General features: G+C 40.4%; 2 protein-coding genes across 2 annotated transcripts; one reads left to right on the plus strand and one right to left on the minus strand.

Moving 5' to 3' along the window:
• Positions 1 to 16,416: 16,416 nt before the first annotated feature.
• LOC124256465 (ganglioside GM2 activator-like) lies at positions 16,417 to 24,570 on the plus strand. The gene is made up of 4 exons (XM_046690455.1): positions 16,417 to 16,555; positions 17,118 to 17,304; positions 18,844 to 19,024; positions 24,361 to 24,570. The coding sequence occupies exons 1-4, from the start codon at positions 16,468 to 16,470 to the stop codon at positions 24,511 to 24,513; spliced, it is 609 nt and encodes a 202-aa protein (XP_046546411.1). The 5' UTR covers positions 16,417 to 16,467; the 3' UTR covers positions 24,514 to 24,570.
• A 5,690-nt stretch (positions 24,571 to 30,260) lies between these two features.
• On the minus strand, positions 30,261 to 37,545 carry LOC124256464 (carbohydrate sulfotransferase 15-like). The gene is made up of 4 exons (XM_046690454.1): positions 37,406 to 37,545; positions 33,039 to 33,192; positions 31,635 to 31,782; positions 30,261 to 31,287 (listed from the first exon to the last, which is right to left on the minus strand). The coding sequence occupies exons 1-4, from the start codon at positions 37,462 to 37,464 to the stop codon at positions 31,106 to 31,108; spliced, it is 543 nt and encodes a 180-aa protein (XP_046546410.1). The 5' UTR covers positions 37,465 to 37,545; the 3' UTR covers positions 30,261 to 31,105.
• Positions 37,546 to 66,403: the final 28,858 nt, after the last annotated feature.

The following is a 66,403-nucleotide window of genomic DNA, read 5'->3' on the forward strand; positions in this document are numbered from 1 at the left end:
GAATTTGTTCTCAGATGAAGATGTGCCTGCATGTTCGAAGAGTACGAAGCAGCGTTTACGGTTTTCATTTCAGTTTTAGCTTCAACAACATCCCCCGTATTTATCAACAAGATTGATGATCAACATACCACGTAGCAGATTCAAGCTGGGAACTTCACATGAGTTTGCTGAACGTCTAAAAAAAGTAAGTTTCAGATCTGAGACAACCCTGAAGTTTATGCTCACAGATTCATTAAGTCAGAACTGGCGCACGTAATTGAGCAACTTTATGGAGTACTTAATTTGCGTTTGAGGGGTGAATATTGATGTATAGCTTGCCTGACTCAACCCGCTGAGTACCGCTGCTTCTCGTTGGCTTACTATGACTGATGATGATCCAAGCCAGACTGTGTTATGCTATCACCATCCATCAATACATCAGACCATATACAACAAAGATCTAACACACGGGCCTGTCGCCACAACTAGTGTAATATACTGCCATCAAGCTGGGCTGTTTTAGCTCTTCCATTCACTTCGCCAAAAAGACTAACGAAATCTAGTTTGCAGGTATAATTCGTTCGTTATATCGACGGTCATATTGGACTGCAAAATTACCAACATTTTTTTAGATCCGCAGCACGCCATACTTGAGTAAAAAGAGGATTGGTTGGCTATTGTGTGAGCCTGTGTCATAGTTATTCAACCATTCACATCGAAGAGAAAGAAACGTAGATGGTTTCATAATGAAGGTTTGGTCTTTCTCCACTTTGCCAAACTTTGAGCACAGAAGATGAAGGTTGTTGTATAGAATAAACGTGCTTGCCTAAAAAAGCATGCAGTGAGCATACTATCCAACCTTTCTTCTTATTTCTAGGCCTAATATGTAAGTTTAACTAATCAAGGTTTAGTGATTTTCACATAAGCAATGTTCTTGTGATTTTGAGTTCAGCTGTTTCTCTCCTTACATTTACCTGAGCATATGGTGTAACTAAAGTGGAAAGTGCATCGAACATCAGTTTTTAATCCAGATGCGGCCATTTTGAAGGATCACCAAATGCCTCCCGTCAAAAAATTTGAAAGCTTTATTAAATTGCTGAAACGGGACAACATTCCACATTTAAAATGGTTTTTAAGATGCTCCGCTAAAAGATCAAAGGCGCCGACGGTACTTTACCAGGCAATGAAGTACACTTTTTTGCATTACGTCACACTGTATTGACGTCACTACGCCATTGTCGCCTGCCCTCTAGTAATGAAACGTACCGACGTCACGATGCATGTCAAATGTCATCGCCTGGTACAGTCGCCGACAGTAAAGTACTCCGTAGAACCAGTTCCTTGGTTTGCAGTTGCTTCACTTGGCTGACGTCACTAGTGGAAACATTACGGTACGTTTAACTTATTTTCGACGGATGAATATCTCAGCTAGTACTAACAATTAAACAGCGACACGGCAATGTTCGTTGACTAAGCCTACGTTCACAGTCCCACAATGCATCCGTGGAATGTCGCGTGACTAGTCATCTTCATCTGGATTTACTGTTCTAAACTTACGTTGGTAGTAGATTGACGTTAGACGTTCACATTGCCCCGTGTGGTTTACGATAATCACAGACGTAACTAAAGTAATATAGAGAAGATATTTAACCCAAACGTTAACCGTCTTCAAACTGTTTATCATATGTTTTCACGGCAACGTGCATCTTGTGTGTGTGTGTGTGTGTGGGACGGGGGACACGTCACTGGAAGAGCCCGCCGGCTAGCCCGAACGAGGACTGTTAATTTAGGTCACTGACACCGTCGCATTTTTTGTTTGTTTTCTGCCTAGATTAATTCCTGTGTGTTAAATAGAAATACAGTTCGCTCTACCCCAATCTATAGTGTAATAAAGTACCTTTTCCCCTGAACTATTGTAAGCGTCTTCGTACTTTAACTATAATAGTTCAGGGCCAAAGTGTACTTTATTACACTATAAATAGGGGCAGAGGGAACTATATTTCTTAAGCAAAATTAATATGTCCTGACTCCAGTGCCCTGACAAATGTTAACGTAGACCTGATATCGTTATGTTTTATTGCGACTAAAACAACCAACTTGCATATTAACATTGTATGGTCGGGGTTCCCACAACAGAGGTATTGTGGATTCTATTTTATATCCATATTCAAGGTCAGATGAATGATGGACAATATGTTATGTTTGTAGCATCAATGTCATCGTTGTTTACTTTTCCTTGAGCTCGCATATGTTAACCTCTGTTACAGGTTTGTTCTGAACAATAAACAATAGTAGACACAATGCCTGTACAATTACACATTCAATAGACGAACACAGTCATGCAATTTGCATCAATAAAAATTTATATTGTATTGTATTGTATTGTATTGTATTGTATTGTATTGTATTGTATTGTAGTTATGGCTTAAATCCTGCTGGGCTTCATGCAGGAAACCAAAGTACTGTAAGTCTCCATGATCCCCAGTAAGGTGGTCTGGCTTTGGTGACTGGTGGTATATAGCTCGTATTATATTGGTATTACATGTAGTATTGATCTTTGTGTTGAATAAAGTCTTTTATCAATTGAAATGGTTAGTTTTTAGATTCAAATTGTGATAACTTGCTAATGTTTTACTGTCCTTTGCGACAGATATTTCTGACAGTTAAACTAAATGTTTCTCGTCACTATATGGCCGAAAGATTGCCGATCTGACGTAAAATTTTAACTCACTCACTCACTATTATATTATATTATATTGTATCGTATCGTATCGTATCATATGTATATTATATTGTATCGTATCGTATCGTATCGTATCGTATCGTATCGTATCGTATCGTATCGTATATTATATTATAATGTGTTTCATCGTGTCCATTTAATCGAAGAATAACCATATAAATCGTTAATATTTGTAGTTAAACGTTATGCATAAACTATGTTTGTTTGTTTGCTGTTGCCAGTGATCATGAGTTGCCAGTGATCACGAATGTGGATACGACATGTGTCAGGCACGTCAGCGAGCCTGGCCACCCGATCCCGTAAGTCGCCTCTTACGACAAGCTTGGGTTACTGAAGATCAATTATAAACAGGATCTTCACAGATGCATGTCCATTTACATATGTGCGTTTGAAGCGAACTATCTGTACATTTGATATTATCGGTATACCCAATGAGTGAGTGAGTTTTACGCCGCGCCCAGCAGTATTACATCCTGTGTCTTCTTGCGGCCTTTTTACCTTAAAATGTCATCAAGTAATATACTCATGCCAATAATGGTTGTACCCCCTTCAATTTTTTTAATTGGCGAGGGGTGTGGGTGGGGGTGAGGTGGGTGTGGGTTGATAACCATTATTGGCATGAGTATATATAGAATAACCTACTTATAACTCGGAATAACGGATTATCCAGCCCTCATTAAAAGAATCCCGTAAGTGCCTTGCCAAAGGCTCGGCGTTTGCACCATTTATTCGCTCAGGACAAATGATCCTTGAGTCGTCATAGCTGGTTGTCTAGTCGCAACTAATTCCCTTCCTTTCCCATTTAGATCAATTGAAATCAGGGAATATCATACGCGTTTGACACTTTGAAAATTTGCCGAATGTTTAACGACATAATGTATGAGTATAATTGTTATTGTCATCATGAACATAATCATCCTCACCGGCTGGATTATTGGTTTGATTCATAATCATCAAGCATAGTTTCGATTGGAGGTGGAACAAGCTTGGTAGAATCTTAGTACAGTAATAATTAACAATTACACTTTTACGCATAAATCCTGGGAATATCAAAATTTTCCATACCAACGGATGTGGACTAACGGCACGTCCTGACTAACGATTAACGAAGATACCAACGACGAGGTCGAAACCAACGAAGATACCTGTCTTACTGAGTGCTATCAATGACTAGAATCCCATACTAAGGTGTTCCCGAATAGCCAGTCTTCTTGAATAACAAGTCATCGTGTTCCACATCAGAGTCCAGAATGAAGGTGTTTCCTGAGTCCCCGTGTGTGGATTATTGACATGGCTACATGATTAAGTCCAGCAGAACTTTGACATTCTCTTCTTCATCCTTGTCCCATCCATCATCAATTTTGTTTCAGCCATATTATGTTCAATACATTAAAAAAGGGCAAGATGATTGTTAACATTCGAAGCATAGTGTCATCTTACAGCACTTTGTTGTGAGGATAGTTTGAGTGAAAAGACATAACAGCTTCTAAAAATATTGCACTATTTCGCAATAAACGTATTTCAGAAATATGAAAAACTGAAAATCAAATATTTTTTCCGACTGAATGTCACCATGCCTTAAGATGCCCATCTCTTATAGATAATGATAAGGGATAAATTCTTCGAAAACTAGGGTATCTAGATGGGATTACATCCTGACATGTCTTTCATGAAGGACAGAGACAAGCTTTGTTTTTGTCATCCATGAGTTTCACCTCGACACACTCAGGTCTCGCAAGTGAACACGTGCTTAATGCGTACGTGGGTGGATAATATCTGTAAGTAGAGTATCGATATCCAATAAGCAATAGGTGGACAGCGAGGTGGACAGCTGTATAATGTTGTTTACACGCCTGTGCCTCCCCCATCTGGATTAGTGGCATCTTTGTTAGACGCAGGTGATTGATCTTTCATGTATAGGCTCATAAGACAAAATCGACACGTAATGATCACGGCTGGGCCACTTAGACCTTGGTGCCAAGACTGATAGAAGTTTACAGCAGCTCTTCGATAAACTAGGTGTGGGTAGTCAAGTAGATCGAGTGTTCACCCATCGATATCAATGTTTATTCAAAATTTACCAAAGCATTCTGAGAGTAGGCTATGTCATATCTCCACAATATCGGTCAGAATTGGAGGTTGATACATAGTAAATTTTGCGGATGTTTAGAGAATTTTGAATGATCTGTTTGATAGCACACAAAGTTTACATATAGGTGACTACCGGCTGATTGTCCTGGATTTTGAAGTAGTCACGTCAGCTAGACTGCCGAGCAAACAGATATACAGCCATGTTTGTCGGTGACTTTTAATAAAACAAAGACGAAATGTTTTAAAGGGGAAATGTACGGAGGCCAAGTTCGGTTAAATGATAAACACAATTCTTACTCCTTCATCAGGTGAATGAGAACTAGAGAGCAGACAGCTATACAAGTAACAGCAACAGTGATACAATAACAATGGTGGACACTTAACAAGGGAAGCCAGTAGTTATTGGCGGTGAATGGTGATATCAATGGAGAAATAGAAGTCTGTCCTGACAGGTAATGGACAAAAGAACCCTACTGTCGACCACATCATTGCTTAATGTAGCCACCCCTCGCACAGATAACATCTGCCATTCTCCTTCTCATAATTGCAATCAAGAGTCTGAATTCTTAGCATCGGAATCATCTGCCATTCTTCATTCAGATTTGAACAGGAGGATCGGCGTTAGAGATAGTCAGAAAGATGTTTGATGGGGTTCATATCGGGCCATTTGCCCATGGTAACGTTTTGATGGCGTTGGTCTGTAAATGGGCAATGGTGGCTCGTGGGGTCATCCATGAACACTGGACGACTGGAAGGGGATGGTTGTGAAAAATAGTGACACGACGGCAGTATCCAGTACTTCCTGCAGGTAACGTTGACTACTGATGCCTCGGGTGCTGCTATGGGATCCAAGCTGAAGGCATACGAAACACAACCAAACCACTGAGCAAACACCAGTCGTTCAGCTGCATGGATCTTCTCCTGGTGATACGCTGCATATGCAACACCAGCCATCGGTAACCTGCAGATAACATGCATCAATGATCCCTACGCAATGTCCCCAAGTTGCGGTTTTCTCGCAGTCTGCATCATGCCAGAAGCTCCTGCCTGTCTGTGAGGAATTCACCTGTGACGTTACCTTCAGACCCACAGCATCCTTTTATTGGTACTGGGTGCCGTTGTTCAAAGCGATCTTAGCGCTAAGGTGACCGTCATGAAGGTCAATGGTCTTCCTAGGTCTTCCAGATTTGCACGCTTCATTTCTTCACCGTTGGTCGCGTACTTTATCAAGTCATAAACGTGTGGGTAATGTTTTAGTGAACACCGATGTTGCGAAAGGACATCCCTGCGTCAAGCATGCCGATAACTTGCCACCGTGTATTTTTTGGAAAGTCTCCGTCTTGCCATAACGGTTACTTGTTGGTACTGTCGTCTTTTTAATTTATAAAGTGCTTGATGCCTTCACAGCATATGAACATGCCACCCATAGTTTTTGTTATACTGTGTATTTGTTTCTGTTGACAATAATCAATTCAAATGTGTTTGATAATCAAAGCCCTTCATACTGCTGACCTTGGTTTTACACAATTGTAATGAAAGAACTCCGAGAAGGCGAACGCCTTGCATAAGTCTATCTCACACTCCCTTAAGGTTCATATTATATATTTTCCATCCATTCCTTTCTCATATGCAAATATCTTTAATGAAGCAAGTCTAATAGAAGTTTTGTTTCAAATTATATAATTTCAGTGACAAAGCGTTTATCTTATCTTGCATGTTAAATCTTACACAAATACAATAACATTTTTAGCGAAATATTCCGAAATAATACACATGTGTATCAACTATACAATTAATCATACCATTGACATTAAGCCATTAATGTATGGAAAGAGGCAAAGATTCAGTTAAGGCTATCACCATGACGGCATAATTTGGTTAACATTAAGGGTTGGTCAAAAGGCTCAAGAAAATTGTCATTGTCTAGACGATAAGTAGGGGTATTTGTTAAACCAATGTTTGGTAGTCGGTGGGTGACAGTTAAGATGGCGCACAAATGAACCGTGCATGCTGGTGTATCACGCATTGGACAGAAATAGCGATAGTAATAATATGTCTGTTACAGGGTACATGTGGAGGAGGTAGCCCACCCAATTACCCCCTGGGACATCAATTAAGAAAACAGTGGTTACTTTCATCAGTGAGGTGATTTCTTGATTGCGTCCTACATTTACGCCTGCAGCACGCTCTGTTTCGTTCTTTACTTAAACAGAATTCTGCAGCATGGATATTTGGTTCAAAATGGCTGGACCATTTGTTTTTTGGTTGATTCAAACCGAAAAATATCAAAGATATTTTCCCACACCACAAATGGGCATGCTCTACAGTACTCTGTGTGTGGGGGTGGGGGGGGGGTGGGAGTGGGGGTGGAGTGTACCTTTGTTGTTGGTTGGTTCGTCACATTCACATTGTCCTCTCAGTCAACTTCAGATGGCATTTCGTTTCATTTTCGACCAGCTGTCCGTAACAGTTTCAGATAATGAAACTTATTCCTTCCCCATTTTAAAAGTTTTTGTTGATAATTAAACCATTAAGACTAGTCGTCAGTAACAATTAGTTTTCTGCATAAAATTGTTGAGACGTGCGTGCTGACGACACCGTTGAAGAAGTCAAACCAGATGGCCATGTGATCCGACAGAATGGAGCCGATTTTGCGGAGAATTAGCACGGAAGGACATTTCCTATTCATTGCCATAGTTGCATTACTGTCTGCGAGGAAGGAATTGCCAAATCTCCATAGCTTATAGGTATCATTGCACAAAGAAACAACTTTACAAGAATAGACATGTTGTATTGGGGTGTAATTATTGGAAATAAACTTTATCTTATCAAATTGGAAGGCGTCGGGTTCATCTTATATAACTGATGCATTATGCGGCGCTGGATGAACTGTCTGCCTACTGAAATAGCGATTTTTCCCAATTACACAGAGGACGAAATGTGTCACACAATCTTTGTATTATCAGTAAAATAATATGCAGGTGTAATTATGGAGGTAGTAGGTGAAATACTTGGATACACATCCTTTGGAGACTTCCCTCCTACACAAACGTCGCGGTAACATCATCGCCAAGTCTTCATCTTCTTTGACCAGTGCAGAAAAAACACTTTTCTTATCTTTCCTGTCTTCTATGGCCTACAGTGTTTTGGCGTTCGACAAATAAAAATGAAAAGCACATTTTGTTCACTGAGAACCTCATAATTTGTCTTGAACGGATTTTTCGCTAATTACATGCAAACAGCCTAAGAGAAAATATTGAATATACCACTCAAAATATGATTACCTGAAATTCCATGTGGCTACAGTTACTCACTGTATGTTAACCATCGTCATGATGCACCAAACAATCTGATGATCGTCAACGTTTTTTGAGTGGTATTTAAATGTTAAAACACGTTTCTTGCAATCCTCTATAAATCTCGGAGAAGGGATTTTTGTTTTCCTTTCCTTGTCCTTGTCATGTACAAACGTCGGACAAAGCAAAAAGATCTCTTTTAGGTCTAGAAGATTTAGAAGATGAATATCATTTTCTTTTCATATGCTCTGCTAAAGAATTTTGTGATAGATTTGTTTAAGAATTTGCTAGTTAATAAGGATACGTATCTTTCAGAAACATTCTAAAACAAAACAAAACTGAAGACATACCCAATCTATCTCGGTATATGTTTTTTAAAAGAAAGCAAAGGTAGAAAATTTGAAAATATGTATTAAACTGTTTCGAATACATTTGTATAGACAGGTTACAATATGTTTTACGTGTTGTCCAAGATGGTTGAGGGGTAATTTAGAAATGCTGCACACGTTGGGGTATTGTTTCCTTTCAGGAGATATGATATAATGTTTGATACATTGTTTAGTGCCTTATATACACACTCTAACACGCACACGCACACGCACACGCACACGCACACAGCATTACGCGACGACGTATCACACACATATTCATAATTGTTAAGGTATTGTTTTGTTTGGTTTGTTGTTTAACGCCGCACTCAGCAAGATTCCAGTTATATGGCGGCGATCTGTAAATAATCGAGTCTACACCAGACAACCCAGTGATCAACAACATGAGAATCGATCTGTGCTATTGGGAACCGATGAAATGTGTCAATCAAGTCAGCGAGTCTGACCACCCGATCCCGTAAGTCGCCCCTTACGACAAGCATGGGATACCGAAGGCCGATATTCTAACCCGGACCTTCACGGGTGGATAAGATATGGAGGAAAACCTATGGCATCTCTACATAAAGTGTTACCCTTAAAAAGATGTAGACACTAGACCCGGTAAATCATATGGTAACTGGCAAAGTATTCGTGCTTCAGTTACGTAACAAATGCATTATTCACAATTTACATAGTTCACACCAGGTTGTTTAAAAACGAAACATGAGTAGTGTAACGACGAAAGTCTTCAGACACACATCTTGACACCCATTAACCCATGTTCCTACGGACATTGCGACCGCACAGCAAAATAGAATCGTGATCATACATTCACGTAAGTCACTTTTCCACTATAAACAGCACCAAAGCTATTTCTCTTATAAATAGCAATGTTATACAACAAATACCACACAGATCGACTTTCCGAAGAACCTTCTGCCAACTTCTAAATTTCGGACAATGTCAGGAATAAATACACTGAGCCTTAACCTTCAGATACAGTTAGAACAATATTTGTTTTCCTGATTACATTCCCGCCTACTGAGTTCCTCGCGACATCGTCAGCCACCCAGACAGCGTGAGGAGCATCCTCATCAAAGATGTAATTATAAACAAATAAAATGGATTTCGTTGTAGACTCTTCTCTGGTCTAGGGCATTATACAAATGTTATCAATGCAGAGAATTTAAGACTTACGAGACAACCTCCGGCGATATCCAGTATTTTGTCCTTCTCGTTCTAATGCTCACGGATACGGTTAACACAACTCCACTATTCATCTATGTGGTCAACATGAGAAAGTTGGTTTTGTAGCCGTTGAGCTGAGCAAAATAGAAATATTTTGAAATAATCAAGAAGAGAATCCTGTTTCTCTTCAAACAATAGAGATATGTTTATTGAACCTGAAATATGAACCTACTTGAACGGTATAAACAAAGACAACTGATTAAGAGAAGGGCTTTTGAAAGAACCAAATAAATAACCATGTCATAGAATTCCTGGGAGTCGTGTTCCTTTATATTCTTGAGGAATCGGGCAGATGATACATTTTTAATGTTTTAATTTCAGTTTACCGACTTAACACGTTGGAGATGAAAGCTGTAATAAAGCAAAAATGGGTAAATAGTTTATGTATGTTTATTTGACCAAACTATCTAATTAGATGGAGTTTGAAATAACAGGATGCGACTTACAGTGCCTCGGCTGATGACGGTTCTGGTGAAGAAATAGGTTCCAAGTTGTTTGATCTACAGGCTGACTTAATGGAACGTATGGGCAGAGTGTGCGCGTTGCTTAAAGTATTCATCACTGATTTGCATTGTTTATGTCTACATTGAATTATGTGCAGGCCACAATCGCATAGATGGCATATTGGCATAAAACTTTAAGCCCCGAAAATTGAATTGCTGATCACTTCTTAAATAAACGATATTAATTCATTAATTCATGCATTCATTCATTCATTCATTCATTCATTCATCATTCATCCATATAGCTGGAATATTGCTTAAACTCATTTATTTATTCATTCATTTATCCGTCCATTCATTCTCTCATTCTCTCTCTCACACACACAGAAACAAAGGTACATACTCACTACTATTCACATACACTCAGTCGAACAGGCAATGATTCCCTGCACAACCACCGATCGGGCATATTTGGTGTGCCTCGATGATCCAGATTAGTGTCTCGATGGGGAGTATGTGTGCCTATAAAAGAATATGGCGTGTCTCACAGGAAAGGATGTGCGGATGTGATGTCTCGCAGGAGAGGATGTGACTTTCTCGATGGAGAGGATGTCGCTTTCTCGATGGAGAGGATGTGACTTTCTGGATGGAGAAGATGTGACGTTCTCGATGGAGAGGATGTGACTTTCTCGATGGAAAGGATGTCGCTCTCTCGATGGAGAGGATGTGACTTTCTCGATGGAGAGGATGTCGCTTTCTCGATGGAGAGGATGTGACTTTCGTGATGGAGAGGATGTCGCCTTCTCGATTGAGAGGATGTGACTTTCTTGATGGAGAGGATGTGACTTTCTCGATGGAGAGGATGTCGCTCTTTCGATGGAGAGGATGTGACGTTCTCGATGGAGAGGATGTGACTTTCTCGATGGAAAGGAAGTCGCTTTCTGGACGGAGAGGATGTGACTTTCTCGATGGAGAGGATGTCGCTTTCTCGATGGAGAGGATGTGACTTTCTGGATGGAGAAGATGTGACTTTCTCGATTGAGAGGATGTGACTTTCTGGATGGAGAGGATGTGACTTTCTCGATGGAGAGGATGTTGCTTTCTGGATGGAGAGGATGTGACTTTCTCGATGGAGAGGATGTGACTTTCTCGATGGAGAGGATGTCGCTTTCTCGATGGAGAGGATGTGACTTTCATGATGGAGAGGATGTCGCTTTCTCGAAGGAGAGGATATGACTTTCTCGATGGATTTGATGAAGAGGATGTCGTCTCCGTGTAGCATGAAAGAAAGGAAATGGTGTCTCAATACAGCGGACGTGGTGCCTGGAAGGACACGAGACAATATCACAATAGAGTAGATGGAGGATTCCTTCTCGGAAAGAAGTAATACTGATATGATAGTACTGTCAGCTGCAGTCAGCACATTTTGTTCCACGTTACTTTGAGTGTTACAATTTTCTCGTCATCATGAATATCTTTGTCGCCTATCTTGTCACATTTACCGGGGTTTTAAGGGGCCGATAATCGACTGATGCGTGGCGTGCTTTGGACATGTCTCAGCGAGAGGTTAATTTTAACTAACAAGACATACATTTGGAAATACGCTGTAAACGAATCAATTTGTGGATGACATAAACCGACAAAATCCTTTCCACATTGTTAAGAAATCTCTGCTGAAAGCAGTGAGTGAGTGAGTTTAGTTTTACTCCGCACTCAGCAATATTGCAGCTATAGGGCGGCGGTCTGTACATAATCGAGACCAGACAATACAGTGATCAACGGCCTGAGCATCGATCTACGCAATTGGGATACGATGACATGTGTCAACCAAGTCAGCGGGCCTGACCACCCGATCACGTTAGTCGCCTCTTATGACAAGCATGGGTTACTGAAGATCTATTCTAACCCGGATCACCACAGTTCGAGTGACACTACGAAATACCATGACTCAGCATACGTTGATGAATCTGAAGGTGAGCCTATCGAGTCCAACCGGCGGCACCCGTCATAAACATATCATATGCCAAGGTTAGTCAACTGTTCAAGAGTAGAATAGTTCACCAGTAATCCATGTTTGTCCTAATCGGTGACTGTTCCTTGGGTGGTGTACGGAACGGAGGATCTGTCCTTTGAGCGTAAAGGCCCGTTCTCACGGTGCGACTTGTAGTAACAACCCGTAACAATCTACATGTAGATTTAAAAATTGTATTTAAATGAGTTATTACGACTTGGAATCTCGCGATAATCTCGTAGTTTTCAAACAAAATGGCCTCTTCAAGCGTCGAGGAGACGCTGGCGTTGATTGCCGTACAGTTGGTAAATGAAAAAGAAAACCCAAATGCGTTTGGGTTTGGCAGTGGATACTGCGCAGACCTACCTATAATAGTTGATAAAATACTCAGTGTCAGTCTTTGAGAGCGGGTCTTGATATCTCTTGGACTCCATGTTTACAAAGGACTGAACTCTTGTCTTACTGTGTCGGCGTTTCTGATTGGTCAATTCCATACGATCCGTCGCATGACATAGGGAAGTTTCTATTTCTCTCAACTCGCTTTCGACAGGTTGAGAGCTTGTCAAAGTTCGTCACACACTCATACACACATACCGTAAGTTTGGACGCAACGTTTCAGCAATGTGAAGCCCATTTCTGGTGTCCCCGCCGTGATGTTGCTGGAATATTGCTAAAAGCGGCTCACACCACCTCATCGGGTTGGGAAGATGAAAAATCGGACCTTACTGAATGTGTAACATCAGATCCCAACAATATGACATGCTCATGCTATCACCCACTGTTTCCACACCACTCAACCTCTCTATCTACTAACCTCTGTAATAAAGCAGACACTAACTGCAACATTTACCCATTACCTGAGTGAGCACTGTTCGGCATTGCAGTCGACGGGGTATTTAACGAGCGCTTCACGTCTACACTCAACTGCATTTCATAACAACATTTCACTTAAGTTTAAGCGAGTGTGGTTATATTTTACGACTTTTTTAATCAGATGATCTCTCCAAGTATTGGTCTACATACAGTAAACACGTGTGAAATCGAACTTTGCACACCACTTGTCCACTTGACCTTTTATTCATATCACGGGCACCGAAGGTTTATGACAAAACAGCTGTCTTCAGCGATAACACGATAAGAACGATTTGGAAGATAAGCACACTTGTCACTATAGCGTCCCTTTGGGCACACCTTAAAGTTATCCAGTCTCTGAAATCAGTCTATTTCCGCCATGGAAAAATTCCCACAATCTACGTTTGTAAGATGGTTACTTTCTACCATTTCTGCCAATAGCGGTTGCAGGCGACCCTGTGGTCTCGAGCGCTTAACGCGCTATGCAGAGTTGCGTCCCTTGGGCACACCAGAAAGCTATGAGTTCCAATACCTAGTAGCCCCAATTATGTATCTAGATTTGTCAGCACCATACTCAGTGTCGTGTTCATGTCTGTAGCGATAATGCTACGTAACAAAGAAAAAAACAAAGGAATACAAATCGGAAACACCTAATACCTCCTGATATCACAATTCGCTGACGACACAACGCTGATTCTAAATGGAAATGAAGCCTGCGTACACAGTGCGCTAAACACACTAGATACGTACGCTGCTTTCTCAGGCCTTAAAATAAACTGGAGTATAACACAACTATTTTGGATAGGTTCACAACGCTCTTCAGGTGTAATATTATGTAAACAATGGAAATTAGACTGGGAAAAGAAAAGTTTCACCCTTTTAGGCATCACCTTTACACACAACCTGGCGGAAATGGTCGAAAGAAATTATAGAGACAAACTAAAAGGCATTAAGTCAATTATGAATATATGGTTACAACGTGATCTAACTCCATTAGGACTGAATGACTGAGTTTGGTTTTACGCCGCTGTTAGCAATATTCCAGCAACATCACGGCGGGGGACACCAGAAATGGGCTTCGAACATTGTACCCATGTGGGGATTCGAACCCGGGTCTTCGGCGTGACGCTTTAACCACTAGGCTACCCCACCGCCCCACTCCATTAGGAAGAAATACTATATTAAAATCATATTCGTAATCAAAGAAATCGAATCACTCTGCTTCGGATTTATATGGAAAAACAAACCCGATAAAATTAGTAGGAAAACAATTACAAATCCATATGATGAAGGTGGATTACGAGCTCCAAACATAAGGCAGATAATATCGTCTAAACAAATATCATGGATTAGGCGACTGCTGAAAGCAAGACCTAATTATAAAACCCTTGGGGGCGGTGGGGTGGCCTAGAGGTTAAAGCGTTGGCTCGTCACACCAAAGACCCGGGTTCGATTCCCCACATGGGCACAATGTGTTAAGCCCATTTCTGGTGTCCCCCGCCGTGATATTGCTGGAATATTGCTAAAAGCGGCGTAAAACTAAACTCAGTCAGTCAGTCAGTCAGTATAAAAACCCTTGAATTATTTCTTATCAATACCACGCGATCATCTCTCGACCACCTCATAATAATGAAGATAACCTCACATGTAAACCAACAAATCGAGCAACAAACCCCTTCTGGAGGGATGTCCTGAAATGCTGGGAGTTATACCTATACTCTAAAGGTGCAAATGCCAAAATACGAATACGATATCCTTTCCCAAACCTTATGGCACAATAAGAACATTAGAATAGGAGGAAGCACCTTTTTATATAAACACTTCTCTGACAAAGGTATCCACTACATTAATGACCTAGTTGATAACGACGGAAATTATATAAACCTTTCTTCCCTTCGGAGGAAATATCAGATAAAAACTAACTTCCTTGAATACCATGGCATACTTAAATCAGTTGACTCTAATGTAACAAGCAAATTCATTAAACTTAAATCAAAACTCCAAACACCAATTCTGCCATATTTCATCAAAGATGTATGCGAAACGAAAAAAGGCTGTAGAATATTCTATGACACATTAAACACAAATCCTTTCGATGTTAAGACCAGTAAATACATTCGGAAATGGGAGAACAATCTCAGATGTACCCTGACAGAACAAGAATGGAAAACCATACATTATATACCCTTCTGCACACATGCAAACAGCAAACTACAATGGTTTCAACACAACATCGTTTACAGAATACTACCCACGAACGACCTCCTATATAAAATGAAATATACGAACAATAATAAATGTGACTTATGCAAAACTGACATTGAATCATTAACACACCTCTTTTACGAATGTACACAAATTAGCTATAACTGGAAAGAACTAAAAGATTGGATCGAGGAGAAAACAGGAATAAAACTATATTTTACCAAACAACATATCCTATTTGGCTATTATGAAAAGCGAAATGATGTTGTAAATCGGAACATGAATACAACAAAATTCAATATGTATAAATACAAACTATCGAAACGACCACCACATCTCCAGTATAATCAATACATACCATATAGACAGATATATCACATCCTTAACTTGTGATTACACTAAATTCATGAAATACTGGTCAATATGTCGTACATCACATATATCACATCCTTAACTTGTGATTACACCAAAGTCATGAAATACTGGTCAATATGTCATTGCCTGTTTACCTGAACAATACATCTACTGTAAAAGCCATACCCATCAGCTACTGAATTATCATACCCATTTTGATTAGATACTATGTGTATTGAACTATGAACTATCCATTTATTGTAAAACATGTACCGGTGAACAGAAATAAAATTATACAAAAATTACAACGTCACAATGTTTTTGAAAAAGGACGCTTGACATTTACTGTAAATCGGAAGACATACGTAATTTAGTCGTTGTTTTCCAGATTTTCTACCCCCCGAAATGTGTTGCTGAACTTACAAATAAAATTCTATGATCATCCCGAACGCGGTTTTTCGAACGGTGTATGTAACACATCGTTTAAACTGTCTACCACTCGGCTATGTGATGATAATGACTTGGAGATTTAACGTGCACTTCCCGTATTTCGCACGCGGGTTTTTGAGAGAATTGCCCTTAAATAGCATTTCATCTCGCTCGATCCGGGTGTAAAAGTAACCATTGTCCAACCAATCAGGATTAAAAAGTGTCATGGCAACGAATTGTTTCAGACCCGTCAAAGAAAGTGGTTTAATGTTCAGTGTTTACTGATAACCTTCCTACAGAGAGTCTTGGGCCGCACCTTTGGTGTACAAAGGTTACTGACCTACTGCAAGTTCTCGACTGACGTGACTGATAGCTAATCTCATTCCATTCCAGTACTTACACTTACCTCCTGCTGGAGGAACACGTAACACTTACCGCTCCCCACGTCATGGCGACACTCGCAATTCTCGGCATCATCTCGCTTCTCCTTGTTGGCCACACGTCTGCCAAATCGGCTTTCAAAGTGGTTGACTGCAGTGAGTGTTTTTTGGTTCCGTACTTGATTCTTGTATTTTAAATATGAACCTTTCTGCTCCTTCCTGTATAGGAATAATTGGGTTCAGGGATGATAATTCTAGCTTGATTGTTGTTTAACGCCGCACCCAACAAGATCCCAACTACATTACGGCGGTCTGTCAGTAATCAAGACTGGACCAGACAATCCAGTGATCAACAGCATGGGTGCGCAATTGGGATACGATGACACGTGCCCACCAAGTCAGTGAGCCTGACCAAACGATCCAGTTAGTCGCCTCATACAACAAACATGGGTTACTGAAGATCAATTCTAACCCGGGGTCTTCACTGGTTGGATTATAGCTGTAGCACAAACATGTTTATAGTACTCCCTTTCATATCTTACATGTTCATCATAAATATATTTCTGTAGGCTTACATTATTACAACCAACACACGCTGCATGTATCCTACGGCTAAAACTAGTCCATAAATGGTTTCTTAACACAAAGGTGGAAAAACTATCGCCAGTAAATTATATCATCCGAAAGACATTTTCCGTTTATCAATCCATTCATTCAGGTCAAAACAAGACTCAAGAGCTGCTGTCGATCACAGACGCCCATCTGGATCCCACGTCTGTAGTCATTCCAGGCAACATCACGGTATGGGGGGCGATCAACATCTCTCAACCCATCGAGGGCAACATTACCGCGGACGTGACGATCGAGAGGAAGTTGGGGTTCTTCTGGCTGGAGATAGAAACCCTGTAGGTTTGGAAACGTTCTTTGATCCTAATGGGTCAGTGAGATAGTGAGTTAAGTTTAACGCCATTTTGAACAGTATTCTCTTTCTATCACGGCGTGTCTTCAAGATGTGTGATGATTGAATGTTACTTGACGCCCCACTCAGCACTATTCCAGCTATATGGTTCCGGTCTGTCAATAATCGAATCTGGACTAAACAATCTTGTGATCAACAGCATAGAACTACGCAGCTGGGAGTAAGTGAGTTTAGTTTTACCCCGCACTCAGCATTTTATTCAAGCCATATGGCGGCGAGTCTTGACCAGACAATCCAGTGGTCAAAAGCATGAACATCGATCTAAGCAACTGGTATACGGTGACATGTGTCAACCAACTCAGCGAGCCTGACCACCCGATCCCGTTAGTCGCACACAACTGGGATACGATGACATGTTTCAATCAAGTCAGCGAGCCTGATCACCCGATCCCGTTAGTGGCCTCTGACGACAAGCATGGGTTGCTGAAGACTAATTTTAACCCGTATCTTCACGGGCTAAACGTGTGAAGAATGCAAAGAAATGATGCACTTCTTGGATTTCCACTTTGATGAAACCCGGTGCTGAGCACTGCTACAATGCATCTCAAAGTCACGCGTTTGATTCCCTACATGGGTACAATGTCCGAAACCCATTTCAGATGTCCCGGTTGTGATGTTGTTGAAATCTGTTTCACCTCACCCTCTCATTCCTGAATCATACAAATATAAATTGATAATGGGATCTGTCTATCAATCAAACCGAAACATGAGTCTCATTAACCTATTCAGACAATGACCTACTTTTCAGCCGATCCGAATTTTCTCGTGTGGAAGTGAAAATAGACATCATAAACAACTATGGTTACACTGAATTCCAATTTCTTGTATCATTAGAAAATGGTATTGACAACTGAATTTTAATTTTAAACTTTAATAACATCGTATTTCTATATTTTATGGCGAGGTGTAGGCAGCATGACATCATTAGCATCGATCTTCGAAATTAAGAGGAATGTATTCCCTTCGTGAATGGTATAAATTTGATCAATCAGTTATACTATGCCCCACAGAGTACACTAAGTTAAGCTGAATGAGTATACTTTTACACCGCTTTTAGCCGGTAATACGGCGTGGGCATCAGAAATGAACTTCATCCATTGTACCAAAGTGGGGAATCGAACTGGGTCTTCAACACGACGAGAAAACGCTTTAACAACTATGCTACCCCAGCCCCAAGCTGCCGACCGGATCAATGTTTTATGAAAACAATTATCTATTTGGTAAGAGCTCCGCCCGTAAACCCCGCTTGAAATGTATTCTATTTATTATGATTATTTCAAGGGGTTAGGGTTTAGGTTTAGCGTTTAGATTTAGCATTATGTTAGGTTTAGGGTTAGGGAAGGCTTTCTATAATAAAACCCAATCTATTCTTATCATAAATCGTAGGCATAGAATGCTAAAAAAACCGGGGGTTATGGGCGGAAATCTTTCCTTTTGAATCATTATCAATACATTAATTTTCCAGCAAATATGATTTATGCGACCTGATTGGCCCTGACGTGAACAAGACTGTGAAATGTCCGAAAGAGCTTGAGGAGAACGACATTCCATGTGAGTGTCCCTTTCCACCAGGGATATACGCCCTGAAGCACCATGAGCTCTTCACCATAAAGAAGATCAGCGAAAATCTTCAGTGGTTAGTGAAGGTGAGTGTAACAAGTGACATATCTATTATTACCAAATTTGTTGGATACACAGCATACAGTATCTGGAATGGATTCACTGAATTTGTGTGCTTTTGAAAACTTTATATTTGTGGGGTTTTTTGGATTATTTCCATGTAAATTGGACATTCTGGACATTATTACCTGTAATCATACCCAAGCTACAGTTGATGGGCTATTGTATTGATCTGAGCAACCCAAGCCAGACCATGGACACACATGACAAGATTGTGTATACAAGGCAACAACTTGGCAACATTGGCCAAGCAAGCTTATGCTTTGAAAAGCCAGCCTATCTAGAAACTCCTGTTGATTTTACATCTAAAGTGGGCTTATGCGTCGAAAAGAAAACAAGGAGACGTGTTAAGGGAACGACAAGGCGGGGTTGTAGAGCCGGGCGGAGGAAGCAGCATAGGATAGCTGTGGTCTGCACAGCTAGGCTTGGACAGTGTTCACAAAGTGGTCAAGGTGTTAACAGATCCAATCTTATAACGGTACATCCAAAGGCAGTTTCACATTATGTTCGTATTGCTGTATTTAACGCCCGATCAGCCAGGAGCAAAACAAACGAGATTTCTGACTTCCTCTTGGATGAGAATATTGACATGCTGTTTATAACTGAAACCTGGTTTCATCCAACTCGTGATGATGCCCTTGTGGCTGGTATGACGCCAGATGGATTTGTTTGCAAACATGTTCCACGGTATGGTAGAGGTGGAGGTGTAGCCGTGATTTACAAAAGTGATATGTGTGTCAGTCTTAGAATGTCAGATACTGTATTCACATCGTTTGAACATATTGATGTGACATTATCATCTTTTAACACTACAGCCAGGATTATGTGCCTGTACCGTCCACCTCCTTCCTCCAAAAACAACTTATATTCTATGAATTCGACGAGGATGTGTCTAAACTATTCTCAGCACATAATAACAACACTGTATATATTGGTGATTTCAATATCCATTTTGATGAGGTCAACAAACCTGAGGTCCGTAAAGTCAAGACACTCCTGTCCTCTCATGATCTGCACCAGCATGTATCCAGTGCAACACATCGGTCAGGACACATTCTAGACTGGATTGTGAGTTCTAATCTTTATCTCATTCAGTCAGTTGTCGTTGAAGACAAACTCCTGTCAGATCACTACATAGTGTTCACAACGCTCAACAGGCAGAGACCTGAACTCAATAGGACTATAAGCACATCCAGGAATGTGAAAGCCATTGACCTCGAGAATTTCTCGAGTGACTTGTCACACCTGTTATCTCAAGGTGATGGTACAGGTGATCATTTGAAATGACTCGTCATTATAATGATGTGCTCAGTTCCGTGTTGGAAAAACATGCTCCCTTAAAAGTTAGAAGGTTTACTCACAAGCCAGGGTGTGCCTGGTACTGTGAAGCCATTCGCGGTGCCAAGCGTGAGCGACGCTGCGCTGAAAGGAGATGGAGAAAGTCGGGACTGGACGTGGATCGCCAGATCTACAAGTCCTGTCGGCACAAAGTCTCAAAGATTATTGAGGAGCGTAAAAGGAACTTTTTAAAGCAAAAAGTCTCAGTTCTCCAAGATAAGCCGCGACAGCTATCAAAGTTTGTTGACTCTCTTCTTGGTAAGAAGAGAGAAGAGGTTATTCCTCAGTGTGATGATCTCGACAAACTTGCTGAAACCTTCAATGACTTTTTCAAGGATAAGGTTCTGAACATAAGAAAACACCTTGATTCCTTTGCACCTCCGGATCATGTGTCTGATACGATGGTATTTGATGGCCTCCCTCTCCAGGCCTTTGAACCATATTCCCAAAGTGATGTTTTGGCTATTATCAAGTCTTCAGCTAAGACCACTTGTGAATCTGATCCTATGCACGTTGATTCTTGTGATTACATACATAATCAACAAAAGCTTAACAACAGGTACATTTTCTCGAATCTCTGAAGAATACTATAATTAAACCTCTCATCAAAAACAAACAAAACCATGGATAGTTCACTCTTAAAGAGCTATAGACTGGTCTCAAATCTTAGTTTCTTGTCTAAAGTCATAAAGCGAGCAGTGTCTAAGAGATTAACGGATCACATTTCATCCAACAATATCCCTGACCCATTCCAGTCAGCATACAGACCATTCCACTCTACTGAGGCCATTCTCCTTCGTTTAGTGAATGATCTCAGAATGATCCTGGACAGTGGCAATATGGCGGCATTAGTCCTACTCGACCTAAGTGTCGGGTTAGACACGGTTGACCACAAGTGCCTGTTACACACATTGGAACATGAAGTGGTGTCAAAGGACTAGCACTCAGCTGGTTCTCCTCATATTTGAACCAGCGAACACAGGGTGTAAAAGTTCAGAACCATACATCTGACAAAGTAGAGTTAACATGTGGCGTGCCCTAGGGCTCGGTTCTTGGTCCTATTCTCTTCTTGCTGTATTTAAACTCTCTCCCCGCGGTTATTGACTCTCATGACAGTGGGCACTATGCCTATGCTGATGACAATCAGGTTACCAGAATTCTTAATCTGCAATCTCCAGTCACTGATCTGCAGATCATAGACAGTTGCGTTTCCGACATAAAGACCTGGATGAACACAAGGAAACTCCAGCTGAATGATGACAAAACAGAGTTGCTCGTCCTTGGAAATTCCAAACAGCTGCTGAAAAACTCCATCTGCAATGTGAAGATTTCAACATATCACATTCAACCTTCCCCTGTCACTAAGGATCTTGGAGTATATCTTGATGCCAGTTTGTCTTTGGAATCGCAAGTCAACCATCTTCATAAGAACTGTCACTTTTATCTGCGAACCATCAGTTCCATTAGAAATCTCATCACAACAGAATGTGCTCATTCTTTGGTTCGATTCATTATACTCTCTCTCGACTCGACTATTGCAACAGTCTGCACTTTGGCATCAGTTCAACTCAACTTCAGAAACTTAAAAAATTACAGATACACTGGTTGCCTGTCAAATTCCGGATTGACTTCAAAATTCTATGTATCACTTTCAAAGCTCTACATGGATAAATACCTGAATACCTCTCCAGCCTTCTGTGTCAGTACATCCCAACCCGACCATTACGATCCCAGAATCAAAAGCAACTTGTCATTCCTAAAGTTCGACTCTCATCCTATTAGAAAAGATCATTCCAACACGCAGCCGCCAGTCTCTGGAACAACTTGCCCACTCACATCAAGAATGCTGAGTCTTTGACGCATTTAACGCATTTAAATCGTCTTGCCTATTACTAGACTTTCTATGTTCAGTTGTCTGTCTGTAAATAGTTTTAACTATTTTCTTCTCCTATAGTATTGTAGCGCCATGAGGGGGTATTAGTACCTGGATGTAGCGCTATATAAATACCCACATCATTATTATCATATTATTACATATCCAGGGACCCGTGAAGATCCGGGTTAGAATATTGATCTTAAGTAACCCATACTTGTCGTAAGGGGCGACTGACGGGATCTGGGCCTTGATTTTGGAAGCTCTCTTAGTGCTAAAATAGTCGTAAGTTAATGTTAAGATATGGGACTTACGACTATCTCAGCGCTAAGAGAGCTTCGAAAATCTAGGCCCGGGTGGTGAGGCTCGCTGTCGTGATTGACACATGTCATCGTATGCCATTTGCGTAGATTGATGCTCATGCTGTTAAACACTGGATTGTCTGGTCTAGACTCGATTATTTACAGACCGCCGCCAAATAGCTGGAATATTGCTGAGTGCATCGTAAAACTAAACTCACTCACTCACATATCCAGGTCGTGTGGTGTAGTTGTACCGCAAGGTGTGTATGGTCTGATGATCCAAGATCATCCAACAATGGTAGTGGTTATCCGGGCGAATCACCAGCTGTGGTATCATGCCAAGTAGCATTAGTGCCTTACCACTATCACCATCACGTTTTATGTACTTCTCCGCTGTGTTGAAAGTCTTCTCCGCTGTGTTGAAAGTCTTCTTCACTGTGTTGAAAGTCTCATAAGTGTTTTCAATTCCATGCACATATCGTAAACAGGAACTGCATGCATAGCTCCTACGATTTAAGACATCAAAGAACTCGGCCAATGTGCGAGGAATAGTTATCATGTTAAGCAGCACGTGCATTTCGTGTGAAACAGTACTTCCATGTGCCCAACATGTGATGCAGCACTTTTACGTGTCCCTCATGTGAGACACCATTTTCACGCGTCCTTCTTGCGAGTCTGCGCCTTTACGAGCCCTTCATGCGATGCAGCAATTTCACGTGCCTTTCATGAGATACCACTTTCAGGTTCCCTTCATGCGAGACACACCTTTCACGAGCCCGTCTTGTGAGAAAACATTTGCTGGCTGTGGGAATATCCCAGCAAACAATTTCACGTTGTCACAACGTTATACTTTCGTTAACAACGGTATTATGTGGACTCCCATTTACGTTGTCACAACGTTGTGACCTGTCCGTGTGATACGTCATTTTTACGTCGCCTCAAGGTTTCTGATGCTGTAGCTGAATAGTGAAGAAAGAATCACAAAGTGAACAGTTTTGAAGAAAACTCTATCGTGACAAGAAACGTTGTTACAAGTTACGTTGTGAGGAGCCCAACGCATAACGTTTCCTCAACGTAAATTTGCAACGTTGGTATTACGTTGCGACATAACGTTATGAAATGACGTAATACTTAACATTGTTACAACGTTGTGTCATGACGTTACCAATCTTCAACCTTCCCACAACTTTGCGAAAACGTTGTGAGTTAGCTGGTATACTGGTTGAGTTCAACGGCTCTGAAATGCTCCAGTGGTGATTGTATGGCTGCTTCTTACAGTAGCATATATTTTATGAAAATGGTTGCGGATAGGGTGAGTCCGTCTTGCAAGGAAGCACTTGCACGTTCCCATCCTGTAAAGCAGAATTTCCACTTGTCCAGGCTGTGTATTGCATACATCACATACTCAATGTTTAGAAGAAGTCGTGACTTACTGGTGCTTTATTAATGATAAATGCGGGATATAGTAGTCTGTTCAGGATGCAATAATTGTTTCATTCATTAAATAGTGCAGGCCATAGGCCAATGATACGTTAAAGTGTTTACAAATGTAGAGACATATGTACATATAACAGGAACGCTGTTTATGTACACGTAGATCTAAGTTGCATGCCATTGTAGATAAAAGTGTCTGAGCTTTGTAAAGAATGTACATTCACTGAAGACGTTGGCATGGAAGACGTTGAGATGGATTTACATAGACGTTCTGAGTCTGTCTCTATATCACATTGTGTCTCTATATCAACCGACTCACTATGACTGGGTATTTCATACTTAATGTTTTGTCCAGGGCGATTATCGATTGACGCTGAAGCTGGAGGACTCAGGAACGGATGACGAACTTTCCTGTCAACAGATATTCGTATCGCTAACAGACGGAGCACCGACAACACCAAAGCCACATTGCAGTTTTTGGACTGTATCTTTGGCTGAAGATGCTTAAATAAGGACAACGTAACACCGAGAGGAGACTGTGGTTTCTAATAAATATGGAAAGGGGGGTTTGTGTCGCTTTGACTTATTTCAGGCGTGATTCATATTAGAAAATTCGAGTTCTTTACTTGGTCAAGTAGTCTGGAAACCATTTGCAAAGCTGAGTCACTTGCTGAACAAAATTCGGATGTTCTGATAGTTATGCATCTGCCAACGATTAGGTTACGAACTTAACCAGACAAACATAAATAAAGGACTAGAAATCGAAATGGACTTTACACATCGAATCCATGTGGAGAATAGAGAGAGATTTTCATGTCAGCTCTCTGTCGTCACGAAATAGTACCCACAATATATGGATCTGAACGACCATATTAATTAAATATCGTTATTATATTTATTTGAGCAAATTTAATTATGCAAATGTCACCGTTGATGCCCCGTATCTTCCATCGTTACATAATCAGTTCAGCGGAAAACACTCGAAATAAATTGGTTTGTATCAAATATGGTATATATGTATGTGTATAACTAATAACTTGTGTTATTTGATGTGATAGTGCTTTTCATTGTAAACATATTTTAATGTTCAAATGCGTTTATATAAATGCTTAGAAATATTACTTCGTATTTATGTCTATATGTGTAAGCTTGGTCTCGTCAATGTTTGGTATAGATATAGCCAATGAGAGGATAAATTTGAACTCACACACTCCCACAACAAGTTGACGCGCACAAATCTGTTCAAAGTGATAACCAACACTCACTCACTCACTCAATGAACACGCGCACAGATTTGTCATCTGTAGTTGTATTCACTTCCCACTAACCCACCTGGAACCGTTAGGGTTAATGTGATAGTTATAGTTAATCACATTCATGATTGTTCTCATGCATTTTGATCATGGTTTCAAATAATTCATACCGTACGAAAAATTGGTTAGTTCTTCAGTTACATATTCGTTGTAAACATCTTCGGAGAAGTCACTAAAAATCACAAAATTGACACTTCAGAAGCTTGTTCCCTCTAAGATGACACCCTATGGTGTTAAAGAAGTTTGAATCCATCTTCAATGTGGCTGCACGACTACCATATTAACAAAAAAAATATTGTAACCATTGTCAGCCCTTTTTTGTTTAAATGCAATGAAATTTTGTAAATGTTTAGTCGGGATTGAAGTTTACCAAGAAGACTAATAATTCGTTTTCCGCATCGTTGTATTTGGCACTATGTACATCTAGACAAATGCTTAGTCTCTGAATATATATAATTTTTAACTTGAAAGGAGCCCCCGTCAGATTGGAAATTCAGAAACTGAACCTGAGGAAATCTAGACTTGCTTCATTTAGGGCTTTAGCATTGCATGGAGGACTGGGCAGTAGGGAACGGTGTCCTCTCACTTAGCCAGATTCTGTCAAAACAGGTCTCTCACATAGCCAGAGTGGGATTTGACTGACTGGGGTTAGTGTTTTGATAACACCTGGTCAAGATGAGCCATAGTTTGTTTCAACAAAATGTCCATTTAGTGAGATTAGTGAAATTTGTATTAAAGTGAGATGCCTGTACATTGATAGGTATTATTCGAACTTTTTTGGAGGATTTGAGGAAATGCTCAGTTATTGACATTAGTCACATTTGTATTTAAGTGAGACACATTGATATGGTATAATTTGAATTCTTTTGGAGGATATCAGGAAATGCTCAATTAGTGATACTCTATATGGTAACCTAGAATTACCTAGAACATAATGCGGTTCAGGGACTGCGAGACATGCTATATGTACATCTTGTGCTTGTGTTCCCTGATGCATGTACAAGCATTGTTGAATATGGTCTCAAAATACACTAGTAGTATAGGGAATGGGGCTTTGGGACCACAAAGGTACACCAAGCCTATAAGCTCCAAACTAGCCAATTCGGCTCCCACAGCCATAAAAAAACTTTAGTGTTTTGCACAAAACTGCATTTGAGTTTTTGGACCACTATTTGTTTGCATTGTTTTACCTTTGTGCTTCCCAGTAGTCTATCCATGCGAGACAGCTCCGTTGTCGACAGTCCAGGACTTCTACTATCGTCTGGGAAAGATCGAGGCTCGTGTGGAACAAACTGCTACTATGTTGTCGGCTCGTGTGGAGCGAACCGCTAATACGTTGTCGGCTCGTGTGCATCAAACTGCGAATTTGTTGGTCGACATCTTGTCGAGGCTAGACAAGGACGACGAACAACTCCAGGAGGAGGAAAGGGTCGAGGAACAAGAAGAAGAGACACGTCCAGATATCCAGAAGGTGCTGCATACGGCAGAATCGACCCAAAAGTGGACTTTCCTTACGATAGCCGCCTTGTTTCTCTGGAATGTCGTCTACAGGACCTGGAAGCACAGCAGCACACCACCACAGGCCGCCCACATACCGGTCCACGAGACACCAAAACATAGGGACCCCCACTACATGCACTAGAGAAGTCGGTGTGTGGCATGCAGTCTATTTGATTTGCAGGGTGTGTTCGCTCAAAACAGTAGTTCTCTCGAAGTCGTGTTGACGTAGTACTCTTTCTAGATCCTGCCGTAGTCCAAACAGTGCTCGTTTCGCCTGTTGGCGATTGGAGGGCGAAGCCGGCTATTGCCCCTACTTTGTTTGTATTGTGGAGAGCATTTTCCACGAGCAGTTGGAATTGTTTTTTGGATATATGGTGTGGCTTCTGCGAGCTCCTTTGTTTTGCATAGTTCTTTCCGGATTTTTATTTCCTTCTGTAGTGCCTTTTCAGCTCTTTGTGGCCAATTTTCTGCCTTTCGGACTCCAGCAATGTCCTTCCTCGGGTTTGTGTAGTAGAAATTTTGCGATTGGTGGCTATGTTCGGCATTTCTTGGAAAGGTTGGTCGAAATCGTTCTCTGCCCAGCTTTTGGCATTTTTTCTGTCTCCATTGCCATTCGATATGTGGAGTTGCCTACCCCTGGATTCCATGCCGGATGCCTTGCCTTGTAGTTTTGTTTCTAGATTTCTCTTGGAGTCAGACGATTTCGGAGATGTCCACTTTTGCCACAAAGACTGCAAAAGGGGTTTGGTCGTCGTTTTGGGATGTGTGTGTGTGTTGTCTTTCTTTGTGTTTGTTTCTCAATAGAAAAAGCTATTCCCGCCCGAGGTCTGGGAGCAGCAACTCGACTTCTCGATCGTCTTTCCTTTTCGATATGGGCGAGTGGCAGATTTTGCCAAGCCTGCACAGAAACGGTCCACCCACCAACCGTAGGCATTCTATTCCACTGGAGTCTCGAACCTTTTCTCGTATCCTGTAGCCGTACACCGGAATCGTGTTTTATCCAGTCGACGGCGAATCCAGTAGCAGCAACAGTCGGTTCTTCCCTTCGTATTTCGCTACGGCAAACTTTTGGCATGTGTAGATTCCTTTCAGAATGTTTGTGACTTTTCGGTGTTCCTTTTATGGAGGGGCTGCTACTTCCATATCCTTGGGCCCACCATAGTTGGGCAAGGGAGCAGTATGCCGTCCCCGTCCCCGTGGTGGCTCTGCTTTTCCCGATAGCTGTTGGAAGATACAAGACTCTTTCTCGTTGCATGGACAATTGTCTGCCAATTCATCGATGAGGCGTTGGTAGCACAGGCACCAGAAGAGGCAGTTGTCGTCGTACAGGTTCTCTATGTTCGAGAGACAGTAGGGGATCGCGATTTCTTCGCGAGTGGAAGTCGCTCCTCCTGGGGTGGTGTGTAGTCTATCGCTTTGTTTTTCCACAGTATGCATTTCTTGCTGTCGATGCAGTGGTCGATGGCGCCGCACTTGCATGTAAAATTGTCTCGCTCGAAGAGAGTTGGAAGTTCCGATAGAGCAGCCAGGCAGTCGGTGCATCGGTGGTGTCTGTCCTTGGATTCCGGGCAACAGTAGTCCTCCGCGAGAACGTTGCAGAGTTTGCCCGCCGCAGGGCGAAATTGGTTGGGTGGGTAGAGGTAGACGAAATCCACTATTTTGCTGTCTTCTACGAATTGGCGAAAGCACAGCAAATACAGTTCCAGAAACTGGCGAGGCATCTGGTAGCGCTCGTAGAAGGTGTGTCCCGATTTCTCCAGGATTTGTTTCTCTCGGTCCGAAAGCAATACGTTGGGACACTTCTCCAGCAGTCTCTCGAAGACCATGTCGGAAGTTGTCGGGCATTTTGTTGTGTTCTACACCTATGTACCTGGTGTATCTCTAATTCGAGTGCACTTGCATTGACATACTGGTGATTTTTTTTTCTGTATACCTGTCTTGGGTTGAATAGATTACTGGAAAGCACAAAAGTAAAACAAGGCAAACAAAAAGTGGTCCAAAAACTCAAATGCAGTTTTGTGCAAAACACTAATTGTTTTGTGGCTGTGGGAGCCGAATTGGCTAGTTTGGAGCTTATAGGCTTGGTGTACCTTTTTGGTCCCGTACCCCATTCCCTATACTACTACGCTTTGAGAAAAAAAGACATTTTGTTCATCAGACCAGTAGGATTATAGACTTTTTTTGGGTCCTCAGTATCTATACGTAAACTATGTTTTCCAGCAATTCGTTTTAGGTGGCTATAACTTATAATACTGCCAATATAGGTGATCATCCATTTCAGACACTTGCTTATCAATGGATACTGTACAGGAGTGCATATAAAATCTAAAAAAGGAAATGCTATTGTTTAGTAGAAAGCAAATATATTGTAGCATACATGTAATTGGTGTTTTATTAATGACAAATGAGTGATATATACAAACAGTAATCTTCGCAAGATGTAATTAAGACTTTATTCAATGAGATGTATTGGCAACAAGCCTAAAGCTACAACAAAGTGTACACAACATTAAGAGGCCAACATATACGAAACAGGACATGGTGTTTACACATATAGTATTCCCAGAAATTACTGAGAAAGTTTTTCGGCAAATATCTAATACTTGTAAATAAACTATAGAAGTTTTACTTAAATGAATATGTTGAGATATGATTCTCTTAGAGTCTACTAAGTGTATTTTCAGTACTGTGTGAGACGGACCGCCTCCGTGGTGTAGTGGTTAGAGCATCCGCCCGGAGAGCGGAAGGTCGCGGGTTCAATCCCCGACCGCGTCATACCAAAAGACGTTAAAATATGGTACTTGCTGGTCCCCGCCTGGCGCTCGGCATTAATGGGTACAACAAGGACTAGTCAGCTCGGAGTCAGTATAATGTGCTTGAGTGTGGTATTCATGCTTCACTGCGGCATGGTATCTCAGTGAGCTAGCACTATAAAACCAGCTTCAATCTGGGCTAGTACAAGCAGCCGCACATACACATACACACGCATGCACGTCGTCATATGAGCGAAATATTCTCAAGCACGACGTTAAACCCAATTTCACCTCACCTCACTTAGTGAGACCTCCTTGCCCTGCAATACACGACAGGTACACTATCGATCATAGTTTGTAGGAATTCGTGTGACAGCGTATCCCAACATTCGACAACTTCTTTCTTCATATCGTCATTATTTCTAAGTCCTTTTTGGTTTATTCTGTCCTTCATTAGTCCCCACACATTCTCAATACCCGTGAAGATCCGGGTTAGAATTGATTTTTCTTCAGTAACCCATGCTTGTAAGAGGCGACTAACGGGATCGGGTGGTCAGGCTCCCTGACTTGGTTGACACATGTCATTGTATCCTAATTGCGTAGAGTGATGCTCATGATGTTGATCACTGCATTGTCTGGTCCGGACTCGATTATTTACAGACAGCCGCCATATAGCTGGAATATTGCTGAGTGCGGCGTAAAACTAAACACACTAACTCACATTCTCAATAAGGTTAAGATCTTGGCTGTAGCTGGGCCAGTCTAAAATTTGGACATTTTCGCCCGATACCCACTGTCTTGTGTAGCCCTCAGTGTGGTTTTGGCCGTTATCATGCTGGAAAATTCAATTATCTTCATACAGTATTCGGGCCGTTGGACGGAGGTGGCCATTTAAGATGTCATCATATCGTTCCTTCGTCAAATTTCAGGTGAAAATTCACAACGGCGTCATTCCACGTGATGATATCCAACCCCACATGTGAAATTTCGGGTTATGTTTTGGGCGTTGGTACATAGATTACATGGTATCTTTTGTCCACATTTTCACACAGTTCGGAAAAAGCCAAATAGAACTTCCATCAGAAAAGAAAACATTAGCCCAATTTTGATTTTCGTGAGCCCTACACCAGTTAAAACAGCTTTCTTTTTGTGCATATTTTATCAATGTAGAGGGAATTCAGCGCTTTTTCACCCAGTTAAGTCTTTGTAATTCTTGTCTAAGGATTCCATTACATTCATGGGGACTTTGTCTATTAATCATCTTATTTCTGATATTCTCAACACCTCAATTTTCCGGAACTAACAATCTGACCAAGTCGCCGGCGTGTTGATTGTACACGTATTACACCCCCCGACAACTGTCGTTCTTTTTCTGAGTTGGCGATTTTTTCTAAATGGCATTACCCAAATAAACATGCGACATATACGTTCCTATTTTGCCAGAATGTTCTCGTTTTTAATGATGAAATCGTCAATGAAATCGTTTTATCTGAGCAGCCTTCTGTATATTGTACACATTGTACCTATCTGTGAGTCATGTCAACCACAGGAACTTCTTGTCTTGGAGTAGATCAGCTAACTCATTGAGGTACGGTCGATACAAATTGTCCAACAATATACGAGTTTTGTTGAGCATTGGTCCAGCTTTCTTCTTCGTCGTAGTGACGTGCATGTGCGGTATACGGGCGATCTTATTCAGGAAATCTTCAGTGTAATCTGAAATACAATTTATTCGTCCTTCAAACCAGAGAGTTTAGTGTGACGCCGCTTTAGCAGTATTCCATTAATCTTAAGGGCATTCTCATATTATACCCATGTGGTGAATCGAACCATGGCTCTCTACTAGGCAAACGAACGCTTCAACCAAGTTTACCCACCTCCCTAATCAATCTGATAGGTCCGGGTTTGTAGTCAGATATATTTACGGGTTTTCCTTGTCGATTTTGTTAGTTACCTTTACGAACAAAATATATTCAACAGGTTAAAGAAATTTAGAGACTATTAATTTGGTCTAACATTCATCTAATTTCAAACACAGTACGTTTATCTCCTTTTGAACTTACCCAATTTTAAATAATCATATACTTCTCGCAGTGTACCCTCCATGTCACTGTTGTAGTCTTCAGTCCTTAGGATAAGGAAATGTTTCCTACTAAAAACGTTCAGCCATTCCTTCATGAACACTGAGTAATATCCGATGAAGATGCGTGTCTGAAGAAGATAAGCGTGTGTAATGAAGCTACAAGGACACTGAAACAAGAGTACGTAAGTCCCAAAACGTTCAAAGTCAGTTTAAACGTACCAGGATTTTTAAACGTAGTATTCTTGTTATTTTAATTTTGGCAAACATTTCCCACAATCGCCAACAGCTGAGGGATGGTGTAAATCCAACTGGGGTACATGCAGGTAAAAAAAAACCTGTAAGTCCCCATGATCCCTAGTAAGGTGATCTACTTTCAGTTGTTGGCGATCAGTAGCCTGTTTATATATTGCATCGTCCTGTATAGTAAAGGTTTTTTAGATTTAATTGATAGTTTTAAGTATATATCTGTGATAGTGTAGTTGGTTTTACTGTCCTTTGTCGACAGCTATTTCAATTGATTACCTTGGTTTCATCGCTATATGGCTGTAATATTCAGTGCCGATTCGATGTACAATTTTAACTCACTCACTGAAACAAGATGACATAATGACGTTGTGCTAAAACTCCATATCAAAGATATCGGAATGATAGCATACTGTCGATCCAACCTTTTGTAGTAACCAAGACCATGAAATGATAGACTCGAAGACAGTCTTGGCCGTCATTCATGTCTTTTGGCACTTATCTATCAATTTAAAACTATTTAATGTACATCTTTAATGCACCGTTAAAATCATTGGTCAGTTCAACACAATAAATATTATTCATTTCGACACACGTTACGTGTCAACACTTAGAAATCAACCCCGTACTTCTGACGTCAATATGTAACGACGCACTAGGCGACTAACATAGAGACACATATTCAATTTGTTGTCAAAAGGTTTTCCTTTCGAATTTGTAGTGCGGCGTTTAATAATTTTCGCTTAGGGGGACAATTTGTTTTCGCAACCAAGTCAATCCTTACGTGCCTATGAGATCACGTCGATTCGCATTCGTGTGAGTATATTGAAGTGAGTGAGTAAGTTAAGATTTTATGTGACATCGACAACATTTCAGCCATATCGGGACTAAAAGCAAGTTATAATTTCATAATAAATAAAGGTAAATTATAACAAAACCTGTCGGCGAAGGACACTAAAAAGGACCAGAATATTATAGATAAAAATGTAAAACTAGTAATTAAATTTAAAAATGTTAACTATAGAGTGTAATACAATATAAAAGGCATAGATTGCTAACAAATGAAAGTAGATCACCGTACTAGGGACCATGGGGTCTTACGAGTATATTGGAAATGGAACCTTGACAGCTGGTGGCTTACCGGGAGCTGATTACATAAATCCAAGCTGTAAAGACACCACCATAAGGAGTTGTTCCTCATACAATCTTCCTCGATCTGAATAGCTTGTAGCACATCCTTATGAAATGACTGAGGTGAATCCCCATGGTTCAGGAATATGTAATCCGAGTATAGTCTGAAATTGTTATACATTGTACAATATTTATTTACTGAACATAAACCGATTAAACTGTCATACTTTATGTAATATAGAAAGTAATTACAAATGAGTTTAGTTTTACATAGTTATTAGCAATCTTCAGCAATATCACGGCGGATGACACCAGAAATGGGCTTCACTCAGCGTAACCATGTGGGGAATCGAACCCGGGCCTTCAACGTAACGAGCGAACGCTTTAGCCACTGGGTTACCCCACCGCCGTTCATCTTGTACGTTAATATGGAACTCTGTGGTATTTCTTCATACGACTTTAATGTATGCCGCTAAAGAATATATGCAAACAATAAAAACTACAAACACCATTTCCACACGCATTAAAAATGGCACCCGTCACATGTACAATTCCACTTTCACAGTCAAAATACGGAATTGTATATATGATACAGCGATGCAATAAGATTAAACTCAGAAGCGTTTGTCATTGCATACATATAAGCATTTACATGAATTGTATGCAAGTTATTGTATATATACCAGGCACAAAATATAAAGGAACCCCTTCACTTTGTGAAGCATGTATAATTTAATCAGCACAACCGTACGGTAAGTATGTCAGATATACTTAATAACGAGCGTGTCCACCATGAGCAGCAATACATGCACGACACCTTGCAGGCATGCTGGACACCAACCTCTGAATTGTCGCCCTAGGAATCAAGTGCCACTCTTCCTGCAGTGCTCTACCTAACGCATCAAGATTTGCTGGTGCATGCTCCCTGAGACTCCCTGAGACTCGACGCCCTAGCACATCCCACAGATGTTTGATAGGGGATAGATCTGGTGTTTAGCCGGCCAGGGTAAAGTTGTAACACCTTGTTGTTGCAAGAAGTTCACGGCAACCCGAGCTCTGTGAGGACGTGTATTATCGTCCTGAAACAAAAAATTTCGACCTGCCCTGTGAGCCATTGGAACCACGTGTGGCCATAAGATCTCGTCCATATACCGTCACATCTGGCCTGTCAAATTACCCCGTACAAGAATCAAATCAGCCCTCCTATTGAAAGAAATTCCTCCCCAGACCATGATAGAGCCGCCTCCATAAGAGGTTCCTGTGCCGTGGGTCTCCCATAACGTTCTCCTCGACGGCGCCACACACGCAATCGTCCATCCGTGAATCGCAAACAAAAACACTAAACATCGCATTTCGCCGTTGCCGGTTCCCCCTCCTCTGACGTTGCCGAGCCCACTGATAACGAAGACGTCTGTGGTTAGCTGTCATCGTCACGCCTTTGAATGGACGTCTTGACTTCAAGCCTCTGCTACGGAGCCTGTTTTGTACAGTAGAGTTCGAAATCCTTGTTTCTGTGGTTCTGAAGAATTCCATCTTCAAATCTGGGGCTGTGACAAATCGATTCGTCAGAGCTATAGCTCTCAGGATGTTGCCTTGTCTTGGGTTTCAGGGCGTCTTCCTCGACCGGTTCTCATTTTAACGCCCCCTGTCTGACAGTAAAGGTTGATGAGACGGGAAATGACACTTGTGGACTTCCTGAAGAACCCGGCAACACTATTCTGAGATTATCCACCCTCTATCATGCCAATGGCCTGCCATTTCTGTGCGTTTGTCAGATACTGTCGAGGTGGCATTTTCACAAGAGATAGAGGGACACGCTTACTGTCAGTTTTATAGGCAAGAATGCACATGTGGTGCATGATGCACGTGTATCATGGTGCTGACAGTGGTGTCAGCCGTAAGTGATTTCCGACCTGGGTTCGCATGCAATCAGCTTGCAACTTTTATATGGCATTGTTTCAACTATAAATTCCACTTGGGGTTTCCCTTATTTCTTATGCCTAGTATATGTTGCGTTAAAAATAGAGATTTAGCTCAAATTAGCAAGTGTCAACTCATATTGGGGTTCTAGAGAATTCGATATATCCGAGTTGGGCCCATCTGGGTTCGACTCTATGAGCATTATGCATTTTACATGTATTGTGGGTGAGTGAGTGACTTTAGTTTTACGCCGCGTTTAGCAATAGTCTAGCAATACCACGGCGAGGGACACCAGAAATGGGCTTTACACGTATCGAAAGTGACATCAAATTATCCACTGCATATAATCAGTCAATCCAAATTTTAACCCGTCTTCAGCTATCCATGTTTGTCTAAAGGGATCGGGTGGTCAGACTTGCTGACTTGGTTCAAACATATCATCGTATCCCGTTTGCGCAGATCCATGCTCAATCACTGGATTGTCTGGTCAAAACTCGACTGTTTACAGTTTTTATACTATTAATGCAGCGTTAAACAACGAAAAGAAAATTATTTCCAATGTCAGACATAAAACGTCTTTTAGGGACTTGATGTTATGCTTGGTCCTTGGTCACGTGATGACGTGAGTGTCCATAAAACTTAAAGGTTTAATCTTCAAGAACCAAGTTTATATTCGCCATGTCTTGGCGCGTTGTTTTTTTTCAAGGGAAACACCTCCCGATTATGTAAAAGTATTACTGCGAATAAAAACCAAATTGAATCACGTAATGTGACAATAGATAACACATCAAGTGAAAATATATCCAAATAGACAAATGTTTCAGAGATCGCTATATAAAATCCAATATGTGAACGTTGCGAAGAATGTTGATATAAAGAACATAACAAGACATAATAGTGATTGTAGGTGGTATTCTATGTCATGAATATATTCACCAAACGCTGAATAAATTAAAAGACTTGAATGAATCAATGAATGAATATTGCTTTATGCCGCATTAGCAATTTTCCAGTTATACATGGAGATGACGGCCACGTGGGAAAACCATGTAATTGAATTACCAAATATACATCGACCTTCATTTGACTGCATTCTATGACATTAAATGATATAACAGCAGAATACAGGCTTCCACCATAAATTTCAAAAAATGTTTCAATCCGGAAAATGTATACTGTAAATACTCGTGAAATGCGTTTTCTGTAATATTTGACTAAATAAAAAATTTAAAAATTAAAAAAATAATAAAAGACATTAAATGATATAACACTGTATGAACGCTTTAACCACTTGGCTACCCGGCTACCCGACCACCCCGTGAGCGCTAGAAGGTTATCAGCGACATTATCGTGTCTAAACCTACCGGCATATCACAGGCAAAGTCTCTTGACATAGATGACAGGCGATGTGTTACAGGTATGGCAGGACCGGGGTCCTAGAAAGGAGGGGCGGTGGGGTAGTCTAGTGGTTAAGGCGTTCGCTCGTCAAGCTGAAAACCCGGGTTTGATTCCACATATTCCCCTTATTGTGTGAAGTCCATTCCTGCTGTCCCCTGCTGTAATATTGCTAAAAGCGACGCAAAAACCAATTTACTCACTCACTCCTAGAAAGGGACTCAGAGTCAGGTTGCCGAACAACGATCCCGCATCTGAGGGCTCTCCGCAACCAAAGTTGTCAATGTTCACCTGAGTTAGGACCTGTGCTGTGTGCACGATACCACTTACCACCAGTACGGTAATTACGTTTGCTCACATTGCCATCCGTTGATGTGATAATGATAATATGTAACACTACCCAACGTGTTTGGTATATCAACGAATGTTTCGTATTCTTAAATCAAGAAATGTGTTTCTCAAGTCGAAAATCCTAATCACACATTTCGACCTAGCCTAATGATTATTTTAGTGCGATCGACAAAGACCGATCCACAGTCAAACATCTCTGCTTAAACCAGGCTCGATTCCGACTTTCTCACAAGCATGTGTGTATAAAAAAATATCAAAATTTCCAGGGCCTCCTGTCACAAAGCACTAAGGTGATCGTAAGTAACTAAGGTAACCTTACTGCAATGTTAAAAATGGGAGTTAAGGTTAACGTTAGTAAAGGCTGCTTCGCGGAAGTGAAATTAGCCCCATGTGTTTGCCTGAAGTTGAGCGTAACCTGCCCAACCAATGGTACCTTCCGCAAACTCATACAAAGACAATCCACTGATGAACAAAGGTAGAACATGTGATACAGGTCAAAATAGGGACTTGCATCATATTTTCACTTTGGTTACGGATGACAGTTACATCAATATATATACAATAAAACGTTTCGAATGCTAAAAAGGCGTTGAGTTTTCTCACCATGAACAAACACTTTTCGTGCAGGAAATATCAAGTACGGGGTATGTATGTTTTGGAAGTTAGTGTTGAACTGTGATCGCCAGATTCTGGTACGTATTGCTTGGTTACCTTTCTGTGGGGTTCCTCAGAATGATTATAAACTTGGGATCTTCATACATGTGCTTCATTAAGTGTGGTGTAAGAACTACGGGTTTGGGCAGACCTTCGTTTTGAGGAATCCGTTCCCATCTGTGGAACTTGTAGAAATCTACCGGAGTCGCGTCTCCTGAAACACGTCAGAAGGGTAATCCCTGCTGTATGTACATTACGACAAAATATACATGATTCGTTTTACCAACCCTTTTCAAAATGATAAGAAGTCTCTTCTAAGTACTATAGCGTTCCGTATATGTTTCCGAGTATAGCATTCCGACTACAGCTTTTAGATGCATTTATGAATCACTGCCAGTTAGTACCGCCTCCGTGGTGTAGTGGTTAGAGCGTCCGCCCGGAGAGCGGAAGGTCGCGGGTTCGATCCCCGACCGCGTCATACCAAAAGACGTTAAAATATGGTACATGTTGGTCCCTGCCTGGCGCTCGGTACTAATGGGTACAACAAGGACTGGTCAGCTCGGAGTCAGTATAATGTGTCTGAGTGGGGTATTCATGCTTCACTGCGGCATGGTATCTCAGTGGGCTAGCACTATAAAACCAGCTTCAGTCTTGGCTAGTACAAGCAGCCGCACATACACATACACACGCATGCACGTCGTCATATGAGTGAAATATTCTCAAGCACGACGTTAAACCCAATTCCACCACCACTGCCAGTTAGTGATAATGCTATGCGTCTGCGATGCGGCGAGCATTAAACACTCACACCTTCCACACACCTCACATCCCGAACGAAAAACATCATAAATGAATAAGTCTTTAAATATTTCAACAAATAAATAATAGTAAATAAGTAATTTAAAACATGAATGAATGAATGAATGAATGAATGAATGAATAAGGAAAACAGGGAAAAGCATCGGATATCATTTGATGGGTAATTTACTCAGAAAGTAGGAAGCTACCATTTTCTTAAGGGGAAGTGGGATGTAACAAAGCGTTCAAGATTATTTCTCTTATGGTATAACCTTTTCCATGTGTGCTGCTTTGTCGGTTTTATAGTGCAACCATACAGAGTTACATGATGTTTATAACAAACTAACCAACTTTACACTAGACACACTATACTGAATCCGAGCCGACCACATCCGTGGTTTTATAGTGCAACCATACAGAGTTACATGCTGTTTATAACAAACTAACCAACTAGACACTAGACACACTATACTGAATCCGAGCCGACCACATCCGTGGTTTTATAGTGCAACCATACAGAAGTACCATGCTGGTTTTTTTATATAATAAACTAATCAACTATACACTAGACACACTACACTAAATCCGAGCCGACCACATCCGTGAATGTCCGGGTTAGAATTGGTCTTCAGTAACCCATGCTTGTCGTAAGAGGAGGCTAACGGGATCGGGTGGTCAGGCTCGCTTACTTGGTTGACATATGCCATCGTATCCCAATTGCGAAGGTCGGTGCTGATCACTGGAATTTCTGGTCCAGACTCGATTATTGACAGACCGCCGCTAAAAAGTTGGAACATGCTGCGTGCGGCGTTAAACAACAACCAACCAACCAAACGAGCGCCATACAGGATCAGAACATGTACCATCTTCAGCGGCATTTGGCATGGCGCGGTCAATGAATCGAAACACCGTTTTCCGGGCAGAAACCATCTTATCAACTAGACCCCACTCTCTGAAAGGACATGTTCCACATTAATTCATTTGGATGAACTAACCTGTTATCATGTTGTGAAAGTTGTCAGGGGAGACGTTTCCTTCAATCAGGTGGGCAGGGAATCCTTTTACATAGCAGCTGAAATGACATACTGGTATGGGCTCCCCGCTTAGTGTCAAACCTGTTTTCATAAACATCAATATTATATACTATTGGAAAGGTTTGTTTGTTTGTTTGTTGTTTAACTCCACACTCAGCAATATTCCAGCTATATAGCGGCGGTCTGTAAATAATCGAGTCTGGACCACACAATCCAGTGATCAACATCATGAGCGTCGATTTACGCAATTGGGATACGATGACATGTGTCAACCAAGTCAGTGAGCCTGACCACCCGATCCCGTTAGTCGCCACTTAAGACATGCATCGGTTTGCTGAAGATCAATTCTAATCCGGATCTTCACGGGTCCAAACAAATTACGAAAGTATTGTTTTATCTAATTAGAAACATATTAGAAGATAAGATATTGTCATATATACATGTTTGTGTATTTTAAATGATTTATATAAAAATCTGAAAAATCCTTTACATTATTTATGTATTAATTTTTAATCTGCATATGTATACAACGAATAATTTGTCACAACTCGCATCTTTTCTGTAACTTTGAAGAAGGCCCTTCGTCTTCTCAAAGGCCACCAAACCATCCATAAAGCGCGATATGCGAACTTTAACACAATTCCAAACATTTAAATAAATATTGAAATACATAAATATTGTTACTTGTAAAGCTTTGTTGCAAGATAAGTTCACATTATAACTACACCTGACGTTCCAAAAGCCACGTATTTTCTCTTAGTATACTGACCCAATAATTAAATATGTATTGAAGTCATAATCGCCGATCTCCAAACAAACTCGCCCATTTGCGATGTTTCCGAATTTGATAGTGACAGGCGTGAAAGGGCAATAAAACAATATAGACTATCCCAGTTAGAATTAAAACTAGTATGTTAAGTTAAAACTAAAAGTACTTTTAGGACAAAACATAATATAAAATGAGTGAGTGAGTTAAACGTTTATGGTCACAATGGGAATATTTCAGCCATATCGTGACTTTAAAAGTTATAACTTCATAATAAACGCAATTAAATTATAAAAACCTGTCAACGAAGGACAGTGAAACAACTAAACTGCATTGTATCACACATATGAACTTAAAACAAGCAATTAAATCTAAAACAGTTTAACTATAGAAAACGATATAATATAAATACAGGCTATTGAACGCCAACAACTGAAGGTGGATCACCATACTAGTGTCCATGGGAACTTACAGTACTTTTGCTACCTGCATGGCCCCTAGCTGGACTTACACCATCCCTTCAGGCATTGGCGAGTATACCGAGATTTAGCCATAAATAAAATATGGCATCAATACTACGATTGAAAAGGTTGACAGATCAAATTGTACTTTGAAAGTGTTGGCATTTACGTACCCTCTCAGGGGGACAATCATTTTACAAAACTTAACCTCCTTTGAGGATACAGCCACTAACAATCTCAGTTACAAATTTAATCTACCAATTTTAAAATATCATTGATCTTCACCTTTCAGCAAATATACATGGGTGTATCAGATATGACCAATGCGACATCGTCGCATAATGTCATCTTCAAATCTGCACTGACAGCCCAGGTAGGTGTAACCGATACTTCGTTCTATTTGACGTAATTTATTGATACCTACTGGGTAGTGGCACTTCTTTTGCATTAGATCACGGATGTAAGATCTAATGATAGGTTCGTAATCAGAGTATGGAATAGTGAACGAGAGAGTCTGTAAAGATTATATATTGTTTATATTTACGGTGTTTATTAATATATTTAAGAGCTGTTAATATGGCGTTAGCTTCTGCTATGGAAATAGAGCTGTTTTCCGGTAATCGGGAAGATAATGCTCTGGGTTCAATGACAGTGGCACAAGTAACTGCGCCACCATCCTTGGACCCATCTGTAAATATAGATTTTTATGTATCATTATTATTCCTAAATCATTAAATTTCTGTCTATATTGTAATTCATTTGTTTCTGACTTTTTAATGTGGTCAATGCAAGGTCAACGTGGGGCCTTACGAATTGCCATGGAGGAAAGAAAGAAAGGAGATATATTTTCCAGATCAATGCCTGTAGCATAATGAATAGTTGGATGCTTATCCCAAGAGGTGAAACAAGTGAAGATTTTGTAGAATAATGGCAACATGGAAGGTTAGGCGTACTGCCACTGGCTGAAAGGGTCGTATTTATAGAAGTAGGACTGTGAAGTGTTCCTTGTTTAACAGAAATTGCTCTGCCACCAAATGCTTTTATCATAAATGGATTTAGTATGCTTTCAAGTGTGAGTAAACGAGCTTGTTTTCTGGCAATAGGGTAGCTGACTTTCTCCTAACATTTACTTTTTTTGCTCGTACTTCCACATTGAAGAAGCCATATAATCGTCTTTGCAATGGAAAAACTTGCTCGCGTTGGTGCGTGTCTTGCTATCTTGATCAAATTCCACACATCTTCAGCAAGATAAATCTTTGGAGAAATTGAGGGTCTCGTGAGCAGAGAATTTATTTGGACTATCAGCCAGTTTTGTGGAAGTCATTATATTAATTGCTTGAAACGTGCTGGCACATTCAACCAAAAGTCCTCCTGAACGCAGCTTTGTCATGCCTCTTAAATATCCGATTGTACTTTACAACCCTTTTCCCGAATGAAATGGTGAATATGAAGTAAGGGTACATTCACCATTTGCATCAATGACGATAAAACGAGGCCAACTATACCTCTCAGAATAGAGTAACTTTGTAACAAATTTATTATCAGAAGAATTAAGTTCCGAATCTGATTCTGAAAATTGCCGTTTTAGTTTTTGTGGATTAAGTTTACCCATCGTATATATTTACGTTCAGTAACCCGGCTCCCTGTCCGCCACGGGGCGCCGATCATATATAAGCGGCAGCCCAGCAAACTGACACCAACGGGATATGGGAATGTTATTCAGGGACCAGTAGATCCAGAGGATCAATTAGATTGACCCATGAGCCACCGCCTTCTGTGTAAACTGCTCTAGGCAAGTATCTTACACACTTTATGTACAGAAGACTATTCAAAAAAGAGTTTATAGAGTAACGACATGCCCAATATTCAAACTCAGGGCTTGACATGACCATAAAATTGATAGAATCGGACCCATTCTATCCCCTGTCTGGGTGAAGTAAGGGTCGAAGTGGTGCAATGTGGAAAGGAACGCCATTAATGAATTCAGTGCCCCAGTGTCCTCCATCGACACAGGGACGCAACCCAAGGCAATCAGGTTGTCCAATGTGGTCGCCTCTTACGACCAGCATTTGGGTGATTGGCTTTACGAAGAAAGTTATTTGTTTCCAAACGAGTAATAATAAACAATAAATAAATGATAATGGACATTTGTTAGGAGCTATAATCCACACACTAGTGCACGCTCAGAGCGCAGGGGGAAGAGAGAGAGAGAGACAGTTATATACGACGTTTCGGTGTAGATCCTAACACCGTTATCAAGTAATTTGCTTGATAACGGTGTTAGGATCTACACCGAAACGTCGCAACTACTACTGCAACAAGAAGTTGTCTATCCATAAAAAGTGTTCCACTTCATCATACCAGCTTCTAAATGCCACTTAAGGAAGTCAGTTATATACAGTGGAGAAAAGATAAGTCTTCAGTTGTGATTTGAAAATTGTCAGAGAATCACTCTTTGATGTGGACTGGCAGTGAATTGCATAGTCTTGGCCTGCATGAAATTACACGAGAATTTGTTTATGTACTGGAAAGTTATTATGGTTTCGGCAAAACAACGCTTTGTTTATTGGGGAAAGGTTCCAGGTGTTACAGTATGAAAACTGATGAAAATGAGTTATAGGTTGAACGTACCATATCTACTCTTGCTCCAGTAATACATGCTCTTGCCCGTTCTGTACCCACAGCCTAGTACGTCCTCGTGAGCCCTAATTCGACTGGAGAGGTCGTTAGTTCCTGACTTGCTCACTCCCAGAATATGGTAGTAGGGAAGACAGCGTAGTTCGCGTTTTCCAGACTCGTTAGAGTACCAGCATGGGTTCTTGTAGTTTGGAAGGAACTTAGGCCTCTCCTGTTGTAAAATAGCAAACCACACACCTAATTTTATAGCAGCTATTGGTAATGAACATCAGACATCAAATAGTGTGTGTGAACATTTACATATGGAGGTGGAAGTACAGTTTACTTTCAGAATTGGGGCGTTGTTAGAATAATAGTTGATGTGTTCATCCGTCAAATGTTCAAACAAAATGAACTCAATCATTTGGACTTTCAGTTTTGGATTAAAGTAATCTTAACATTATCTGAATACGTTCACAAATGTAGGATATATATATATATATATATATATATATCCTTGTTCATCCCAGCTTTATGACTGACTGATTATATTGTATTTCGTGTGGTTGATTTTGTGTACACCTCTTTATGGCAACGGAGGAAATACAGCATATCTATCGGCTGTACCCTGTTTGTCGTAGAAATGTTCATGAAATATCTAAATATCCATAAGTAGTTACATACCAAACATAGAATGTCTTCTGGCTGTCCCGCCTTTGTGCCAATGCATTGCATGTTTGCTGTATGTCTGCGTGGAGATACACGAGGAACTTTAAATGGTATTTTCTTCGGCACCATGAAAACCCTTTGATTACGAGGATATAGCAGATTCCTTAATAGTAACATGTAGAGTAGACATGCAGCGAGGATCACGACGACTAGGCATCTATGTGGCCTCTTTATAGTGCACTGGAGAAGCAAAAAACTTGAATATCATCACAGATCAAGTCAAAAGAGTTTATTGTATTTAAGGCCTCCGGCCCACATACAAATATACATTTGTAAATAATATACAATATACAGTTTACAATACATATAATGGAGAGAACAAGATGACAGGCTATTGTAAAATTTCGTTCATGTGTTTTAAATTGTTTAACAGTACATTTCTTAGTCTCATACTACGTTTGATAAATAATGACAGATTAAGAATATTATAATTTATCATTTTGAGAAGACATTGAGGATGAAAAAGCTAGAGCAGGTATTTTTGACAAAAACGGGTGTGGAATGTATTTGATTCTTAGAATGGAGTAGGATGGACAGACTAGCATAAAGTGGATTTCATTCTCAACTGCGGATTTACATAACGGACAAATTCTCCTGTTCTCATCTATTGACATTTTCCTGCCTTTGTTTATCATTAAATCTAACAAGCCAAGTCTAAATTTGATAAAAATATTTCTTAAATCTTTAGAATATAAAACAGACAAATATTTTTCAGGCTGAAGTAAAATTTTTAATGTCCTGTAGCAATCATACCTTGAGCTGTCGTGAAGGGTAGAATGCCAATTCTGATATAACATATCAATAGCTTGGTATTTAAAATTATATAAAAATAGACTGATATGGCCAATAGTTTGGTTCATCCAAATAAAACCAAAACCACGAGAGAACAAAATGTCAACAAAGTCCAAAGGTGATGTGTACATATATTATAAGTTGTTCACTGGTCACGAGGGGTCCATGGGCCCCGAGGGACCGGAGAACAACGTATTTATCTTACCGAACACCTTAATGTTAATTTTGAATTGTTTGAAGTACGGGTACAAATCTTTTTGTAGCCATCACTAGATTTTGCTGACAAGAAAAAAACACATTTAGGTTATCTCCCTTCCATTGATTTGCATTCGCAAAACATCGGTAATTTCCGTACATCATACGTGATTCAATGTGAATCGAGATAAAGAATTACTACCACGAAGTACCAAATGAGTTGCCATTGATAGCGGGGTGAAATGTTACTCGCTTGTAAGCGGGGTAAATTGAAAATAATAGAACAGCGCTCAGCCAATCAGAAATCGACATTTATGTGTGAGGTAAGATAATTCTATATATCGGGAACTTGAACCTGGGAAAATGTTATTGTTGCTTACACTGCGTGTTTGTTTTTCTTTTTTGCAAGAAATCGCCATAGAATGATCATAACCAATCATATATGACCGCCACTCTAAGCTATCCTTGGTAGTCAGGAAAACTTCCACACCAGAAGATCATCATTGTGTGTGATGGTCATACCCAGCTGACCAGGTCTAGACGCAGGTTGGATTGCTGTTGCTGAGGGGCGAAAATTAGAATCGTTGTCTTTATTGCTATAATCACTGCTCTTGTATTGTAATATGAACTTTGAATTTGTACTGCTATAGTGATACCTTTGTAGAGATTCGTATTTATTTGTGAACAGAGTCATTTTTAGAAAATGATGTTAATTAAAGCACATCTCGTCGTTGTATGTTGGTTTCACACATGGTTCTTATAACGGACTGATTCACGGTTACAACTAAGTGAGTGAGTGAGTGCGTTATTATTTAACGTCACATCGGCTATATTTCAGCCATATCGTGACGAGAACATATGTGACATTGAAATGGAATAGATGTATATTATAAAAACCTGTCGACGAAGGACAGTAAAACAATTAGATTATCACAATTACTAAAACTAGTGTGGAAAATTAAAACTAATAGCACTATTTGGACAATACAATATAAAAACTAGCTATAGATCGCGAACAACTGAAGGTAGATCACCAAACTAGGGACCATGGGGACTTACAGTACTTTTGCTACCTGATTGGACCCTAGTTGGATTTATATCACCCCTTCAGCCGCTGGCGATTGAAGTCAAATTTAGCCAAAATTAAAATGACAAGAATACTACATTTAAAACAGCTGGTAATATTTAAATTTCCTTTGAATATTTCGGGACTTACGTACGTTACAACTAAGTAGCAACACATAGTGTTTATGTATTTCAATATTAATCAGTCAGCGTTGTTTTACGTGAAGTGTTTAATACTATTAGAATGTGCATAAAACATTAAGATGGAATATAAAAATTGTTCTGTATTAACTGGTTTATTTGTTGTGGCAAGGTTATGGCTCACATTGATGCTGACATTTAACATTAATGCTGAAAAACAATCGAATGTCCGAACCGTCTCACTTTTTCCACAACTTTAATCAGAACATATTCCTATTTACATAAATGAACCTCCGCACCTTTATCTAATAGAATCACGTCGAAACTAGGACCTTATAAACGTTCGTAGCCTCAGAACTCTTAACTTTGATCGTAACTAATGTGTTAAGAATGGACTTAAGAAGTTCGTAGGACTACGAACGTTTCGATAATAGCTAGGTTGTTTTTGTACTCATTTCATGGGTCCTTTTGTGTATATTAATACAATCAGATTTTCTAATTTCATAAATCACTTAAGATGTATTAAAGTTGTTTCAGTATCAAACATGTTTGCTACATGCTATATATAAATAGTCTAGAATCGGCACGGGTAGCCCATTCGTCTGAGCTGTGGCAAATCGCCGGAAAGAGTTGTGTCCTGTCGCAAGCCAGAACCTTACAATCGTGGGTTCAAACGGTCGTAAACTCAACTCACTCACTCACTCAAAGCCGTGAATCGGTTCGTTGGTTGTTTCCTAACGCACTCAGCAATATTCCAGCTATATGGCAGCGGTCTGTAAATAATCGAGTCTGAACCAGTCAGTATAGTGATCAACAGCACGAGCATCGATCTACGCATTGAGATACGATGACATGTGTCAACGAAGTCAGCGAGCCCGACCACCCGATCTCATTAGTCGCCTCTTACGACAGGCATAGGATCCTGAAGATCTATTCTAACCATGATCTTCACGGGTATTTAGAAAAGGAAGGATGTAGTTTCTTTGTTTTTATCATCACTCATCGACGAATATTAAAAGTCCGATATCAGCTTATCGTTGTGATCTTAATCGAACACTGTCTTCCGATTCTGTCTGGCATGAACGTGCGTGCATCCCTTAGAAACCAAATTCCAGGCTGACTGTCAAGATATTATAGTATTTTCTTTGACAAATCTGTGGAAATTGTCGATTGTGATTGACTGGGATGTTGATGACACCTTTCTTTTTGATAGTGTAGAAATTATTTAAACACATCCTAACAATATATTTTATGCAGTGAGTCACGTTGCATGATACATAAATGAACTTTGACATGGTGTCCATTTCATTTGTGATGATTGGCTGTTCAGTTCCAGTCCCGGTAGCATGGACAAATGACGTTTTGGTGATGTCATTAGAAGGGCTTCACTCTCGTGTGTTCTTTCGCCAGCAATGTTACTATTAGTCCTGCAGAAGATCACACAGACCTGTCACCTTTTACTGTGTCTTGTCGCTCCTTATTGGCTGGCAAGAACGTGGTTTCCAGACCTCATCTTGCTAGAAGGCAATCCAGTTCTAAAGGTCAAACTTTTTTACTTATCCTTACACGAAGTAGAATCATCAAACCATCTGCACGTATGGGGCATTTCAAGCGGAACTGGACCAGGCGAGGCTATTCCAGCAGAGCAGCAGCCTCCCTAGCTCAAGACAGATATACCAGAGACTGGGGAATTTCATTTCTGAAAATAGCCTGTATTCCACCATCGCTGGTCATAGCTATTTATAAACGCAACGTCAAGCTCAAGCGCTCACATGCTTGGCTAATTAACCCGGCACCATCGATAGCTGATGTTGAACTGTCGTTTATATATCATCATTTATTCACATGCTAAATTTGAAGCTGGTTGGCAAAGAAACAGCAAGCATACTTTCACGCCTCCTCATAAAGCAAACTAGAATTAGGAATAATGACATTTTGGTTTTTGTATGTATAACATATATATGTCCCTTATCGACACTTCGGCCTTTCATTGAAATGAACATATAGGTCAGAAGCCTAATCAATTTCATTCATTGCCAGTCAAATATTTAAACATTTAAGCTAAATCTACCGGTTTCGACAACTCAGTTATGGTCTGATTGGACAATTCGAAGACTTCAGCAGTTTAAATCAATACAGTGCATAGTATATATACCCAGATGACGTACATCTTAGCTTTGTTCGATACGAAAAAATAGGAAAACGACAGAGAAAAATACACACTTCCAAGCTTAGATGTTAATATTGAACTCATGTGAAATTATAAGATAATTACCATGTGACACTAAAACTGCAAAATGGCAACTGTCAAATACCCTCTCCAGTATACCCCGGAGTCATCGCGAAGTCGAAATACCCCGAATTATATCTGCTAATTATTATATAGATATATCAGGGTATACTGGATAGATATCTGACAGTTACCATTTTGCAGTCTGTCACATGATAACCGGCTGCAGCTTATGATCGATATTCACCTTCAGTATCCCTAGCGGTATGCCCTTGTGATGTGTATCAATATACGACAGTATAAATGAAACTCAGACTTAAACGTCAATGATTTGGTTTCTTCCTTTATTTTGACACATTCCACACTATGTTCGATAACATCTCTATAGATCAGTTTGAAGATACCTACCTTCACTCTGGGCAGCAGTGGACTGGTCATGGTGGTGTGTTGCAGGGGTGTCAAATATATAATGGCACGGGGTCATTAATACTCTTCCAGTAGCGACTTGCACCCGGAAACACAAAGAACATAGGTGAGGTAGGTATATCCATTGTCACATTTGTACAAACACAAATGATTAAACAATACCAGCTAACACGTTACGAACGATTGTCGAGTGATTGATTATACATTAACTTGTCGGCTCAAGAAAATATACACCCATGTTTGATGGTGTCTTACAATGATCCAAAGAATGTTACATTATTCGATGGTGATGTAGTTAATACTGTCTTCATACTTGTGTTTTGAACCTTAATTTTGTGTTTCTGCCTGTAAAATCTTTTCCCAACTGTTTCCCTTCATTTTCCTTCCACGCGACAATATGAATTATGCATCTTATACATAGGTTGTGCCATTATAGTCCGTTTGGCTCAAAAGCAGAGCGATGAATTGCAAACGGTTGCAATATGGAACGGTTGCATTCATCTGTCCGCTTTTGAGCCAAACTGACTATAAATGGGCAATAAACGACGATGGGAGTACTCTGCGGGACTTGAAGTCTGCTATTCCCTATAGTGACATATGGAACGGAAACCACAAGACAAATTGTATCCAGTAACTGTTGTCAGACTATTAGAGTGAGTGAGTTAAGATTTATTGTCACATCGGCAATATTTCATCCATATCGTGACGAGAGAAAAATATACTTCTGACTATTGGGAACAGCGGGATGGGTGAACTGTATGTAAAAATATTGAATTGTCCGAAAAATGCACAAAAATACGCTTTGGACTGTTGAAAAAGTATAAAGTTACATTGATTCAAGTTGTTTCATCCAAAGTTCATCTAAATCAATATAATATATCTGGTTTGGCATCTTTCGGAGACAAAATATCAAGTCTCCACACAGAATATACAGCTGTTGTCCAGATAATGCAATCTAATATAAAGGTGTTATAAGTGCAATGGATTTTTTATTGTCAACAAACGTAATCACTATGTACATTAAAATGTGAATAAAATGTCAGTCAATCAGCCCATATGATATATTTCATATCCACAAATAACCCTAACACTTGTTCATCTAAAAGTATGATGACATTATTTTCAGTGGATCAATATGGGGACAAAACACATCCTACTGATCGTGATTCTCACAGAGTGTCTCCGCTGTATTTATCCGTGGCAGAGCAGTAGTAATGTATACCAAAAGGTCAGCACTGCATTGAAAGAAACAATTTTACACGCTGGACGTCGTTCTCCAAACAGGCAGTGCATTGGCGGAACATCACAGACAGAAGACATTGTATGCATGGTTGGTGGCTAACAATAGAATAGTGTATATATGTTCTTTAACAATGATAAGTCGAGAACAATTATACGTCTTTGATTATACGGAGCATCCATTTAATTTTCAGTAGCTTTAATTAAGAATTGTTATTTTAATACAGGGGCGGTGGGGTAACCTATGTTTTAAAGCAATACAGCACATATGGGGAAGGCTTTATTATATCAATATTTATTAGCTATTAAACCACATGACCCTGTCTACGTTATTGGGCGATCTTAGCGATCTAGCTGGTTAAATTGTTATTTGTCACGCTGAAGACCCGAGTTCGATTCCCAACATGGGTACAATGTGTGAAGCCTATTGCTGGTGTCCCCCGCCGTGATGTTGCAGGAATATTGCCAAAAGCGGCGTAAAACCATACTCACTCACTCACTCACTATTTCAATACAGGAGAGGCCTAAGTTCCTCCCGAACTACAAGAACCCATGCTGGTACTCTAACGAGTCTGGAAAACGCGAACTACGCTGTCTTCCCTACTACCATATTCTCGACGTGAGCAAGTCAGGAACTCACGACCTCTCCAGTCGAATTAGGACTCACGAGGACGTACTAGGCTGTGGGTACAGCAGTGACAAGAGCATGTATTACTGGAGCAATGGTAGATATGGTACGTTCAACCTGTAACTCAGGTAACTCTGATACCTTAACAGTCGCTTCAGAACATCTTTGCTGGGCCTTTCCACAATAAGCCAAGCGTTGCTATCCCGAAAATATGATCAACTCTTGTAATGAACCAAATGTTCATGTCAACCTTTGGAAAACACTAGGATTTTTAAGAGAACATTCAAATTTTTGTTAAATAATTATGGCTTTATTTAAGAAATAATTTCAATAACTTAATATGTAACTAGCTCGATGTACATTGCACCTATCATACCGTTTGTATATACTTTTTATGTTGTATAAATGTAAATATTATTTATGTACCTCTTATGCTGCAGTTTGCAGCCTGAGTGAATAAAGTTCAGTTCAGTTCAGTTGCTATATGCTATATGCGCGTACCTTTATACATAATTTCACCATACAGGTAGATACTCTTTCAGTGTGTTTCGTTTCTTTATTGGGTAACTCCTTCAACATCCGGTAGATACATTTTAGGCTAAGCCGTCACATACATGTAGACAGTTTCAACTGTCTGTCTTATTCACGTGTTGATTGTAGGCTCAATTCATAAACTGGTTGTGGCGCAGGTGAGACACTTCATTTCGCTGTGTAGAGTTTTAAGCCATACCAGAAGCCTGTCCTTGAGAGTCAGAATCCCTGTTCACCTGACGCATGGATCAGGGATTGTCAGACACATACATTTCCTCGTAGGCATAACCAAAGCGGTAATCATCTGAGACGTATCACATCATTATATCATCACACACTATGCTAACACGCCGTGATAAAACTGGCAAAATATATTATTCAAAACTCATTCACTGGGATGACTTCGTTTGTAGCGTACGTATTTTCTTTAAAAAAAACGAAAGAAAAAATATGAATAATTTGACCTTCACACACATTTGCAGCAGCCCATAATAATGATGTTTATCGATATTTAGATTTGACCCATCAAGTTGGATCCATGCAGCCATCTAACTTCAACAGCTATACTCGAGGATTTCCTGCGCAACTGATTGAAGAGAACGTTACCTCTGCCAACTTTCATAATAAGATAACAGGTTAGATAATACAACGATTTTGTTCTGTTACTACAGTGGAACAGTTTGATGCATAGTGAACATTTTAAGGATAACCATAAACTAAAGGGTGGTTTCTGGTAACAAAGATGTAATTGTCTTCAGTTTATTTACATAAGGTTATGAACGCTTTGCTGTATCATTGCCTGTTCATATGTCAGTTCCAAGTCAACCATATGTCACTTCATGGGCGAATGTATTGACTACAGTGACTGAGTTTGGTTTTTCGCCACTTATATTCCTGTAATATCCCGGCCGCGTACATCAGACATGTATTGATTCCAGAATAATTTAGTGTATATTGTATCAGTACCAAGAAGAGTTAATTAATGTACGGATCGATGTATCTGAGTGAGTGAGTGAGTTTGGTTTTACGCCGCTTTTAGCAATATTCCAGCAATATCACGGCGGAGACACCAGAAATGAGCTTCGCACATTGTACCCATGTGGGGAATCGAACCCGGGTCTTCGGCGTGAAGAGCGAACGCTTTAACCATCAGACTACCCCACTGCCCCTCGATGTATCTGAAGTATAAGTGAACATGAAACCATCGCCAAAGGTATTGGGAGAATTATTGATCCACTTGGACTTTGTTTAGATCCCTATACTTCTAACACGACATGCGCCCACCATTGCCCGTGCCATAGTTCTAGGCAAAGTTGAAAATAAAATTATATTCGTAAAAGAAAGGCAAATTACTTTTTTAGAAATATGTTTTATATGGACAGATATACGCTTGACAGTTGACGTGAACAATATTGCTGTAATGGGTCAGATAGGTTTGAACTTCTCATATAAAAGGTAGAGTCCATGCTATGGATTGCCATGCGATTTGATTGACAGGTGACGATAGGTTAAAATGTCAGTTTTAGTGTCTCCGCTTGTTCCTCCCAAAGCATTCTGTAGATAGTAATCTTCCAGTCTGGAGGATGAGTAAAAAATCATATTAATCAGATATTATTTGCTGAATGTCTTCCTGGCACTATACAGACATCTAAAGTACTGTCGGAAATAGAAAAAAACTGTTTTTAGGCTGTTACTCTGTATCCCTAAAATTTACACAATTGCAAATAGCATATGTCGAAATAACCCACTTCGGCCTAACTGGGATGCGTAATACGATATCCAGAAAAGCATGTTTACTCGTTAAATCGGGCAAAACTTAGAAAAAATACGAATAGCTGCTGAAAACAATAGATCAGACTATAGATGGCAATTAGGTCGCTCAGCCAGGTATGACGACGGACCGTCGACTCACCTGGCATGGAATGCACGTGCTGCCTACAGGCACAAGGGGTCATCTCAAAGATATTTTGTGCTTTCCCATTTGTGTTGACTATGTCTCATCTATTGATTAACATCTTACCTGTCTTTCTTTCATATAGTTTCATATAGTTCATGTTGAGATATGCAAAAGAGTATGATACCCGAAAACCATAGAAACGCATCGTAGTAAATAGGTGGCATGACCACCCGAAGATCGACAGGACTTGTAAATTGTTATGACGTGCCGTGTACCTCCCCAGTGTAATTGCCCTAAAGGATTATCTTATCTTAGCTGATATCTCGATCCCCAAGCCCGACCCCAGGTTTTGCTTTTGAGACGGCCCCTCCTATCTGTTTCTTTTTATAGTGACAGTGAGACTGCATGGTAGCTACATCCTTAATAGTTTCGGGATAAATGTTATTATTTTTAAGTCGGCTATCGTTTATAATGAATCTACGTCTAATTTCAAATTGGGCATTTAAAAAGTGTCCTTTGTAATACAATTTAGTCGCACACTAATTTGCATAAAGCCATGGTCTGTTCCAAATAAGTCTTTTTGGACTTAGAAAAAAAACACATTGCTCATTTCTGCACTAATTTCCCCTTTGTAAAGTCCTTTTTCTCCGTTTCCTATCTCTCTACCACCGAGACTGTAGTTAGGCCGAACTTAGTTTAACAGATATGTCACACTTTCACATATCAACTACATAAATTGTAGAGATAAATGAGAAAATACAGTTTTTATCTATTTCCGACAGTACTAACTGCCTCCTGGAAGTCTACATGAATAAGTTCTGCAGAATGATGATTAGTGAACTCATTTTGGTTACAAATTGTGACGTAATTTGCTGAGTGAGTCTCATTATACCCCGATGGTCTAGATTGTTGATAATGTAATGATCCAATTGTTTCCTGGTCCAGAGGTACGTCTGTGCTGATAGATCTTGAATATATCTTACTGTGTACGAAAAATGAAACTTCTCGAATTTCAAGAAGCGATCAACCTCCTACATTGTGCTCGATCTTGATGTTTACGATGCAAGGGTATACGCAGAGGATTGCTATTTTCTCAGATTCACATAGAAATACTTTACCTGACGACATTAAAATGATTAGAATTTCAACGCAATCCTCTTTCACATTCACAAACGTTTGCCAATGATGTAGGAGGTATTTTGTCCTAGTTTTGTCTAAGATGTCCTTCTCATGTCCGTATATTAGTATATATCTGCAGGGGTGGAAATAACCCATTGCCCGACGCCCGAGTCCAGTGTGTTTTTTTCTGTCGGGCAAGCAAATTTGTATATCACACTGTACCGGTGTCCAGTTGACTTTCCAATATTAATTATGTTATTTATTTTAAAAAATCAACAAGAAAACGGCCGGTATAGTGGAAACATTATCAGGGCAAGTGATTTTACATGTGCCACTGTAGGGGAGTACACTAGCAATTTTAAAGTTATTTCCACTCCTGATCTGTAATATATAATATACACATTGCATGACTAACCCTTTTGACGTGCTGCAGGTGACGGGACACCGGTGGATTTCTACAATTTCATGAGATGGAAGAGGATCCCCCCAAAATGCCGGCCTGAAAGACCCCGTGGTTCTTAAACCACACCTGATGAAGCACATGTAAAATTCATTATAATTTTGAGGAATCCCACAGAAAGGTAAGCATCCAACGATGCTCCTAAACGTACTGATGCATACATTATAAATACATTGATTTCACAGTGAGGGTTTCAGTTTGTATTGTTTCTTTATGTTTCTATAAAATTGGGCCACACAGACAACATTTTCGTGATAAGTTGATACGATCGGGTGGTCAGGCTCGCTGACTTGGTTGACACATGTCATCGTATCCCAATTGTGTAGATCGATGTGCTCATGCTGTTGATCACTAGATTGTCTGGTCCAGACTCGATTATTTACAGACCGCCGCCATATAGCTGGAATATTGCTGAGTGTGGGGTAAAACTAAATTTACTCGCTCACTAATGATTATATGAGACGTCTGTTAAGGTGTGTATGTTGGTTTAAATTTTTTGAAGAATTACCTTAAAATTGTGTTGTAAATGCCCAAAACAGTAAATTCATATGTACCAACAAGGGCACGGAATGAACGATGCCACAACTCTTCAAAGTGATGTTATTTCTAAACACATCAAACTCCTGTCCCATATGCCCATATGTGTGTGGCGCGGTGGGCGAGCTGTCGAAGGCGCCAGGCTAGTGATCCAGCGAGGCTGAGGTATCGGGATCGAGCCCACCTGTGACCGGGTGTGAAAACCTTGGAGTCAACTTTGTGTGCAGACACTTTCCGTGTTGTCAGAAACCCTAGTGTACAGTACACAACCCTGTGCACTTAAAAGAACTTACGAATCCATTGGTATATGACCAGATGGTGGCCACACGAATACGTGCGAACACCTAGTTGCGGGTACAGCAACGTGCAGTTGACAGAGTACTGTGACTATATATGTGTCCCAGTTCACCCAGCTGTGAATGGGTACCTCGTTAGGATGAGAAAGCCACAATAACTCGGTGCGCATATTGGCTGCAACAGTTGTATACTCCCCATGGAGTTGAGATTGATAATACGATGTACCGTGGAGATTGACATCCAATGATCGAGGGAAAAAATACCAGCGCCTTGAGCATGATGGGTGCCTTTTTTCAAGGTGGTGGACATAGGTGTTAGTAGATTTATTGTTTACATATATTGCTTGGCTGCATACATTAAAGTTATATGAAGGAACACGCAGATTTCCATATTAACTTGCAAGATGAAAATACAAATTTTCAGACGATCGATGTAATTGTTTTTTGCAATGAATTATGTTCTATATTACATCAAGTATGACAGTTTAATCGGTTTATGTTCAATATATACATATTGTATGACACAAACAATGTTGTAATAATTACAGATTATACTCGGATTACATATTCCAGAAACGTTGGGATTGACCTCAGTCATTTCACAAGGATGTGCTACGAGCTATTCAGATCGAGGGAGATTGTACGAGGAACAACTCGGTGTCTGTACAGCTTGGATATTTCCAGACAACTTCGATTCCGGTAAGCCGTCTGCTGTTGGCACTACTCTGTAAAAAAGCACGTGATTTTGCGCCTCACTCAACCCCAACCCATTCGAAACGAAACCAAGCCTCCAGAAAACAAAGTTGAATCGTATAATTTGATCAATTTGTATACGAACGGCCTCTATATTAGTCGCCTAGTGCTTCGTTATACATCGGCCTCAACTGTTTTACTTTGTGATGTCACGGAACGTGTGTCCAAAAGCAAAGAAATATTGTGTTGAACTGACCAATGATTTAAACGGTACATTAAAGGGGTACTTTTAAAAGATTACACAGATAACCGCAGAATAGTTTTACTGACAGACTAGGCCGACTAGCAGTCGATAATGTCCTTTGGTTTGGTTATAGCAATGGGTTGGAGCGACGATATGTCATTGTTCAATTTGTCTGTTTTAGCACAACGTCATTGTGTCGTCTTATTCAAACTATTTCTCAACGGTGCATTGTTATGTGCTTGTTTCAGTGTCCTTGTAGCTTTATTACACACGCTTATCTTCTTCAGGCACGAATCTTCATCGGATATTACTCAGTGTTCATGAAGGAATGGCTGAACGTTTTTAGTAGGGAACATTTCCTTGTCCTAAGTACTGAAGACTACAACAGTGACATGGAGGGTGCACTGCGAGAAGTATATGATTATTTAAAATTGAGTAAGTTCATTAGGAGATAAACGTACTGTGTTTGAAATTAGATGAATGTTACACCAAATTGATAGTCTCTAAATTTCTGTAACCTGTTGAACATGCTGTATTCATTATGGTAAGCAACAAAATCTACAAAGAGCTTGTAAACAAATGTGATTACCCTAGACTTATCCAGATAAATTAAGGTGTGGGGGTAGCTTAGTGTTTGAAGAGTTCAAACGTCACACCGAGGGGCAAGGTTCGATTCCACACTTGCGTAAAGATATTTGAAGCCCATATCTGGTGTCCCCGCTGTGAGTATTGCTAAAAGCGGCGTCACTCGTAACTCTCTTACTTGAAGGATGAATCAATTGTATTTCAGATCACACTGAAGATTTCCTGAATAAGATCGCCCGTATACCGCACATGCACGTCACTGAGAAGAAGAAGAAAGCTGGACCAATGCTTGAAAAAACGCGTATATTGTTGGACAATTTGTACCTACCGTACCTCAATGAGTTAGCTGACATACTCCAAGACAAGAAGATCCTGTGGTTGACATGATTCACAGATAGGTACAATATGTACAATGTAACAGAAGACGAGGCTGCTCAGATAAACAGATTTCATTTCATTCGTTCATTAGTAATGAGATGATTCTGGCATATTCAACGTATTTGTCGCTTGTAGATTGGGATGAACGAACAGTGTCATATGGAAAGGTGTTGAACACAGAATAAATGCAAAAACAACCTCACCTCAAAAACATGAACCCAAAGTCGATTGTAAGACAACGAAAATATCATCTGCAAATGTTTCAGAATCACTAACAAACACTGATAATACCACGCATCCATGTGATATTTTGCGTACAAATTCTCCTACTATGGGTGGATTACCCCCAGGCTGGATTCAAATCCAGACCCTTAAGAAAGGCACTTGTTCGCCAAAGCGATAATAGCCTCTGAACCGTCGATATTTCCACAAGCAATGAGGTGAGGTGAGGTGACATTAGGTTTTAACGGCGTGCTTGAGAATATTTCGCTCATATGACGACGTGCATGCATGTGTATGTGTATGTGCGGCTGCTTGTACTAGCCCAGACTTAAGCTGGTTTTATAGTGCTAGCCCACTGAGATACCATGCCGCAGTGAAGCATGAATACCCCACTCAGACACATTATACTGACTCCGAGCCTACCAGTCCTTGTTGTACCCATTAATGCCGAGCGCCAGGCAGGGACCAACAAGTACCATATTTTAACGTCTTTTGGTATGACGCGGTCGGGGATCGAACACAAGCAATGAGAAAGAACAACGGTGTAGTCTGTTATATTTGGGATTTTGAATATTTTGGGGGAAGTCATGGTGGCTAGGTTGGTTAGATCTGATGTTTGCTTACGCTGAATGTTTAAATCTTGACATATATAAGCCAGGTCGGTTTTTCCAAAAACACATTTGACACTAAAATTAGATTTGGGAAATTTGGGACGTTGAAAACCGTTAAGACATTTAAACTATTCTTATGTTTTCATTTTCATGCTTTTTGTGTGAAAAGCATTCATCCTCTGATCGTGCAGTTAGAGATGAGTGTGGAAGGTACACAGCGTACATGTTTACTTAAAAGAAACGTTGTAATTTATTGTTCTTAGACTGAAAAAAATGGCAAGACTAATTGAGTTACAAAATGTAGACATGATATTTTTCGCTACATCTGAGAGCAGCGTCAATAGTAGTGTGTAAATAATGTTTCGAAGTTTTGTCGGAATTTCATGAGTGAGTGAGTGAGTCCAGCTATATAGCGGCGGCCTGTAAATAGTGATCAAGAGCATGAGCATCCATCTACGCAACTGGGATATGATGACATGTGTCAACCAAGTCAGTGAGTCTGACCACCCGATCCCATTAGTCGCCTCTTACGACAATCCTGGATTACTAAAGATCCGGATCTTAACGGGTCCGCCACAGAGGAGGCAAATGTCCACATATCCATATATATATTTACCACCGTATCAAAACATGAATCAGGAATGTAAATCCTGCAGTGGCATGAGCTTGGCCGAGGTTTGAATGTAACTCATAGAGAGAAAATGTTTAATTGTAATCGTTGTAACTTCCCCTGGCGACTTGGGTATTTCTGGATGATGAATAATGGTTTTAAAACGTTTCTTTGAGTCTGCTGGCATATGTAGACGTACTTGGTACAGGGTATTACTCTCCTGCTGATGGCGAATTCTGAATGTCGATCATTTGCTCTTATTTTGAATCATGTCCACTCCTTAGACATGGGCTTAGGGAATTATCATTTTAGACGCATATTTCCTTCAGTTTCTTTTGTTAAAAGCTATGTATTTTTCTGACGATGGCCATTTTCAGAGTATTCAGAATGTGCACGGCAGGATGTTTGCGGAAATATTATTTTTCGTCCAATTTTCTAGCTTGTTTACAATTATTATCAAACCATGGTTTGTGGATGTACGGATCTGAAGAATGCTTGGAGACTTTCGTCTCCTACAGCATTTACCAGATCTGATTGTAGTTGTATAGGTTTTAGTCCTTCGCTGCATAGTGCTTGGAATATACACGAATTGATCTTTATAAAGGTCCACCTTTATACATTGATCCGTGTTTGTTAGATGTTTTCGTGAGACAAAATGCGATCGTTCCAAAATGTTGAATCAATAACTTAATCATATTATCATCTTAATAATATTAATCCCTATCATGGTGCATAATCTCACTCTTTATTAACATACAGCAATGCAAAATGGACATAAAACATATTAATGTAGTCATCCTACTTACCTTCATCAGGAGATGGTCGCTACGGCACCTCTCCGTGACGATCGGTTAGAGCATCTGGTACAAAACATACTTACGCTTCACAAAGAACCAATAATCAATAATGGTTTCTGGTTCATCTAGTACAATCAATACCTTTAACGACCATTATATCAATCGCCAGTTTCGAATATAGGCCAACACCATTAATTATATATGTTCAGATTCCTTTACAGAAATATTGTCATCCCTGTTTGTTTACTCATGCGAGCACGTTGTAACCAACGTAACATACACTCTAGATCCTTTACCTGCCCAGGTAGCATCATCTTTTTTAAGATTGCCATCTCTTTACATATGACAAAAGATGTATCAACGAACAGACTGACAAACAAACGTATAATAATGGCATAATTTAAAAAACATTAAATGAGAATTTTGCGAAAATTTATAACGCGCTTTTTCCAGGCTTGACATCCTGCTCAAGATGCACAATCTGATTCTTATTGTTTTGTTAAACTAATATGGATACCAATTCACTTTCTCACCTTTTAATGGCAGGAAGAGGACATGAATCATATGACCCTAAGGGTAAAGTACTCAAATTTCAAAGTTGAAATTTCCCACTTGAATGTATGCATCATGTATGAGGGTTGAAAGATTTGAACTTGATATTTTAGTGGTCAGGAGTGAATTCATTAATTGACAAACGCCCGGTGTCAACTGATTTCCAGTGATGCATTCATGTGTATGTCATCGCCAGTTTCCCTTTTACGTCCCTTTGAATCTGTTTTGGTGGATAACACAGAATACGTTTTGTGGATAACAACTTTTTGTTTAATGGAAAATCGTGACTGTGACTGTGACTGTCGGTGATTTCGATTTCTATGCCAATCAAATATTAAAGCCCTTTTTTCTACACAAAAGGGAAGTTCACTGAACGCTTTCGTAAGTAGGGCAAACCCATCCAAGCTTCTCGGCAAGTGTAAGAAAATCAATTATACCTTATGGGACTTGGTCATATTGTTATACCTTCATGGTGACACATTTGTAATGCGTAGCTGGCAAAAATATGTTGTTAGACTCGGTGATGTGGTTGACTGTCATCGTATGCACCATCTTAACGCTGGGCGTTGCTAATAGCAGCGTGCATTCAATGGTGTGCATCCAAAACCGGAGTGTCCTTGTCGGGCTAAAACAAAAAGCAAACGCCCAAGGGATATTTGATATTTGGAGGCAACAAGTAAACTTTGAAATCAAGATGTTAATTTTTCAGATCCATCAATTGTGAAAAAAGACGGTTACAAATCCATAATGGTCATTTTATCAAATGTTGTTACATATCTGAGTCAAGTATCTTACATATTTCAGCCCTGTGTTAAACAAAACTCAATAGCAAATGATTGGCCTCCTGAAGAAAGGTTATTACAACTGACCTTCACGGGTGTCTAACACCATGCCTAAAACTGTAAAATATGAAAATATGCTCTGATAATGCACGTATTGCTGTAAGTATTTTACGTGCTGAAAATTATAGAGTGATTGGGTATTTTTTGCATAGAGCGTCGTTTCACCATCGATTCTTAGAGCGTTACCGATATCTAGGTTACAACAGTGTCAGTCTTTATTGCTGAGATAGCCCAATTACGTAGATAGGGACATATGGTTTGATAACTAATCAGGATTGAGTGAGTGAGCGAGTTTAGTTTTACACCGAACTCAGCAATATTCCAGTTATATGGCGGCGGTCTGTAAATAATCGAGTCTGGACCAGACAATCCAGTCATCAACAGCATGAGCATCAATCTGCCCAGTTGGGAACCGATGACATGTGTCAACCACGTCAGCATGCCTGACCACCCGACCCCGTTAGTCGCCTCTTACGACAAGCATGGGTTGCTGAAGGCTCATTCTAACACGAACCTTCACGAGTTAATTAATATTTAAAGTAATATATAATAAGGTCTGCCCCATATGTGCTGTGTGTCATCAGTGATGTTCCGGTTGTTGCATTTGCCAGTGCGACTTCAACCATGTGATGAGAACTATATATGCACAGCATGTGGCAAACAGGAGATGAACAATAACATGTTAGTAATAACAAGAACCATTTCACTGGATGACGTAAGGTGGAGAGTAATAACAGAAAATTGCAAACATCATTGTAAACAACATGCAATGGGTACGATCTGATTATTGATTGATATAGTCTATCGCTCGATTAACCCTTCCTATGTCATACCCTTGACCTCTGTTGACCATATGTTCAGGGCGCTTCCAAAAGATGGCTAAAGACACTCACTCACCCTAAAACTTACTCTGGCATCATCTCACTTATCTGGGCGGTGAGGTAACCTAGCTGTTAAAGCGTCTGCGGGTAACGCTGAAGACCCAGGTTCGATCCTCCACATGGGTACAGTGTATTAAGCCAATTCCCGGTGTCCCCCGCGGCGATATTGCTGGAATATTGGTAAAAGCGGCGTAAAACTAAACTCACTCACTCACTCACTCATCGGGTACAGACATGGGCAGAGTTGCAGCTTGTACATCAAGTCAGCCAAGTAGGTTTTACAATAAATTGTAAAACAAAATATAAGTTAATCATATGACCAACATTAACAACAACAGACAAGCCGGTATTTCACAGATAGTCTAACTCAGAGCTGTCACATGTCATTTCACGATTCAGTGACAGCTATGCATAATTATCTTGTTGACTCAAAACTTTTGTCAAAGGCACGATCAATACCTCCATCGAGACAATAGTGAAAAGGTACAATTACTGATCAGGTGGAGAGAACAGTTTTGAATTTGGATAAAATATTTACAAATTTAAGGCAGTTAACATATTTGTGACGTGACATAATATTATCCAAACATACTGAGCAGACCAGAAAAATAAAACGTTTGAACAGAAGACAAGAATTCCTGACACGGAAGAAGTCCTTTCACCATTACTGCACATCTCCATCACCGACATTATTTACCATATATATAAGGACATTTATGTTAAGCTTCTTGCCACAAGATGGCATATCGATCAGTAACCTTAAGAAACCACTGTTCTCTCGCACATGTAGTGGTAGTCTAATTATCTGTATAACTTCATGTAGCAAGCTCCTGCCCATCGGAGCACAGTCTGTACACGATAGGCATATACCACCAGATATATTTAATATTATTTATAAGAAATATATCATTTTCACTCCCAAACTGAAACAATCACTGAAACCTAAACGCACAATTATTCAGTGTAAAACGACACAAAATATTTGTCACAACATGAGATGAATAACACAAGGCACAATTATAATTAAGTAAATTATTACAAAATTACCAAAAATAAAATAAAATAAGAATCTCCAAATCCCTCATCTATCCATCATCAACAACCACACCACAACACAGACAACACGGGCTCACTTTCATACAAAAAATATAACCCCATAATATACATATATATGAACAATAGTTTTACATCTTTATATTTTGAATTCTATAATATACTCAGCAGCAACAATAACCCGTCAGTACGAATTCAAAATTAGATAGGCACTGTAATCAAATCAGTACAGAAATGGACATAATAAGCGGATCAAAATCATTTTTTGTGTACAATATCTTGACACATCAATGAATAACTCAGCACAATTCCAAGACATTACGTGAACGTTTGCAGTCCATTCAGACTCTTGACTTCAGTATCTAGTGTGACCACCACGAGCGGCAATAACTGCAGCACAGCGTCTATGCATGGAGTGCACCAATCGATTGACGAAGGCCATTGGCACCTTGAACCACACTCTGAGAAAGGTCTTGTGCAATAAATCGGCTGTGTTCGGCCGTGGTATGACATTATTCAGTCTCCTCTGAATTTCATCCCAAAGATGTTCAACTGGGTTTAAATCAGGACTAAGGGCTGGCCACTGCATAATGTTGACACCGTTCTGCTGTAAGAAGTCCTGTGTAGCTCTGGCAGTATGAGTCCGGGCGTTATCATGCTGGAAAATGTTGTTCCGCTGACGTGCGAAATGTAGTATGACGTAGGGTCTGAGAGCTTGGTCGATGTAGCGCACCGCTGTGATGCCGCCTCCTCTCCCTGGACCAAGGTTCTGGAACACCACAGGACCCACTCTCTGGTTCAGGCCTATTCCACCCCATACCATGATGCTTACACCTCCCCATGAGTCTCTTTCCATAACACATTGGTCTGAGTAACGCTGGCCACGTCGTCGCCATATTCTTGTTCTGCCATCTGCAGTTGATACACAGTACCGACTCTCATCTGTGAACAGAACAGTTCTCCATTGCCCGTGTCGATGTTTGTATCGGCCAGTTTTGGTGTTGTAGGGCAAACTGTAGACATTCACGCCGATGACGAGGGGTGAGGATAGGTCCACGGAAAGGTATACGGCAATGGAGGTTCCAGCTGTTAAGGTGTCGGCGTAGTGTATCAGTACTGATTGGTCTTCAGTGTGTTCCCACTGTCTGGTGTGCTGTTTCGGATGCCTGCATGAAGAGATTCTGTACATGTTCTCGCACAACGACGGTCTTGTCGTCTTGTGGTCACCCTTGGTCTGCCAGTACGGGGGCGATCATTTGTGGTGTTGGTGGCCCGGAAACGTTGCTGCACCCTGTAGATGGTCCGCAACGTGGACCTGGAAGTGATTGGCAACGGCTTGTGCAGTGTGGCCAGCTTTAAGTCTTCTTAGCGCCTGGTTCCTCTAAGCTGTCGTGAGAAGGGGCATTCTGCTGACGTTGTAATGTCAATGTTTCCAACAGGTTTCGGGGTGCATTTTATAGGGCTGGTCCTTGTGAACAGCACGTGCAGCACGAGTTGCATGAAAAACAGAGAACACCGTACCATCTCCAATATCCGGTTGCGTTTTTGAGACCATTTCCTGGATTCCCTTCTGGGTTTGGGAAGGAATGTCTTTGCACAGTTTAAGTTGGAGATGTCAAAAGTATACAATCAAAACATTAAATGAGTTAACAGTTATCCGTTTCTGCGAAGGAAAATTTCAAACTGATGTTTCTTTTGCTGCTTAGTATATATACGCTATGTACACAATCTGCCACATTGTAACTATCGAAAGTCCTCTCCAAAAGTTATCGTATACTCGTGGGTCACAGGCTCAGGGTCCAGATATGGTCACGCTGGTCTCAGTCCAAGATGAGAAAATCGCATGCCAGGGTCATACTTGGTCAACCGTCATACGGATCTGTCACCACTTGGACCTTTGATCCTCATCGAGGATGTCTGTCTTTCTTTCACATACCCGTTCTACCACAACCTCATCTCCGCAACTACCTCCATCCCCCTTAATCTCCGATGTGCTGCTTCCGGAAGCTAGGAGAGAGAATATATAGTATTATACTAACAACTAATTATGAGGTGCATATTAATCATTCTATTTTGCAAATGAATAAAACTAAGGCTGAAATCGAACTCGGGCCGCTGACGTGACAGTCCACTACTGCTACCTCTGCGCTACAGAGGACGATGAGGGCTAAAGTGAATATTATTGTTTTGACCTTACGTGTTATTTAAATGAGATTGACATTATAAAGTGTTAATGTCCATTTGATATAAGCGTGAGCTGTGGCCGTGATCATGTGAGTAACGCATTTTACTGTGAATACATTCATAACTTGCTTTGTCTTATTACTATAGCTATTGTCGTTATCATACTGTGTTAGACAGTTCAAAAATGAATTCAGTCATCAATGACACACTCAAATGATCCCGAATTAAGCGTGACTATGTCTGTTTCGTCTGCTGCATGGCTTGTAAGTTTCGTTTGGCACGTGATGTGTTTTCCATCATGTATATAAATTTAAGTGAGCGATTTAAGCACATTATGGGTGTGTGCTACTATGTCTAACAAGAGGAAGATTGATGAATCCCGCGATTCAGTCTATAGTGATAGTGACTCTGCCATTTCATGTGCCCAAACAAAGAGTAAAGACACTTTCACTTCCTATGATAGCGAGGATTTATTCCTAGACCGACAGAAGTGAGAGTGTAGACATTTGAGAGTAGACCGACAGAAGTGAGAGTGGTGAATTTTTTTTTTTCATTGTGCCCACAACAGTTAACCCTCGGCAATAAAATATTGTCAGAAAAACGGATTGTTACCTAAATCGGGTAAATGCCGTAACTGTTCTGCACCCATCATCAAGCTGCAAAAAGATTGTGCCAAATCCCATGGATATCCCCAGTACCGTTTCCAGTGTAACAAAAGCAAGTGCACAAACAGTGGGCGCAATTGTGTACCGTTAAGGAAGGGTACATGGTTTGAAGCAAGCAATCTGAGTATTCGTAAAACTTTACTCATACTGCAATGCTTCTAAAAAAAGTTCCCATATAGCCTGTGTGCCGAGGAAACTAAAATTCCTGATGATGGTTAAGGTAATAGACCTCGCCTTTGAAATGTCTCGCTTGCATCCCAAGTACACTGTCGTCGGGCTCCCCATTGTTCTCGGTGCCCTTGGTTTGGTACCTCCTGATCTCTTGGCGCAGATCAGGAGAGTGCCGGGTTCTCCAACGGGAGCACAGCCCTTCTGACACTCTTGGTAATGCAGAAGGCTGCAGTTTTGGGGAGCCTTCTTATTCTCTTGAAAGTTCTTGGTGGGTTCGACTAGGCAGTGTTTCCTGGGAGAAGTCCCATTCGCTGTCTGGGCTGCGTGTAGAGGGGGCGAGGGCCCTGAGCTGATGATGAGCCTTACCAGCCTGACTGTGCGAGGATCACCCGAACCCTCTCTGCTGCATACTATCTTTAATATGTAAAACATAATAATAATAATAATTTTTGCGCCTAGAATCCAACGCGATGCTGCTCTCTGGCGTTACATTATTACCCTGACGGAATTGTACTGTCAAAGCTGCTACTTAGCGCTTCGCGCGACCGTATAGGTCCGTACATCCGCTTCTCAGGTACCCATTTTGATCAGCTGGGTGGACTGAGTG

This window comes from Haliotis rubra, unplaced genomic scaffold (assembly GCF_003918875.1).
Source record: "Haliotis rubra isolate DU_JTF1 unplaced genomic scaffold, ASM391887v1 Scf629, whole genome shotgun sequence".
NCBI lineage: Eukaryota > Metazoa > Mollusca > Gastropoda > Lepetellida > Haliotidae > Haliotis > Haliotis rubra.

Excerpts from the sequence above, each read along its gene's own strand:
- LOC124256465 (XM_046690455.1), top strand. The coding sequence starts at position 16,468 with ATGGCGACACTCGCAATTCTCGGCATCATCTCGCTTCTCCTTGTTGGC. Across the intron at positions 17,305-18,843 it reads TGGCTGGAGATAGAAACCCT|CAAATATGATTTATGCGACC; the intron begins GTAGGTTTGGAA and ends TTAATTTTCCAG. Across the intron at positions 19,025-24,360 it reads ATCTTCAGTGGTTAGTGAAG|GGCGATTATCGATTGACGCT; the intron begins GTGAGTGTAACA and ends TGTTTTGTCCAG.
- LOC124256464 (XM_046690454.1), bottom strand. The coding sequence starts at position 37,464 with ATGAAGCACATGTATGAAGATCCCAAGTTTATAATCATTCTGAGGAAC. Across the intron at positions 33,193-37,405 it reads CTGAGGAACCCCACAGAAAG|ACTATACTCGGATTACATAT; the intron begins GTAACCAAGCAA and ends TAACAATTTCAG. Across the intron at positions 31,783-33,038 it reads ATTTATGTAATCAGCTCCCG|ACACGCATCTTCATCGGATA; the intron begins GTAAGCCACCAG and ends TATCTTCTTCAG.